Source organism: Rhopalosiphum padi, chromosome 3, assembly GCF_020882245.1.
Source record: "Rhopalosiphum padi isolate XX-2018 chromosome 3, ASM2088224v1, whole genome shotgun sequence".
Classification (NCBI taxonomy): Eukaryota; Metazoa; Arthropoda; class Insecta; order Hemiptera; family Aphididae; genus Rhopalosiphum; species Rhopalosiphum padi.
In genome coordinates, this window is record NC_083599.1 from 78,300,276 (window position 1) to 78,356,651 (window position 56,376).

Below are 56,376 nucleotides of genomic sequence, written 5' to 3' on the forward strand. Positions count from 1 at the left end.
TTCAAAAAATTGCAATATACCATTAATGGTCTGTGTAAAACCTTTAAAACAGGGAGGTTGTGTTAATTTTCCTTTTTTTAATTTTTCCAAATTTATGAAATATTGTGAAGATCCCATTAAAAAAGTTTTTACAGTACCTACATCAGTTAATGCACAGAGATATGCATTATTGCTATATAAAGACCTGCTATTAAGACAATCGAATAAATTATTAATAAACTCAATAAAATCTGCAGTATTTGATGAAGTATTACTTTGAAGTTGTCCTGTTTGTATACAAGTTCGGATTGCTGCTGACATGGAATTGCTTAATAATTGTACTGCTAATTTAACACGCATTTTTTGAAAAGAACTTGGGTAAATATGTGCATCTGTTATTTTGACGAGAGACCTACTTTTATGATTTTCTTTATCCAACTCGTATGTTTTTTTTATATCATCAAATGAGATTATTTTATCATCTTTTATAAAACATGCATTAATTAAATTATTTCTAATACTTTTAATTAAATGTGGAACATCAAACAAAGAAAATATTTTATTGTCGTTGAGTAAAAAAAATGGACTGTCTTCTGAAACATTTAATGATTTTAAAGCGCTTTGGTTGTTTGTGCCTTGATCGCAAACTATAATTTTTGGACACAATCCAACCTCAAATAACTTTTCTAAAACATCAACTATTAAATTTTTTATAATGGTTTTGTTAACTCCAGAATGAGCAAGAAAATATGCAATTGGAAATTTCCATGGTGAATAAATACCTCGAGCCATAAATACTAAGACACAGTTGGCACTTTTATTGGTCCTCCCATAATGACCTAAGTCTTCAAAACCTTCAATAAAATCAAATTCTTTGGAATATTCTATAAATCCTTTTATATACATCTCATCAAAACAAACAGTGCAAACTTTTTCTTTATAATCAGATGACTCAAATCTTTTTTGAATATGACTGAAAAATAATTTACTAAAACCTGGTAAGAATTTTGATTGACCAATCCAACGACGAATAGTTGATGGCCCGGGTAAATTGACTTTTTGTGTACGTAAAAATTTATATGCTGTTGGTGATTTATAATATAAATTTAAAGCCAAATTTTTTTCATTTAATGTCCATGGACGACGCCTATCTTTTAATTGCATTGTTACGATTGCCTTGGAATTAATTGATGGAAAGTTATGCATATTTATTGAGTTCTTAACATTATTATGGGTGTTAAAAGTATTAACTCTTTTTTTTAATTTTGAAATGTGAGATATTTTATTATAAATTAATTTGTTTTTTAGTTTTAATTTTTGTCTTAGGTTTATTTTTCTAGGTGTATCTATTTCAATCAAATCAGATTTCCTTTTTAAATTTGGACTAGGCATGTCTATTTTATTTGTTATTTTTATTTTTTGAGGAGTAGAAAACATTGAAGGGGGGCTTGGAAAAACTAACTCTACCATGTCTGATTTTGAGCGTATATATGTTTTAGTTGGGGTTGACTTTAAAATATTATACTCCTGTTCAGATTTGTCATTTTGGTCAAAGCCTAATGATGTAGATGGCTGTGCCTCAGATTTATAATTATAGGGAATAGCAGTATCTATTAAACGATTTTGAGTAAAATTTTGAATAAAGCTCTCAGGTGGGAAATGTTCTTGACAAATGTACCTATTATGGAGTTTATCTGGTTCGACAGAAAACAAACTTGTGTTTCCTGTGTAAATTTACAAAAATAAGTTAATAAAATAACAAATAATATTTGTAGGTAGGTAAATGATATATTTTAAAATTTATAAATCACTTATCATATAATAGATACCTATTTTCTTTTTAATAAATCAAAATAATAATTATTTATTAGGAAGCGACAAAATAATATTCGAATTAATGCTTTATGAAAATTTAAAATTATTTCCTTACCTGAATTTATTATCCATATTTCTTTTCTTTCATCTTTTGGAAAACAATACATTTTTAAATTTGGAAATTGTTTTTTAGATTTGCCACAATTTAAATATTGGCACTTGTTTCCAGACATGTTTTAATATTTTTTAAAATACGTAATTTGTGAATAATTTACAATTATTGGGACTAGTAATTAATTTAATTACACAGTCTACACACTACAGAAAACAGAACCAGAAAATGCGAATTGCGGGCTAGTGCACAGCGAACGATTAACAAGATAGTAGTGATAATAATTATTATTTCCAATGATTTTAGCATTTCAGTTTCTTATTATTATTCTATTTTTAGATAGGCACCGCGCGACAAGCTACCTCCATCCCCCTGTACATCCATGCTACAAATCTATGATCGGGGTACCACCACCTTGCATCCCGACTACACTAGCGCTCCATAGTGGCTGCATCCTACGTATAGTCGCCAAATATTAACATTGTATGGGCTATCTGTCTATTCTATAATCAATGATAGTAGGAAAAAATTGTAATTTTCTAATTAGTTTTTTCTTATAATATAGGTGGCGCTGCAGCGGACAAAAATACAATTCTTCACGAGAGTCGAGAAAAAGAAAAGATTAATATAAGAATTATAAGATTATTTTAATTAATAATAATTATTGATAACAACAAATACAATTATTAGTATTTGATAACAAATTAAAATATACATTTTTAAGAAAAGAACATTCTTTGAAATCTAACATTTGTAGCACGGTACATAGGACAAGTTGTATTTTCCTGTTGCAACTGGGTAACACACTCAACACACACCCATGCATGACCACATGGTAGCACGATATATTGTTCATTGCTTTCACCAATGCAAGTCATACACACATTTCTGCTCTCTTGTATTTGTATTGCACCAGGACCCTGGAACAGTTTATTGAGTACATTATCGTGTTCCAATTCCAATAGAATAGGTAGGTATCTCTTATTACATAATGATTTTGATTATTAGCTACCTGCGGGTTCACAGCATCAGGAACATTATGAAGTACTGGATTTACATTATTAACAACCATAGGAATATCATTAGGTGCTGGATCTACTGGAATAATAGGTGCTGGATCTGCTGGGAGAACAGGTTCTGGATCAGCATCATCTCTTAAAGCCCAATTTCGCTGCCTCAGCTCATATGCTTCCGTCACATGTGAGCAGATTTGAAGGAATTGCCACGTTGAAATAAGGGAGTTTCATCGATTCCGCCAGACCTTTTTATACTTGGGTATAAGGTTTATCGATTCCGCCAGCGCAGGTAGCCTAAAAATGACTTCCGCCAGGGAAAAAATAATCTTCCTAACATTTTACTTACATAGCTATATTACAAATATTATATGAAAATATGAAATACCTGTATAAAAATGTTATCGCTAATTGATGATAATCTAACTTGTATACTCGTAATGATGCGAAAAACGACTAATAGTCTAATCTGGTTACTCGCAATTTATCATCGTGTCATTATACTTCACAATAATGAATTTCGAAATCGTAGCTGGTTAACGAAAAAATGACTTAGTTATTTATCAAAATGAAAAATTTTTTAAAACAAACTTTGTGAAATATTTTTTTTTTTTTTTTTTTTTTTTTATTATAGCTATTATAGCTATTACAACTAATATAGCTCAACAATTATATAAACAAGGTACAAATAAAAAATAAAACATTACAATATTACTACAATTTAAACATAGATTTTATATAATAAAGCCAGCATCCAAAATAAACTTGATAATACATTTAATCGTAAAGATGCAATTAGTATTGAGGATAGAATGGAGATTAAAAGGACAATTGAAAAAATTTAAAGAATTAATTAAGTCTAGACGTTCGGTTATCAGGGCAGGGCAATCGAATAATATATGAGATAAATCGCAAATATGTTCATCGAGATGCAGTGTACAAAAGGGGGAGTCGTTTAAGCAGAGTTTGAACGAATGATTGGGTAATAGAGAATGTCCAATACGTAATCTGTTAAATTGTATGATATGTGATCTGTGTAGGTCTAACTTGCTGAACCAGATATTGTTAAGAATATTAGGAGTAATGTCTCTATACCTAGACGCAAAGTTACCAGGTAAATTATTCCAGTATGAAGACCATAGATTGGTTGTGTAACGTTTAATAAAAGGAGTAAAGTCAGAGTGCGGAAGTAGAGTAACAGATGGGAGGATAATATTAGATGTGGATTTAGCAAGATTGTCGACAAACTCATTGCCATGAATGCCGGTATGACCGGGAATCCATATGAAATGTATAGTATAGTTTAAAGAATTAAGATTGAAAATAAGTGATTTTATACGTAGAACAAGTGGGGATAATTTAGAGCGTAGAGGGTTTGAGTTTAGGGCTTGGAGACATGACATGGAGTCGGAAGCTATTATATATTTGTTAGGAGCCAAGTTAAAAATGAGTGTTAAAGCATCAAAGATGGCGTAGCACTCGGCTGTAAAGGAGGAAGACGAAGAGGGGAGATTATTTGAAAAAGAAACACGTAACTCTGGAATATAAAATGCATAACCAGCAGAAAAAGGAGAGACAGAACCATCTGTATAGACAACAATAAAATTGGGGAAGTTAACAAAAAGATGATTCGAAAAAGCTGCATTTACCATATAGTGTGACATTTTTTTAAAGTCATTGGAGGACAAATCGGAAAATAGATTACACAAATGAACGGGAGGAAAATAAAGAAGAGAATCGTAGGATTGATTATAAATATTTATGTGCGTATAAGTGGAAATGTGTTAATAAAAATTGTAACGCAAAAATATACATTAACAAATCCTTAACGGAAATTTTAAAATATAATATTGACCATAAAAATCATGAAAAACAGCCAATAAATGTATTGAAAAAAAACTGTTTTCAAACTAACTCAAAAGAAAACTTACTGATGTAACAGAAAGTCCTTCGAAAATTATAAATCGTGAAATACTAAAAAATCCTCAAATTGAAAATATCATGGAAAATGACTATGTTGACAATATCAAACAATGTATACATCGAGAACGTAAAAAACGCATACCTTCGCTACCAAAAAATCTTATTGAAGTCATTGAAGCTATGAATAATCGTGAAATAAGAACTGTTGAAGGTGAGTTATTTTTAATACATACAGATTTGGTGAACAATATGATGTGTTTTTCTACAGACAGTAATATGAAGGCTCTAAGCTCGTCTAATACAATATTTGTTGATAGTACATTTTCTTCGTGTCCTATGTTTTTTTATCAACTTTTTACAATCCATGTAAATATAAATGGGCATTATGTTCCATTAGTTTTTTTTTATTACCTAACAAAACAACACATATTTATGAATTAGCATTTAGTTTTTTAAAAACTAAATGTGCTGGATTAAATTTAAATTTAAAACTGACAACAATTGTGGCTGATTTTGAAGATTCTATTCATGCTGGGGCAAAAATGATTTGGCCATTAATACAAGTAATCGGATGCAGATTCCATTTAACGCAAAGTTGGTGGAGAAAAATCCAAGAAATTAGATTAACAGACGTGTATAAAAATAAAAACTGTGAGTCCGGAATCTGGTTAAGAAAAATATTCGGACTTTCTTTTTTAAGCCCAGAAGAAGTTTCTGATTGTTTTATAGAAGAGTTTATGGCACACTGCACTAATGATCCAAAAATGTCAACATTTTGTGATTATTTAACTGAAAACTACATTGACGAGTTTTCGAGATTTCCATCCAATGTTTGGGCGTCTTTCTCCATTAGTTCTGAGCGAACCACCAATAGTTGTGAATCTTTCCACGCAAAACTCAATTCATTGTTTACAAAATCACACCCAAACATTTTTTTATTTATACACGTCTTAAACACAAGGATCCAAACAAATACGTACATTATTCTCAGGTCAACTCACAAAACAAAAATTAATAAGAACACAAAATATGTTCATCAAAAAAGAAAAATCGAAGATTTATTAAAAGATTATGAGGCTAAAAAAATTAACCGCTCACATTTCATTAGATTGGCATCATCCCATTATAAAAAATTGCATTGTAAAACTTAAAACTATATTTGACTAAATTAATTATTGAACTATTTTGTAGATACCTATATTATTATTATTGTAACATTTTATTTATTTAACTGTATTGTATTATTTGATAATGATTATTAATTTATTTTTAATATTTAAATGAATTATTGTATTATTTTATATAAATATTGTATTGTATTAATTATTATACTGATTGTTAATTTATTTTTAATATTTAAATGAATTATTGAATTATTTTTTAGATATATTATTATTATTATAACAGAAACAGATTGACAGCAGCAGTTGCCAGGTCGAGGTAAAAATTGGTAGGTGGCGGAATCGATAAGTCCCCGAAATAAACCTTAAATCATACTGCTCTGAAGCATTTTTAATTCTTCTACTATTGGCCAAAAATTTAGTTCTCAAATATCTAGTAGGACGCAAGTTGTTATGTAGCTGTTGAACGATGATGTGGTAGTTACTACTTGTGCTGGTTAAATGTCCTATTAAAAGAAAGTTTTTTTGAATTTACATATAGGTAATTATTAATATATTTATTATTATTATTATTGTTATTATTTTTATTTATACTTAGCTGTTAATTCATTTTTATTTTCAAACCAAACTATTAACTAAACATATTAACCCTTTCATTGCTGCATATTTTTTTATACTGTTACCCTACTGCATTACAGAAAATTCATAGAATATATTTTTTCCAACTTTTGAGTCATTCAAAGGTGGGTATGTATCAAAGTAAAAAATTAAAATTATTCTATATTAAAATATAACATAAGATATATTCTATGATATTGACTTAGTCGCTGTGATATTTAAATTTGATAATATTGCATTGACTATGACGAGTATATACTTAGTTATAGTCATCAGTAATATCAGTCCATAGCACTGAAAGGGTTAATACTAAGTTCAAGTATTGTACCAAATTAACGCTTGCGGCTAAGGTTCTTGTGGGTCCTGGCATTGGGCTAAATCTCATACCGCGGGAATCGGAAAGCAGCCCCGTCGTATAAGCCTACAGACGGCCGTAAACTAACGACGTTCCGATTACTTATGGCGCTCGCCCGACAGTCAGCTGCGTGCACACGATGTTAGGTTCGCACGCTGGCGGTCGTACGACCGTCATTTTTGAGGAAGGCCTCGCGGTGGTTGTGGTGGAACGCCAGAAGGGGGGGGTTGACTCGACGGTGTAAGACCCGACGCGCTCTGGTTTCGAGGGAGATGCGTATAGATCTAGGTACGAAGAGATGCCGCGCGGGCAGCCAGGTGCTTGGATTCTGGGATCTCACCAGGGCACCCGTCCGGAAGTGTCACCCCGTAACAACGTAAGGAGCGGAGCCATCCTAGCCTAGCATTGGATCTCGTCAGCCCCCGTCACATACTTCACTTGTACCAAATTAATAAATTATTACATTTTGGCATTTTTATTTATTTATTTATTTATTTATTTGTTAACGGGCTGGGCCCTATTCAACAGTTTAACATAATACAATAATACATAATTTAAAATAATTAATACAATGACATAATTAAATTTAAATAAGATAATAATTACAGAATAATAAGTATAATAATGATAATAAAACAAATATAAAAATATATAATAATAAATGTATCAGTTTTGATGAACGGTGCTCTCATTGGCCAGCCGCATCATGCGGTCTAATGGATTATTTCTGCCATAATTGGTAGTGTGCGCAGGAACAACGAAAGGAGCATGGTATCTAGTAGTACGGGAAGGAACTTTGAAATTGACTATCGAGAGAAGTGAGGGAGCATCTATACGGCCATCAACCAGTTTATTCAGAAACTCTATGTTAGCGTTAACTCGCCTGTCGGCCAGTGAAATGATGCTGAGTTCCTGCATAACTAAGAAATAGTCGTGGGGAGGATGATTTATTTTAAAGACAAAAGCTGCGCAAGATAAGAACCGTCTCTGAACACGTTCTAATTGACATGAGTCAGATACCGTATAAGGGTCCCATAGGACCGATGCATACTCTAAAAGTGAACGGACCAATGAGCAGTATATAGTTTTTAATGAAGAAGATAGATTGAACTCCTTTGATATGCGCATTACAAACCCAAGCGTTTTTAAGACTTTGCAGCATATCATTTCAGTGTGGGATTGAAAATTGAGATCGGAATTAAAGATAATACCTAGGTCTTTCTTACTACAAACCGATGTTACACTTGAACCATTGATGGAGTAAGTATACTTAATAGGGGAGCGGTGTCTTAAAAATGACATGGAATGACATTTATTTACATTAAACTGAAGACCAATATTATTAAACCAGGAGACCAGGTTGTTGAGATCATTCTGGAGCGTAGAGCAGTCAGATAAGTTATCAATTTTCCTAAAAAGCTTCAAGTCGTCGGCAAACATGAGTAGTTCACAGTTTTTGACAATTTTCTTGATGCCATTTACATACAAAGAAAACAATATTGGAGATAAATGTCCTCCTTGAGGAACTCCAGAAGAGACCTTTGAGATGGATGATTTGCATCCGAACACTTTTACCCACTGGACTCTGTCTGACAAATAAGATTTGAACCAAGACAACAATGGTTCACCGAACCCAGTTTTGTATAGGGTCTCGATTAGGCGGCCATGGTCGACTCTATCGAAGGCTTTAGTAAAGTCTGTGAAAATAACATCAACTTGGATGTGCTTCTCGACAGCCTTCATAACAAAATTGTTAAAAACGAGTAAATTAGTAGTGGTCGAGCGACCAGGTCTAAACCCATGTTGCTCGTCGATTAGAATAGAGTTAATTGGCGATTGAATACTTCTCAATACTAGAAGTTCAAACAGTTTGGATATGTGGCTCAAAATAGAGACAGGTCTATAATTTTTGACATCAGCTTTATCACCAGATTTAAAAATAGGAGTGACAGAGCTAATCTTGAAAGAAGAGGGAAAAACTCCGCTATCGATTGAACGCTTAAAAAGCAGCCACAGTGGAAAACATAATGAAGATTTCACAGAAATTTTAATGCCTTTAATGCATTTCCATTGCTATTAACATGGTGTAGATATCCTAACTTTTGCATTTTTTTTTTTTACAGTTTAAAAAACATTAGTGGAATGTATATACAATTTATACAAACATTCATATTTGTTAGTAAACCTTAAATAGGTAACGCCTACTTGATTATGATGAAACCAACACCCGACAGCATGAGCTCCTGGAAAAACAGATATCAGCACATCCCTCAAAGCTGTTTCATAGTCGGTAATTATGGTTTCAAGAGTTAAATTTGGTAATAGATTATTTTTTATAAATCGAATAACACAATCATAGGAGTTCCTGGATTTACTTTCCATTAAAACATAAATTATTGGTATAGACTGAAAATATTTAAGTAAGTATTTAAAATTAATTACCTATATACTTATTTTAAAATCTAATTTTATACATATTATATAATTATATAGGTGTATGGAATAATGTCTTACATAGTTCTGAATCATACAATGTATAGTGAATAATTGATAGCCCATATTTCTGGGTACCACCTTAAATGTAGCATCTGCATGCAATTCAGAAATACCATCTCTTACTAAATGTTGGATTAAATTATTGCAGGCTAAAATAACGTTTCTCCTACCATCAACATCTTGTACACATGCCTTGAAAAACGGACCATTGCAACAAGAAAAACGTTGTAGTTCTCCATTTTCAAATTGTGCCACCAAATCTATTAAAGAATTTGGCATTACAGGCATGGAACTGCGTCTGCTATATCGCATGATTGATTCGGCAGTAGACCATGGTTATCCATATGCCTGTTTCAGATGAAAATTATAATAATATTAATACATTTTAATAAATTTTACTTAAATTGAAATGATTTACCTTCTTGCTTCTTCATTGTATATGTTTTTTAACGGGCCATTCTCTGTGCAAGCTCTATGTTTTAACACTTCGCGGAAATTTACAATTAAATTATCATTTTCAATTGGATCGTGATTATGTGGTTTCAGTACAATTATTTGACCATTCAATAATCTTTTTAAAGACCCGGTACAAAAATGTGAGCGAGCCTTGCTGCACTTAAAATAACTGAAATATTAATATAGGAGTAATTTATTAAGATATTAAGACTTAGTAGTTTGAAAAAAGATGGTAAATCTTCTAAACTATTGCAACATATCATTATATAAACAACTAAATATATAATAAATAATTATTTAGTTTATTAATATAATGTATATTTGTGTTATAATTTAAATGTTTATTTTTACTTGTAAAAAAGTGATTATTCAAATTTTAGATTATAATCAATAAGCACAATATTCTATTAAATTGTTATATTTATTTATGGAACTAAATAATGTTAAAACATGATATTATAACTCTTAAAATATATATTTTTTTTACAAACAACAAATTAAATATTATATGGATGTTCGATAATTTAAAGTAAAATACTATTTATTCATATTTGTTTAGTATCTTCCTAATAAATTAAAAATAAATGGACAAGTGGGTATCACTCTATTGTACAGTAGTTTTCAAGCATGTCGTTGTTGTAATGGATGTGTTATATTTGAATTCAATGATGAATCATTGTATACGAAAAACAATTCTGAGTGGAGACTTTGTGTCAGACTAGCATACTTGTATAAATAATCAAATTATAAGACTAGGTAAATAATATAATATAATATAATATTATATTATATTATACTTTCAATGATTACCTATAGTACCAACATGGATTTTAAGTTTTTACTGTATAAATTAATATTGAATATTAAAATATATGAAATTATTATTTAATGACAATGATAATAATACTAATAGTAAAAAAAATATATTTAAGTATACTTATTAGTTCATGTATAGTAATGTTAAATTCAGGTAATTTAATAGTTATTATGAAACCAAGTATACCAAGTCTACACATGTAAATAATTGTTAATTGATGATAGAAACTAAAAAAAACTATAGAACTAAAAATCACCTGCATTTGAAATAAAAGGTAGGTACTAGGTACCTAATAAAATTACATTATATACTGAAATTCTGTATATAACTACCTAAATACCTAAATACCTATACAAGGTGTAACAGATAGATTTGACCAAAAAAAATAATATGCTACTTAAACCTATGACAAAATTTGTAAATATTACTTGATGAGTAAATGATTTAAAAAATATCTCATGTCAGCAAATTTAAAAAAATCATATTTTTAAAAAATATATTACGTTCCAAATTAATTTAATCAAAAAATATTGATATTTAAAAAAAATTCTAAAACATAAACTACTTGACTTAGATAAATCTTTTTACCATCAAAATTTTTTTATAATCAGATTCACAAATTAGCTTTTTTAAATTTATCCAAAAAAATTAAAATTTTATTAAAATTTTTTATTTTCAGTACTATAAAAAAAATTAAATTATACATGTAGCACTATCAAAAGTGTTTCCAAAAGTCAGTTCTATATGTATAGTATATTTTTTTTCAAAAACTTCTATTATAGAAGTTTTTAAATTTAAATTTCCAAATAACATAATAAATTCATAATAGGTAAGTACTTACCTTGTTCCATTCTAGGTGCCATTATTTTCATATTTATGCCCAAGGTGTTGGATTATTAACTTTCTACAACTATTTTTTAATTCGAAAATTATAAAACAAAAATGAAAAGTGTGGTTTTGAGGTCTGACTCGTAAGGATGTCGAAAATCAAAAGAACGTCCAGCAATAGAAAGTTCACTATAATATATTTTCCTAATATTTCTTATATTTTATACTCTTTTCAAAAATTGTTTAAATTATGCAATATGCGGGTTTTATAATCGAATATCTTATCGATTGATAAATACTACTCGGCGCCGATGTTTGTGTCGTCCAAGTGCAATTAGCAATTTTGAGAATACATTATTTTAAAATCAATTATTATTTACTTTATAGTAGGTACCTACATAGTTGTAATAACTGAAACTTGGTGTTCCAAGTATTCCGTGAGAGGGAGTATTGTACAATTTTATTACAATAAACTACTCGTATATGTTTATAAATTAGAATATTCAAAATAACTAATTTAAATTTGAATGCACGCATATCTAAGCATATTTATTTATTAGCCGTGGTAAATCGTAAAATATTTTAAAACTAATGTCATATGTAATAGTAGTATGTATTTGTATGTTCTGAGCACTTTTGGGCAGGGAGATTTTAAAAGTTTAAGCGGGACTTTCCCCCTCAAGCCATTTTTTTTTTCCCTGTAACACGAAAAACACTGTTTTTTCAAAAACCATAATGTATGTTCTGAGCACTTTTAGGCAGGGAGATTTTAAAAGTTTAAGGGGGACTATCCGCCTCAAGCCATTTTTTTTCCCTGTAACACGAAAAAACACTGTTTTTTTTCAAAAACCATAATGTATGTTCTGAGCACTTTCGGTCAGGGAGATTTTAAAAGTTTAAGGGGGACTATCCGCCTCAAGCCATTTTTTTTTCCCTGTAACACGAAAAAACACTGTTTTTCAAAAACCATAATGTATGTTCTGAGCACTTTTAGGCAGGGAGATTTTAAAAAATCAAGCGGGACTTTCCGCCTCAAGCCATTTTTTTTCCCTGTATATCATACATATTGGTTACACTGTATCTTTTAAAAAAATGTTATAAATTGTTTATTTAATCCACTTTAGTTCAGTTAGTAATAAACCTTCGTTTGATCAAGTTCTGTTATTTTCTGTTAAAACATTTTTTTTTTGTAAGTGAATATTTTCAGTTTTAAAAAATTAATTTTCGAAAATTTAGCAACAATTTTTGCTCACTTGTTACTTTAGTACGAAACAATGTATATCCTGCACATCCACAATATACTACATTTTCATCAAGATTGAAAACATTCAATTTATTTCCACTAACTTCATCTCAAGATAATTACTCATTAGCTGAATGCGGTTTTATATATTCAGGAAAAAAAGATATCGTTGAATGTTTTTGCTATGGACTTATCTTACATAATTGGGAAAAAGATGATAATCCATGAATCGAACACTCAAGATGGAATCCGAAATGTATATATGTTCTATTATCAAAAGGAAATCAGTTTATTGAAAATGTGATAAAAAAATACGGTAATATTAACAACATTTGTGAATGTAATTGTGAATCTAGGTCATATGATACTGTTTTCTGACAAATTGTATGATTCTAACTTCTAACTTTTTTATGCTATGGTAAATAAATATTTATTATTATAATAAATAATTTAATTGTGTTAATACATGATATAATACCTCGTGAACATGTGGCCTAGTGGGATAACGCGTCTAGTTTAAATTAAATATGTTAATGTTTATAAAATTTCAGGTTCTATGGTTAGGTAAGTAGGTAAGTATAATAGCCCTTTACTCGTTATCTGACTTGGCCACATGTTCACATTTTTTTTTTTTTTTTAAATGTCTAGACCCCCCCCAATAGGTTTAGTATATAATATGTAGAAGTAAATAAAAATTACTAGTTTAAGCTAAGCTTCCTACTGATCATATTCATACTTAAAAACAATAGCTCTTTACTACATTTTTTTTTTTAATATTTTAGAAAATTATTGTTGTTCAAAAAGTGTTCACCATTGGTAGAACTCATCAACATATAATATGAATCCATCACTCGTTGTATCAAAATCAGTGTTCGATATCCGTCCTTTTAGCAAGAAAAGTGTGACGGTTGGACTTCTAGTTAATAAACAGATTTCAATTATTATATTATTAGAATGTAAATTAACTAAAAAAGTTGTAACGCTTGATCTAGAACAGTGGTGCACATTAATGTGTGAAAACAATTTTAATACAATTATTAATAATTTACATACTCGATGTAAACGTGTTAGAATTTCAGACAACTTTTTCTACTCTGTTAACGTAAACCAATCAACTATTGTTTTATATTCTAATGATAATTACATAACATTATCTCATGTTGATCTTCATCGTTTAAAACAATTACAACATTGTATAGACTTGTATATAGTTGAAAAACAGAAAAAGTTGGAATCATACCAAAAAACATTCGATACAGCTTACGCGTTAATCAAGGCTGACGTAAACGGGTTACCATTGTCTTGTCAACGAAACGAGTTTACAAACCAATATATTCAAAATTATGATTTCAGCTATAGCAATATACAAAGTGATGATATTTCATTCATGTACGAGCTATTACAATTTCATTTTAATTCTTTATCAAACATGATTTTACAGGATTTAATAATATTGTAATAAAAAAAATATATATATATTTATGAATTATGATTTTTTCAAAATATTTCGCTATCGAAAAAAATATATCATTATTTATTAATACTGCTTATATAGTTATATATTAACTATTAATAATAATTTTTATATTATTTTTTTTTTATTTTAACCTATGAATGTATTATTTTTTTTTTATTTAAATAAAATAGACATAATATATTGTAATTAAAGTTTAATTATTTATTAAATGATTTCCACCACTATTATAAACATAGTTTATTACATATCAAATACGTGTAATTTTTTTCTTTGAATCCTTCATAAATCGGTCGAAAAGTGTTTGAACCAATTCATTTAGTTCACTCGATATGGCTTGGTCCTTTGCCTGATCGGTTATTGAAAGTTTCATCGAACACTCAGCATGTTTCCATCTGTAAAAAATATTCATACAAAAATTATTTTTTATAATAATATCTTACTTAAAAAATAAATAACTATAGTATTAATGTATACTATAGTTATTTAGTTATATTCGAAGCGCGATAGTAAAATAATATTATATATCACCTGTCCTTAGAATCAACATGCTCAATGTTTTTTGTTTTATAATGCGACAACGTCCAATAGTCAGTCGATTTTTCGTCAGCAGGTGCCTTTACAATTAAAATCCCATCGTCTTGCCGAATGCTCATTGAATTTCTGACTTCGAGTGCAATTTTGTGATCTTTCATCATTTTCCCAATTTTATCTCGATAAGAAACATTCTTTAAAAAAAATAATTTAATTATAATTTTGTTCACCTGATGGGTTATGTAAAATCACTCACTTTTTTCGATTTTTTTCCATTATTTTTTTTCTCACATACCCTCTTTTGACCACCCGGTTTTGTTCCAGTTTTTCTATCTTGCGCTTCTATCATATCCACCTATAACAATATTTAAGCGATTAGTTAATGTTTTTTAGTTTATACACAGTTTTAATTAAATGTTTAATAATTTTAACATTTAAAAAAGTAATAGTAACGTTATATTTATCTTTACCAACTATGGCTTAATATTTGATTCTATTTAAATATAAAATAATATATCTATATAAATATATAGACATATTTTTTTTTTTATATACTTACATCGCTTACAGCAAAGGATTCTTCATCATCATTTACTATATTTTGACATTTAACAATAATAACAGGTTCTTATTTGCAGATATACAGATTTCATTTTTTTTTTTTTAGTATAAAATGTACAAATATTTCAAATTAATAATAGTTCTGAGAATTGATAGTATTTTCGAAACGTGTTGGTCAATGTTTTTATTTAAAGTTCATTATACGACTACGACCTCGTCACTATATAATCTTTAAACCTAGAGTTTTTTTACCTATTTAATATATTTAACAATAATAACCGGTTTTTTTATAAAGTTCATTACACGACCACGACATCATTACTATAATCTTCAAACCCAGGATGTTTTTATCTATTTAATATATTTTGGCATTTAGCAATAATAACAGGTTCTTATTTACAGATATACAGATTTCATATTTTTTAGTATATAATGTGCAAATATCTCAAATTAATCATAGTTCTGAGAATTGACAGTATTTTTCGAAACGTGTTCGTTAATGTTTTTATTTAAAGTTCATTATACGACTACGACCTCGTCACTATCGTTATATGATATAATCTTTAAACCCAGAGTTTTTTTTTACCTATTTAATATATTTTAGCATTTAGCAATAATAACAGGTTCTTAATTACAGAAATGCGGATATCGTATTAAAATATAACCTCCGACTCTGTAAACATAATATGAATATCATAAAAAAAATAGTATACTTTCTATTAACACAATTGATTATAAGATTTTTAAAGAGATGGAAAATTGAGTACTATATAATAAGGAAACATTTTTTTAAAAACATTCAGTTTTATTGTGAACACAAGTATACGCAGAACACCAACATTTTTTTTTCAAACATCTACAGAAATTTAAATGTAAGTACTTACTGTTATTATTTCAGTTTTTATTGTATTATATAAAATTATTTATAACGAATCTAAAATTTTTTTTTAAAAAAATAAATAAATAGTTGAATATAATACCAACTTTTATCATAATAACGCTACAGTAATGTAGCCTATATTATACGTCAGGTAACATTTTATTTAAAACAAAATAAACGATAATAATATGATAAAATTCAATATTTTCGTTCTTAAACTGTGATATGAACTTGGTTTTTTTATTATTATTATTAAGGATAAAAGAAATATCGATAATATTATAACCATTAAAAGAATATTAAAAATGATCTAATACAAGTTTTTTTTATTTTTTTAAATTTTTTTCTATCGGTCTATTTTATTTAAATATTGTCTATTAATAAAATAAATTAAACATTTTTTTTTTAAACCATTTTTATTACTAGTAATAGTCCTAATCTATACTTAACAATAAAAAAAATATATAATATAAATACTTATAAATTAAAGAATAATACAATGGAATCTCAAATCAAATATGTCAACACATTAATCGAGGAAAAATTAAATCAAAGACAGCAAAATGATGAATTTTCAAATAGAGAAGAAGAAATTAAAAAAGAAAAGATTAGAATAATAAATAAAAATATTCGTCAGGCATATAAAAAAAAATACCGAACCTAGTAGAAATAATAAATTTAAGAGATGAAAAAAAATAACATTTTAAGCGAGTACAATTATACTAATTATATTGGTTTACAATGCGATAGACGCATACGCAAAAATTTATCAAATTTGTATGATCAACTAGACGATCTAAAAAAATGGTAATTGCGAATTTGTTTCTATATTAAATTATAATCGTCCGATTTCAAATCACTAGTTATTCAATTAACCATATTTAATTTAGTTTTATTTTAATGTTATTATTGATTAAACTATTATTAATTGTTATTTTTATAAAATAAAAAAATAAATATATCAACATTCTGAATTATTTTTTTTACTTTAACAAAAAAATTAAGAATATTAGGTATACACTGAACCTAAATAGAAAATAAACATTGCTAATGATATGAAACTGTTTTAATATAAATAATTATAAAGATGAAGATAAAAAGTTTTTTGAAAAGCGGAAATTTAAGTTAATCACAGAATAATGAGTACTATTTGTATCAACAATAAAATAAATATTAAATATTATAATTATGTTTTTTCAAAAAAAATACTGTCCATTTATAATAAATAGCATGTAATACATTTGGTTAACATTAATTTTCAATCTTAACTCGTCAACTATTGATATGAAATAAGACAAGTATTGTTTTTGTAAATAGTTCATATATTCGTAAAATTTTCATAGAAAATGACCTTCTGTAGATGTGGTCGGTTGTATGAATCAATGAATCTAGCGTACAGATGGCAAAGCTCCAGTGACTTTTATAGTTCCACATTACACTCGTTTTGTGTGTCGCTTAGACGATTCGTTAACATTTATAACCGACCCGAATCCGATAATTCGGTGGCTACAACGGTGTGGAATAACATATGAAACTATTTTAAAAACTAAGTTTTATTCGAGTCAATAGTTGGTTTGGTAAAATATATTTAAAAAAAAATTTTCATATTTTTTTAGATAAAATATATAATACAAAAAAATATTTTTTATAGAAAAAATGGATTTAGAAATGGATTATGCACATCCATTATTTGATCATATCAAAAACGAAATCAAAAGACTAAAAAATGAAATGGATAACAACGAAAAACAAGAAATACTAGATCAGAGAGAAAGAAAAACTGCGCTAACTTTAATTAAAAGAGACATTAAAATGTTAAAACATGAAAAATTTTTAGCAAAAACATACTCATTTGACACAGAAAAAGAAAAAAATTTAAAAGAAAGAATAAAAAAATTAAAGGAAACACAACAGCTTGTGAAAAATTATTATGCCCTTTATTCGTATACAAGTTTTGAAAGAGATAATTCAACTCATAACCTATGCAATAAATTTTATGTATTATTACGCGACATGAAAGCACTAACAGAACCTATTGATTTTATTAATTAAATTTATATTACTTGAAACATTAGATATTATTTATTTTACTCAATGATTTTTTTTATTTAATAAAAATAAAATATTTATATATATTTAAAGAGAAAAAAAAATGTTTTTTTTATTATAGCCTTACTATGAAAAGAAAAGTAATTACAAAATATCAGCGTATGAATACGTCGGGAACCGGAATGATTGAAATCGAGAGATTTAAAAAATGTTCAAAAACTTTCATCATCAAGAACAGCAAGAAATATACAGACTATAAATCATTTTTTAGTTATATTTCAGATAAGCTAATTTCTAAGTTGAAAAAATCATGTTTAAATACATCGATAAAATTTAATATACATGTTGACACTGTTTACGAACGTCCAGTAACCCATGATATTCAGGATATGGCTTTTAAAACTTCAAACATTTTAGCATGTAGTTCATCTGATTTTACTATTTTATTGAACAGAATGTTTAATAAAATATTAACTGAGGAATCAGAATTTATTGCAAAAGGTTCAGGTTGGTCACTTGTATCAATAGATGGGTTACAATTAAGAATTAATTTAGTAAACCCTTTGAAAGGAAGTTCATATATTGATTTACCTATATTTATAAAAAAAAAAAAAGCCATTATAAATGTTAGAAATAAAGATGAATATTGTTTTAAATATTCTATACTTAGCAAATATGATAAACGTTCGAATAAATCACGATTTAACCAAACGTATTTCAATATTCTAGAAAAAAAAAGTGGATTAAATTTTAAATGTATTGATTTTCCGACACCAATAAAACAAATAAAAAAATTTGAACGTCTAAACAATGTTTCAGTTAATATTTATAGTTTAAATAATAAAAGTAATATTTTTCCTTTATGTATAAGTAAAATAGAAAGAAAAAATCATTTTGATCTATTTTTATACAATAACGATAAAACATTACATTATTGTTATATTAAAGATTTCTCAAGATTTATTAGAAGTCAGAAAACTAAAAATTGTTCTAAGTTAATTATTTGTAAGAGATGTTTTACAATTTTCGGGAATAAACCGTGTAAAAGTAAACTTTGGGGTGAAGAAGGATTGATTAAACATAAGCAAATGTGTGATAAGAATGAATTAGGAAGACCAATAATGTTTGAAGAAGGAAAAGATGATGAATTCATATATTTTAAAAGTTATAAAAAAACCAATAGAATACCGTTTGTTATTTATACTGACTTTGAATGTATTTTAAACCCTAAACAGACTATAAAGTTGAATAAAAGTAGTAAAAAATCTAAGGTTTCTAAAACCCATATTACTCATTTACATGAAATTATGAGTTATGCGTTCTATGTAAAAGTTGACTATGACAGTATAACAGAAAAGCTATTGCATCAATTTAAAATTCCAACAAAGATAATAATGTATAGAGGTAAAGATGCAGCAAAAAAGTTTATGGAAAATATGATCGATATTGGAAAAAAGATAAATGATGTATATGAAATTAATATACCAATGACTACATTGACTGAAACGGAAGAAAAACAATTTCAGAGAGCGGAGGTTTGTGAAAAATGTTTATTATCTTTTAAAAAAAATAATTTATTAAAGGTTAGAGATCACTGTCATTTTACTGGTAAATATAGACAATGTCTTTGTCTTAAATGTAATTTTGTAATAACTAATCCATCATTTGTTCCAATTTTTTTTCATAACTTATCCTACGATAGTCATTTTATAATTCGAGAACTTGGTTGTGATAATAATGATATCCATGTTATTCTGAATTCATCAGAAAAATATATATCCTTTAGCAAAGAAATTGCTCCCAGATTTAGTATAAAGTTTGTTGACACATTCCGTTTTATGGCCTCCTCATTAAGCGAACTTGCAGAAAATTTGTCCGAAGATAAATCAAGGTTTAGAGAAACTCTAAAAATATTTTCTAATAAAAAATTAGATTTAGTCACACGAAAAGGGGTTTTTCCTTATGAATATATTGATAGTTGGAGTAAATTAAATGAAACTCGTTTGCCTCCGAAATCTGTATTTTATAACTCTTTAAAAGATGAAGAAATTAATGATGATGATTATTCTCATGCTAAAAAAATATGGAGAGTATTTGATTTAAAAACTTTGGGTGAATATAGCGACCTTTACTTGAAAACTGATGTAAGTATATTAACGGATGTATTTGAAAATTTTAGAGATTTATGTTTATCTACTCTTAAACTAGATCCTGCTCATTATATGACTGCTCCAGGATTTGCTTTTGATTGTATGCTTAAATATACTAAGGTTAAATTAGAAAGATTAAAAGACTTTAACATGCTTTTGTATTTCGAAAATTCGATCCGAGGTGGAATAACTCAATCAACTAAAAGATATGCTAAAGCGAACATACCAAACATTAAAGGTTTGAACTATAATCCGAATAAACCAATTACATGGTTAACGTATCTCGATTGCGTGAATTTATATGGAAAGTCGATGTTAACTGAACTACCTTTTAAAGATTTTGAATGGGTTGATGACTTGGATATAGATGTTACAAAAATTCCAAACGATTCAAAAGTTGGTTATATATTAGAAGTCGATATTGATTACCCTAAATATTTACATAAAAAACATAACGATTTTCCATTTTTACCTTTAAACGAATGTCCTCCAAATTCAAAAGTTAAAAAATTAATTACTACGTTATCACCGAAAAAAAATTATATTATACACTATAAAAATTTAAAACAAGCAATTGCTAATGGACTTAAATTAAAAAAAATTCATCGAGCTATCCGATTTTCACAAAGTAAATGGATGGCCCCATATATTGAACTCTGTACAAATATGAGAGTAAAAGCTAAAAACAACTTTGAAAAAAATTTTTGGAAGTTATTAATTAATAGTGTTTTTGGTAAATGTATGGAAAATGTGCGTGCTAGAATTTCTTTAAAGTTGGTTTCATCAACTAGAAAAGCAAGTAAATTAATGATGAAAACTAACTTTAAAGATAGAACTATATACTCTGAAAATCTTATGGCTATTCATCAACATAAGGAAACTATTAAATTTGATAAAGCAATTTATGTAGGATTCGCAATTTTAGATGTTTCAAAAACATTTATGTATGATTTTCATTATAATGTAATGAAAAAAAAATATGGTAACAAAATAAATTCTCTATACTCGGATACAGATTCTATGGTATATGCTATTCGAACACACAATTTTTTTAATGATTTATCACCGTTTTTTGATACATCAAATTATCCTATCGATCATTATTGTTTTAGTGAAATTTATAAAAATCAGCCTGGTTATTTCAAAGATGAAATGGGTGGAAAAATTTTAAAAGAATTTGTTTCATTAAGACCGAAATTATACGCTTACAGAACTGTGGACGACATTGAGGTAAAAAAAGCTAAAGGTGTGAAAAAATATGTAATTGAAAAACATATGCAATTTAGACATTATAAAGAAATATTAAATGCATATATAAACCATAAAAATGTTGATGATAAACAAACATGTAGAAACATGAATTTTATTCAATCGAATAAACATATCGTCCATTCTAAAACAATGAATAAACTTGTATTAAGTGCTAACGATGATAAACGTTATATAATGAATGATGGGATTAAGACACTAGCGTATGGACATTACAAAATTAAAAAATAATAATAATAATAAATAAAAAAATAAATTACATACATTAAAAAAAATCTTTATTTTAAAATATCTGCTGACGATATCCACGAATTATGACTTGAATCGAAACCCATCCATTTAACAAGCATTTTATCTTTAACTTTTTTTATAATACGCTCAATTAAAAAGGTGTTCGGGAAATCAGTTAATTTAATTTCTTGTTCATAAAAACCTCCTAGAATTATATTATTTGATTCATCCTTTAGTTGATAAGTTATCGGGTTTGTATGTAAAACTTTTGTTATTGTAAAAATTTCCGTTGTCCAATTCGGTGTATATCCTTTACTAAATATATGTTTGTATTTTGATATTCTTACTTTATCATTAATTTTAAGTTTTAGTTTATGAAATGTTTTATTATCTATTTGTACATTTGATTTAATTTTACTTGTATTCATTCGAGCTTCATACGGTGTACACTTAATTGTTCTATGTTTTGTATGATTATAATTATAAATAATTTTTGTTATTGTATTATACCAATTCCATGTACCTGTTGCAGTAAAATGTTTATATATATTATTTTTAAGTGTTCGTATAACACGTTCACCAATTGAACACTTGATAACGCTATACGAACTGTAATGTTTAATTTTATATTTTTTCATTAAATCTTGAAATTGATTGTTATAAAATTCTGTACCATTATCTGTTTGTAATAATTTTGGATTAGCTTGTTTTAATATATTAAACATACCTTTTGTACATTCTTTTCCTGTTTTATTTTTCAATGATTCTACCCATACATATTTTGTGTATGTATCTATAACAACTAAAATGTATTTAAAACCAAGATTTTGATTGGAATGAGATTGCATGTCCATTAAATCAGCTTGCCAAAGGTCATCCTTAAATCGTGTTATTACACTACGTCTAGGAAATATTTTTCTTGCAGGTCGATGTAGCTCATTGGCTATACACTCTAATGTAGACATTATACTATTATATTCCTTTCACGTAATTCTTCTAAAATAGATATGATTTCATTATTTACACCAGTATTACCAGCAATTCGAGATGATGTTATAAGATTTAATCTAGTAACTAATTCATTCGGATCATCATAGTACACTAATTGTGTTTGAGGTATTACATCTTTATATAAACCGGAACCTTTCTTAGTCGTTGGCGATAAACTAAATTTAAATAGCTGACCTGTTGGAGGTTCTGTAATTTTAGAACTATTCGTAGGAGAAGAAAAATCAAATGAAGCATTTTTTATGTTTGAATCATCAATAACGTTTCTTCGTTTAGCGCTTGAACTAGATAAAAAGTTATCAAATTGTTTTAAATTTAATCGGGAATTTGGAGTTTTAATTTTTGCGTTATTAATTTTTAATATTTCCTCGTTTAATTGTTTTTCTTCAATTTTCATTCGTTCATAAAGAGGTTTTACAACATTCATCCATTTGAAATATCCTGAAGTTTTAGGTTTCCCGTCTGCTTTTAAAAAGACTTTAGTTATTTTTAAAATATTATAATATGATTCCATGTCTTCCATAGTCATATTTTTTGGTACTTTTTCACATAATAAAGACCAAAGTCCTTTAGTCCAAGGATAGTAATTATCGAGCAAGTGTAATTTACCGTGTTCGAAAGTAACAGGCATATTTGATATTTTAAGTTGATTATTAACCGCATCGTAATGCATACCATAAGATTTATCATAACGTTGTGATTTAGGATTTGAAATTAAAAAATTGTCAAACGATGAATTCAGTACACTATCGCTATCTTCATCACTAGCGTACACGGTTTCTTCTTTTTTGATAGTGTCGGAAATATGTGAAGTGTTTTTTTCTGACAGTGTACTCAATGGTTCCAGTAAAGGTTTAAATGTATCACGAAAATAGTTATCAGAATCTATAATACCACGCTTCATATCCATTATTTTACGTTTGATATTTTTTTTTGATGTTACCAAATTTTCTAACAAAACTTTGTCTTTATTCATTGCAAATAATAAACTTGATATAACTGCTTCGTCCGACTTTAGATAATACTATGCAGATTTTAATACTATTACAACTGTATTTATATTATTATTTTATTTTAATGAAAGAATGGAAACCACATCTATATCTACCTTCATTCATTTCACGTGTTTTATCGATAACCATAAATCCATAATCATTATGATTCCAACATAGATGAGAAATTTTCCGAAATTCAGAGAAATCCATATCTACTGATGAATGGTCATTGAATATATGGCGTAAATTCGTATCATCTTGTTTAAGTATTATTAAAAAGTTTGAGTTATCTCTTACTAACTGTTTTGGTATTTTAGAATATGTTTGTGCTAAATAAAATACAGAACTAGCACCTGAATGTCTACACATTGAGAAGAATTCTCTAATTACAGATTGTGGATCACAAATCACGTCATCAAAAATTATGATAGAATTTTTCTTAGTTAAGTTTGGTTTTATAACTTTATCAGCACTTGAAAAAATGAAAAAATTGGCACCTTTTATATCATCTATTATTTTTTTTAGTAAAACATATTTTTCTTGATTAGAAGTTTTAGAGTATAAATAGATATTCTCAAATCTTAATCCGTTTTCATGCGTGATTAGGTTATACATTATATTTGTTTTACCTGAACCACTAGGACCAACTATAATAGCACGTATAGTATCAGGTAATAATGGTCCGTGTCTTGATGGTTTCTTTATTATTTGAGCATCTACATTTAAAATATCTAATTTATCTTTCTGTACAATCAAATCCATTTTCTTATAAATACTCTAGAATTTTCAAATTATAATCAGTTATAGATAATGCGTTCAACACGTAAGTGGGAATCAGATAAGACTGGCAAAGGTTTCGTAAATTTCCTTATAAATAGTCTCCCGTTTGAAGCCCATGTTCCAAAATATCAGTATTGTGGACCTGGTACGAAATTAAAAAAGAGGTTAGATCGTGGCGATAAAGGAATAAACCCATTGGATACTGCATGTCGTGATCACGATATTGTGTATGAAACTAGCAAAAATTTAGAAGATAGACATAACGCTGATAAGGTGTTAGAACTCCGTGCTTGGGAAAGATTTAAAGCAAAAGATACACCTAGAAAAGAGAAAATTGTAGCGTACGCAGTAGCTAACACAATGAAAGCTAAAAGAAAAATAGGTATGGGCTGTAAAGGTAAACGGGGACGTGTTAATAAAATAAAAAATGGGACACGAGCTGCGATAAAAAAAAAAAAGGTTAAGAAAAATTATAGAGGTAAAAGACTGATTCTAGCACCAGGTCAGACAGGTGGTACAATTCCCTTAATACCTATTTTCGCAGGATTATCAGCACTTGGTAGTTTAATGTCTGGAAGTGCTAGTGTATATAATGCAATCCAAAATTCAAAAAGAAAAAAATGTAACGGATTAAAAAATAAAGGATCGAGAAAAAAAACTGATGAAAACGTTACCTAACAGACCACTTACATCTAGAGATATTATAAAATATGTTACAAAGTTTAATATCAGTCATTTCCGTGGCGTCTTTTCACGAGATGACTTGTCTAAAAAACCTCATCAGATTGAATGTGGTATATTAAACTTGGACGTATCTCCAGGTGATGGAAGTTATTGGGGAGCGTTTTATAAAAATAAAGATAAAGTTATTTATTTTAATAGCTTCGGTGATTTACCTCCACCAATTGAATTACAAAAATACTTTAAGGGAAACAAAATTATATATAACTATTCAAATTATCAAGATTATAACGCATTTAATTGCGGACATTTATGTCTTGATTTTTTACAATGTATGAATCAATCACATTAAGTTTGACAGGTAATGATACTACATTATCTGCAAATTATTTTCCATCTCTAAACGTCAACGAGGACTCGGAAATAGCTTTGATATGTTTACAAACGTTTAATTCATTTCCGAACATAAATTCAACTAATAACAGATTGGAAATAGAAGTTATCGGAGACACAGATAATAGGTTTATTGAAGATGCGAAATTTGTATATGAATTTGAAGAAGGATATTATAACATTGATGATATTGGCAATACAATTGCTAAAGAGTTATTAACCTTTAATAAACTAAACAGAACATATTTATCATTCAGTATGATTATGGATCATATAGATTTTAAAACACATATAAGATGTGATGGAAGGCTATATTTTGATATTCCAAACAGTATAGGCTCTGTATTAGGGTTTGAAAAAAATAAATATTTTTCACGCAATGATCTTCACCGATCAGAAAAAGCTGTAAATTTGAACACAATTAATTGTATAAAAGTATTGTGTAATGTTTCACAAAGTTCATTCAACAATCATCTTCAAAGTCATTCAATTTATGGGTTTTTTCCGACCGGTAGAACAGGAACAAAAGTGACTCAATCACCACTAAACCTTATATATTATAAACTCAACAAAATAAATATCGATTCAATAACTATTCAATTAGTTGATCAGAACAATAAACCGATTGATAATTTCAACGAGACATTAACAGTTGTTCTACATATTAAACGTCATGGATCTTAAAACTAATTTAAATTTAAAGTTTTTCTAGAAATAAATATGTATGAATCAATCACATTAAGTTTAACTGGGAATGAAACCACACTATCTTCAAATTATTTCCCGTCTCTAAACGTGTACGAAGACTCTGAAATAGCTTTGTTATGTTTACAAACGTTCAATTCGTTTCCAAACATAAATTCTTCTAATAACAAATTTGCAATACAAGTAATAGACGAGTATAATAATAATAATAATGAGAATATATGTTATATTGCATTAAAAACGGGATGTTACGAAATTGTAGATATTAACCGTCAAATTAAGAAGCAAATAAATTCTTACAATGAAGAAAATGGTACAAAAATAACATTCGATATTTCAGTTGACCATAATGATTTTAGATCATACATAAAATTTAATGGTATAATTATGTTTAATATGATTAATGGGATAGCACCTATATTAGGATTTGAAAAACGAGACTATCCTCCGGAGTATGTAACTCATCGATCGGAAAAAGCTGTAAATTTAAACACAATTAATTCTATAAAAGTGATGTGTAATATAGCTCAAGGATCATTCAACAATCACCTTCAAAGTCATACGATTTACGAGTTTTTTCCGAGTGAAAAGACTGGGACAAAAGTTGTTCAATCACCGCCAAATTTAATATATTATAAATAAAATAAAATAAATATTGATTCAATAACTGTACAATTAGTTGATCAGGATTTTAATCAAATCGAAAATTTTGGTGAGACATTAACAGTTGTGTTACATATTAAACGTTACGGTTCTTAAGATGGGATTAAAATTCAATATAAACCCATTACTTCACGTTAATCGAGCTAGTCACACAACTAAAGTGTAACCGATAACACCGACTAAAGTAAAAAAATTAACGGTGAAAAATAAAAAAATTTTAAAGGCTCTTGGTTATAAACTAAATCATAATGCCTGAAAGTGATATTTTGGATATAAGTTCACGGTTCGAAACGGATTCTAAAATTACGAAAATTGAATATCATTCATATACACCGTATACAACTTCATTTAATAATAATGATGAAATACGTATATCAATCCAGCAAACAGATGTTTATCCGTATCTGCATGAAAGTTTTATATTTATAGAAGGTTCAATATCAGATGCTATAAAAGTAAAACTTTCTAATAATGGTTTTTCCTATCTTTTTGAACAAATACGACTTGAAATCAATGGGATAGAAGTAGATAGCACACGTGCACTTGGTATTACAAGCTCATTGAAAGGTTATCTATCAGGTACGCCAGATAACTTTAATTGTTATGAAAATGCGGGTTGGATTTTTAAAAATAATACAAACCCTGTAAATGTTAATGGTGAATTTAGTGCCTGCATTCCGCTGAAATATTGGTTAGGTATATTTGAAGACTTTAAAAAAATATTAGTTAATTCTAGATTAGAACTAATATTAACTCGAAGTCATAGTGATTTAAATGTGCTAAACGTAAAAACTAGTGGAAGTGCTACTTCTGGAAAAGTTGTTTTGAATAAAATTGTTTGGAAGGTACCACATATCACTGTTGATGATGAAGAAAGATTGAAATTATTAAAACTTATAGAAAAAGAAAAAAGTTTGTTTATCCCGTTCAGATCTTTTGAAACCTTTGAATATCCTGAACTCGGGACCACTAAAAAAGTTGTATGGAACCTGAAAACTGCTTCGAAATTAGAAAAACCTCGTTTCATAATAATTGGGTTACAAAAGGGGCGTAAAAATCCAATAGAAAAAGATTGTAGTGTATTTGATCATTGTAATCTAACAAATGTAAAAGTTTTATTAAACTCAATAGCTTATCCGTATGATAACTTAAATTTAGATTTTTCTAAAAATAATTTTACCTTATTATATGATATGTATACATCATTTCAAGAATCATACTACGAAAAAAATATTCGGAACCCAATATTAAGTCCTTCTACTTTTCTAACAAACGCTCCAATTGTAGTTATCGATACTTCGAAACAGAATGATTCAGCAACAGCTTCATCAGTAGATGTTCAACTAGAAATTGAATCATCAGAACCTCTTACAGGTGTAACTGCTTATTGTTTATTAATTCATGATCGTATTGTAGAATATGTACCTTTCACTAGAGAAGTAAGAAAACTAGTATAAATAATTTAGAATTAAGGATGTATAATATTTGATGAAAAAACATATTATTAAATTATTTTTTTTATTTTAATCAAACAGTGTTCTTATTCAATAAAAAAAACAATTATTTTTTCAAAAAAAGTGTGTAAAAATCAATTCTAGATGTGTTTTTTCGTGTTACAGGGAAAAAAAAATGGCTTGAGGCGGATAGTCCCGCTTGATTTTTTAAAATCTCCCTGACCGAAAGTGCTCAGAACATACATTATAGTTTTTGAAAAACAGTGTTTTTTCGTGTTACAGGGAAAAAAAATGGCTTGAGGCGGAAAGTCCCGCTTGATTTTTTAAAATCTCCCTACCCGAAAGTGCTCAGAACATACATTATGGTTTTTGAAAAACAGTGTTTTTTCGTGTTACAGGGAAAAAAAAATGGCTTGAGCCGGATAGTCCCCCTTAAACTTTTAAAATCTCCCTGACCGAAAGTGCTCAGAACATACATTATGGTTTTTGAAAAAAAACAGTGTTTTTTCGTGTTACAGGGAAAAAAAAATGGCTTGAGGCGGATAGTCCCCCTTAAACTTTTAAAATCTCCCTGCCTAAAAGTGCTCAGAACATACATTATGGTTTTTGAAAAAACAGTGTTTTTCGTGTTACAGGGAAAAAAAAATGGCTTGAGGGGGAAAGTCCCCCTTAAACTTTTAAAATCTCCCTGCCCAAAAGTGCTCAGAACATACAAATACATACTACTGATAATATATAACATGGGTTTTTAATCAAAATTTTTAGGAGGTCCGAAACCCAACTCCCAAGTTGTATCCTACAACTAGTAACAAAATTAAAAAAAATTAATAGTGAAATAAAAAAATAACAAAAAATATAAAGTAAAAATATTATGTAGTATGTATATATCAAGACTAAATTATGATACCAAATTTAGGTTTAAAATTTTAAACTATAAACATTAAAAATGTATTAAAGTATGAAGTTGAAAACTTGTTTGTTGTAACATTTGATAGAAGGTTGTTTACTAAATCTTAGTATATTTAAAGAACTGTAGAAATTCAGGCTAATGAGCACATAATATCGTTATACTTATACATTATACATAATACATTTAATATTTATTACAACAGTCAAAAAAAAAATAAAATAATATAAAAATTATAATTTAGCATTATGTGAAAGAAATATTAACCATTTGACTGTTTCACCAGCCAGACAATTTCTTTTTGAAGTTATAATGTTTCCTGCAGTGGAAAAAGCTCTTTTAGACGGATTAGATGTTGATGGTATACATAAATATTTTTTGGCAAGTTTTGAAATCATTGGGTATCTTTTGCTATTTTCAGCCAACCATGTTAATGGACAAGCATTTTTGTTGATACAATTTTCTTTTAAATATTTTTCAAGCTCATTTTGTTGATTGACATCTTCACCACTGTCATTTTGGGGAAATAAAATATCTAAAGCAGATACCATGGAGCTTGGCTGATTAATAGAATCATTAACTGAAGACTCTTCATAATTTAATCGATGCATAATAAAATCTTTTAAGGTAATTAAAATATCACTTTCATCATCAAAAACATTTTTATAACGAGGGTCTAAAAGTGAAGCAATATTTAAAAGAAATATAGAATCACTGTGCATTTGACTAAAAAATCTTGCTTTGAACTCTTGTGACAATGTTTCTTTTAATATTTTAATTTTATGTAGGTCAGATTCGTTGGGAGTCAAATAGTGTTGGGCAATGCTTTTTAAAATAGGATGTACAGTTGATATTGTTGGAGTTGTTGCAGATGACATGACTTTAGTAACAAGATCGAAAGGCTTGAGCACTTTTACTAACTGCTCCAATAGCTCCCATTTACTTTCGCTGAGTTCCAGTGATATTGCTGTTGACCTAGTAGTGAAATTACGATCATTTAAAACTATGCTTATACATTGTCGAGACTCAATAAGTCGTTCAACCATTGCATAAATCGAATTCCATCTAGTTTTAACAGATTGAATTAATATTTTTTCTGGCATTTTTAATTTTTTCTGTACTACTTGGAGTGCTTTGATTGCTACTGTTGAGTGTTTGAAATGTGAAACGATTGAAGATGCAGTAATTAGTATTTGTTTTATTTCATTTTCTTCCAAGCCTTTGTTGACACATAACTGTAATGAATGAGCGAAACATGTCCTACTTTTAATGTTTGGAGCCATTGCAGTAACGGCATTCTTAATATTTACCGCATTGTCATGCACAATACATATAGTTTTTGTATCAATTTCCCATTCCTTCATAATATCAACTAATTTGTCTTTTAAATTTATGCTGGTATGCCGCTCATCCATTAATTCAGTTGTAATAATATATTTGACTATTTTCCAGTTTTTAGTTATGCTATGTGCAGTAACTGATATGTAAGATTCCATAGCTTTACTTGTCCAACAGTCAGTAGGTTAGTGCTATTGAGTCTATTTTCTGTATTTCAGTGGCTACTTTATGTTTTTCTGTCTCATACAGTCCTTGAATTCTTCTTTTGATTGTAAACCGACTTGGTATTTCATAATTTGGTGATATCTTATTCATAAACTCAACAAATCCAACACCATCCACTGTTGAGAGTGGTAGCATATCTTTGGCTATAAATTTTACAAGACTGTCTGTTATTTGCTCTTGTCTTTTGGCTGATACAGATGGTGAAAAGAACATCTCTGTTATCTTTAGCTGCGTTAATAGTCCTATGTTTCCAGATTCTGATACTCCTGTTGTAGATGTTGATGGTGAACAGCTAACTTCAGTATTAATACTATTATTATCATAAATATCAGCTGTCTCATTTGATGATTTAGAGCTATTTTGCAGATCATCATCATTGTCATCGTCATCATTTTCTAATAATCTAAAAAAATAATTCAGTTTTAAATTTAAATATATAATAAAATATTTTGTATTTTGTACTTTAGAAACTCCAATGTAATGTTTTAATGTCTATTTGGATGAATGTAATATATATTAATATACTAATATACTATAATGTAATAGTAGCTTAAAATGTATTTAATAATTATTTAAGTTTATTATTAAATTTGAATACATACAAATTACAAATCATATTACAAAGTATAACTAATATTGTAACATGTTGAATACATTAAAATAATTTATGGGCCATATTAGTAATGTCAATAGTCAATACATTCAAATAAAATAGTTACCTTTTTTTTGGTTTATTGCGAGAAAGTCCATCACTTATATTGTGTTTGGTTCGCATGTGAATCCATAATGTGCCTGGTATACAAATACAAATACAAATTGATCACAATTAAAAGTAGCTACCTATTTAAAAGTCATCTGCTCACAGTACACACATGACAGTATGACACACACACAATCAATTATTTAACTTAATCAGTAAGTTGTTGCTTTTATTTAATATACGTGCAAATGGTAATTAATAATTACTAAATAAAATAAATAAAAGTCATATACCTATATTATAGATATTTAAATTATTGTTTTAGATTTCTAGAATAAAATCTTTTCATTTTTATTATAATTTACCTGTACTGCCTGAAGTTTTGAATGATTTTCCACAGGCATTGCAAAATACTAAGTGCTTGTTGTGTTCTTCAATACCTTTGGTAAAACTTGTCCAAATTTGAGACATTTTTAATAGGTAACGTTTAAAATATCAACAGTTTAATAACAAAATATAAATGATATAATACAAATTACGATACGATACGTAATAAGTACTAATGTAATAACAAATTACTGAGCTGTAAATTGGTACCTAACTAGTAGACTACAAAAAACTACAGAACAGTGAGTACTGAAAATAAATAACATTGCCTCATGACTGACGACTGTTATTAAATATTAATAAAAGTACAATAATAATTGATATCTGATAACTCGTTGTAGAACGCACACAATATTTATTTATAGCACTTCTGAACAACAATAATACACGTGATAATAGAATAACCCATGAAGATTAGAATTAGGAGACCCAACTAGATTACTAGAACGGCCACGTGCATGAAAAAATAAATATTCGGCGAAATATCGAATAATGCACGATTAAACGGCCATAGTTAGCGCATTTTTGTAGCTCGTAAAATTACGAATATGTGTATATTTCATTAAAAATTGTGTTATTATTATATTATAAACAAATAAACAATCCTATTATTATATTGTCAATTATTTATCTCAATCAATATTATTCAATAACATTAACATCTTGTAATCTTGTGTCCTATGCATTACTAAAATACTTAATATGTATTAACTATTAGGTATTGGGTACTCTCTTGTAGTCTAGTCTCTTACGGGTGTCAGGAACTGAATAAAAGGTCTGATACTTACTTCTAAGCAGAGTACTTACCTACATCTAATATCATATTTCAGTAGTTTTCGAAAAAATCGGGAAAAATGGGAATTTTTACGCAAAAACAGTTTTCGACAAAATTGATTTTGATTTTTTTATATGGTTGTAACTCAATATAAATACTTTAAATTTTCACTAAATGTTTATATTAGTGTTGAGTTTTTTAAATTTTAAATTTAATTTTTCCAAGTATTTTTTTTTTCTGAATAAACCGGATTTATATCATAATCCGGATTGGGTATTTTAATCCGGATTGAACGGATTGTTACTTTTGTTTTAATCCGGATCAATCCGGATCGGTAATCTGGATATGGATTGATCCTGATTTTGTGCTCAGCACTAACTACGCACCCAAGCGTTTGTGGCGAGGAAACACTCTAGTAGAAAATAGCAAGACACTATAATACCTTATTTCTCTTCCAGTACTCGTTATCGTGGTCAGTTGAGAAATAGTACGATTTTGTCCAGGTTAAAAAGATCTCACTCTCAAACATCCAGTACTCGTTATCGTGGTCAGTTGTTTGAGAGTAAAGCAACCTTAGAGTTGTAACGTATAAACCCTGCGAGGTCTTATTAAATTGTCCTTTGCGTAGTACTCGTTATCGTGGTCACCAAAGGATTGTTGAGTAAGCGCTCACCGCAGGTGTCGATACTACTTGTTTGACGGTTTGGGAATCGGATACCGAGATACCTATTTTATACGTAAACCATCGCGTGACGTATACGACAAAGCATACGAGCGCAATATAGTAAATATGTGCTTGAATGCTTGAGGCGAGTTAGATGATTAAAATTGTATACGTAAAATTAATACACACACACACATCTAACGCATCATGTTTAAATACGTATATTGTATGTAGATACTTATTATATATATTTATTTATTTATTGCTATAGTATATTTATAACTCATACTTTTAAATAGTATAAACTAATTAGTAAAAATTATAAATACAATTAAATAATCTATTGTTATAGAAAATGAAAATAATACAGAAATAAGTCAAAAAACATCGGAAAATGAAGTTAGTCAACTATTATTTAAATCGTTTGATGTAGATAAAAATAAAATCGATTTTGACTCAAGTTTAAAATATGGACAAATTAGAATTACTTCCTGCTCAGTTGGACAAATGTAGTGAATATATAAAATCATCTATTGAGTATACAGATCATGAAATATTATTAACCAAAGTGCAAAATACTGATATTTTTGATAATTTAACGTGTTTTCCAGAAAAAAAAGACGATACGAGTGATACGACCAAAGATGAAACGCGGGTTACTTGTGTAGGAATTTTCGAGTCATTACTCTGTGATCTGAATGTCTGCACTGATCTATTGAACAAAATTAAAAATGTTACAGTTCCTAATCCTATAGCTCTTTTAGTTGAAAGTGTTGACATTATTTCTTTATTTAAAACGAAAGCAATAGAATATATTAATTATGCAACAAATGTATTAGCTAAAGAACTTCCTTCTGAACAGCCCGAACCCAATTTATCTACATTACCAAAAGATAATATTATTGATAATTTATTAGACCACGATCCCGGAAAATGAGGAAAGATTGTATCATGTTCTCAAAGAAATTACTTATTGAGTTTAGGACCTTTTCAACCAAAATTGGTAAAACTCCCCATTGATATCGATATTTCTGAAAGTAAACAAAGACAATTTTGTTCAAATTGGTATAGGGAGTACCCATACTTAGAATATAGTATATTTAACGATTCGGCATATTGTTATATTTGTGGTTTATTTCCAAGTGGGCCTAATCGAGCATTTGCTGATCCTGTATGGTCAACAACTGGAATAAGACATTGGCATAAAATGAAATCTCACGGAACAAAAAAGCCAGGAAAGCTTGAACAACATTTTACTTCGAATGCTCATAAATCTGCATTAAGCGTCTATAGTAATTTTGTTTTGCATTCTAACCACATAGACAATTTGTTAAATAAAAAACACCGAGAAAACGCTATACATTTTTCAAAGCAAAAAGAATATCATAAGGCTGTAATAAGAATTTTATTTGACGTATCGAGTACACTAGCTAGACAAGGATTAGCTTTTAGAGGCGATGGTGACGAAAAAAATGGAAATTTCTATCAGATTGTTTTGCTCATCTCACGCCACAATTCGACTATGAAAACATGGTTAAATGACCCTTCTTTTCGACGATACCACTCGACCTATCTAAGTCATGACTCTCAGAAAGAATTTATACATTTATTAGGTATAGAAACAAAAAATAACATAATAGAAGAAGTTAAAGAAGCTTGCATGTATTCAATCATGGCTGATACGTCGCCTGATTTATCACATAAAGATAAATTAAGTGTCTGCTTACGTTATGTTAACTCGAAAGCTGAAGTTTGTGAACGTTTGATTGCTATTGATGAAATTGTCGATAAAGCCGGAAAAGGTTTAGCAAGTAAAATTTCTGATGTTTTGTCCCAAAATTCACTTGATTTGAATAATATTGCGTTCCTGTCATCATAAGCGTGCAGGGTAGTCATACATGGTACATTACACATTAACATGAACCAAACAATTTGGATAGGATAACTTTATTGAACTGCATTTGCCATAGTAAAAAATATTTTATAAGTATTAATATAATGTAATATACCTAAATGTATTAATTAATAAGTAAAAATTTAACAACACTATTTTATATAACTAACATATTAGGTTTTTATTATAACTCCATACGCCTTTTGGCTGGTGTGTTGATTTTGAAAAATTCAATAACTTAATCTACATCTATATAATAAGCCATATATTGAACATAGTTAAAAGTCCATCTAACCGATCTTGCCCCATTGTGCTTCGCAATTTTGATTTTACAATACTGAGCTTTGAGAAGGAACGCTCACATGAGCAACTTGTCACTGGTATAACTATAAATGATTGAATAGCTTTGAAAAAATTATTAAATATGGCTGTTCTATCAGAATTAGAATTTGTCAACCATTTATCCATTTTTCACGTCATGCTTTTTGGTTACTTCCTTTAGGTATATTTTCAATTTTTTTCAGTAAAATAATTTCTGATTCTAACTCATGAAAATCCTAATTAAAAGCTGAAGCAATTATTTTTGTATCTTCATTATTAGTTTCTAATTTAAGCATACTACCAACATTTTTAATTAACTCTAATGTATCTTGTTTAAAGCGCTCACTTATACTTGAAATCATTACATCTAATGTGTTAAAATACACATTTATCCTCATTTCATCTTTTTTTGTTGATATACTGTGTTTCATTACAATCAATTTTAGAAGACACTCGTCTTTTTTTCACATCAAGAATGGAAATGTTCTCTTTGCACATTTCTAGAGTTTTATTGTATATATTTATAAATGAATCTTCGTCATTTCTCAGAGACACTAGAGATAGATTTAATGATTTTACTAGAGAAACTGCTGTTATAAGATCCAAATTTGAACTTTGTAAAGCCATACTTACCTTTAAAATAAGAGTCAAGATTGGGTGTAACATCTGTTGAGCGAATATAAAATCAAAAGTTTTCATCTGATGAACTAATCCAAGTGCTTTGGCTCTAACATCTGGTTGTTTTGTAGCATCACCAATTTCTTTTATTGCAATCAATAGAGGTCCATAGTCTGATTTTACAGCAGAAACAGCCTCAGCACGGCAAGCCCAACGTGTATTTGATACAGATTTTAATGTTTTCAGTTTTATATTTGCAGAGTTAGCTACTTTTTCAAGTGTTGCATATCCTGTGCAACTACTTTCTATAAAGTTGTAAATTAATTGTATGGTGCCAAAAAAATCGAATGTTACTCTATTTTGTCTTCCCAATGAATCAACTAAAACCAGATTGAGGCAGTGTCCGTAACAATGTACAAAAACTGTCTTATCATTTTTTTTTTAAATTTAGCCTGTACTCTTATAATAGCGTACCACAATTGACAGTTGAGAGGAAATAGACATTTTGATGCGAATGGGCAAGATAGAGGAAGCATATAAAACAGTAAAAAGGTTCTTCGGAGTACGTACACTCAAAAGTGGAGCAATAGAAAATAAAGAAGGGGAGATAATTTATGAACAGGAACAGGTTGTAGATAGATGGAAAGAATACATAGAAGCACTATACAAAGAAGAAGAACTGTTTGTTACAGACTTAGAAAAGATAAACGACAATGAGCAAGATGAAGAATATGTAGAATATCCAGTATTAAGAGAAGAATTTGACAAAGCATTAAGAGACTTAAAACCAAAGAAAGCACGGGAATAGATGGTATCCAGGCCGAAATTTGGAAGGAAGCAGGAGAAAATATGCTGAATGAATTATTTAAACTCATTAGAGATATTTACAGAACGGCGGATATACCTACCGACGTTGTAAAGAGTGTAATTATTCCCATACCAAAAAAGACATCAACTATAAAATGTGAACAATATCGAACCATTAGCTTACTATCGCACGCCTCAAAGATTCTAACAAAAATTATTTATAAAAGAATGGAAAGGAAAATAGAAGAAACATTATCAGAGGACCAATTTGGATTTAGAAAAAATATGGGCACGAGGGAAGCGATATTGGCTTTAAGATGGAGAAAAGAATAAGGAAAGATAAGTCAACGTTTATTGCCTTTGTTGATATTGAGAAAGCATTCGACAACGTTAACTGGGAAATAATGTTTAAAATGATGAAAAGAGCAGGAATTGCAACAAAGGAAAGAAAATTGCTCTACCAACTGTATAAAAATGAAATAGCAATTATAAAAATAGGTGATATTCAAAAAGAGTCCAAAATAAAGAAAGGTGTTAGACAGGGATGTACATTATCACCTTTAATATTTAATGCCTATATACAAGAGGCCATAGATATAATAAGAGAGAGAATACAACTAGGAATAAAGGTAAACGGTTGCAGAATAGACATGTTGAGATTCGCAGACGATATTGCAATAATAGCGGAGAACGAAAAAGATCTAAAAACACTTTTAGAAACATTGGAACAGGTGATGGAAAAAGATTTACATATGAAAATAAACACAAAAAAAACGAAAGTACTCGTATGTAATAGATACAACAGCATAAGAACAAGTATAAAATTAAAGGATGGTGAAAATATTGAACAGGTGGAAGACTTCATGTATTTAGGCAGCACTATAAGCTCAGATGGGAGATGCAAAAAAGAAATTATAAAAAGAATATGCCAAGCTAAAGTGGCATTTAATAAGAAAAGAAATATTTTTACTTTAAAAAGCATTGACCTCAATATCAGGAAGAATCTGCTAAAAACGTACATCTGGAGCATTATGTTATATGGATGTGAAACATGGACTATTGCAAGAGAAGAAATGAGAAGAATAGAGGCATTCGAAATGTGGTGTTACAGGAGGATGCAAAAGATAAGTTGGGCTGATAGAATCACTAATGAAGAAGTTTTAGAAAAGGTATCGGAGAGGAAATCAATATGGAAGAGTATACAGAAAAGACGAAACGAATTAATAGGTCATATTTTAAGACATGATGGGCTGCTATTACTAATCTTAGAAGGTGTAATCGACGGAAAAAACCATAGGGGAAGACCAAGATTGCAATACATAAGTCTGATAATGGAAGATCAAGGATGTAACTCATACCAAGAACTGAAGAGAAAAGCTAGTGATAGAGAAGCATGGAATTTGCTGCAAACCAATCATTAGATTGAATACTGCAGAGAGAGAGAGAGAATTGACAGTTGCTCGTGGTGGACCAATGTCGGAGGTTTCATCAGCAATTATAGATATTTGTTGATTTTTTATAACAGACTTCAATTTATTTTTTAACACTGTGTTTATTGATGCAATAATATCATTCTGTATGCGATTGATATGATATAATGCATTACGGGGTCCAGAATAAAAATGTTCCTTTAAAATAGGATCGTATTTTGTTAAAAGTCTGACTAAAAAAAATAGGCCTCTATGGACATCACTTTCTTTTTCGTTGTGTCCACGAAATGATTTTCCCCCAATACCAAGGTACAATGTTATATCTATGAGTCTATGCATACATCGGTTATTTTTTTTTTCCCTTTCATTAAGCAACTTTTTGTTTTCCTCCATTAAAAGCAAATCTATTAAATTGGAATTTAAAAAATCTGTCATTGATGTAACACTGTTTAAATGTGATCTAAAGGTTTGGTGTAACTTAAACTTTTGACAAGCCATTTTCCAATTACTAAAACCATTTTGTGATTCGTTAATCGTTAGTCACATTCGGCAAAACCGCAAAACCACGTATACCTTATAATATTATCATAAACGAATATTGATATTATTCAACGGTCTACGGCATAGGCCATAGAGCTACCACGATTTTAAATACCGATTACCGATTCTATGTTCGTGGTTGATTGAAAATACTGATAGCATGTACTGTTGTGATATCAGGTTTTGTAAACCAAAATCAACCAGTGTGGGTCGCGATAGGACTCGGTGCTTGGACAGCGGTTACCATGATAAAATAAATTAATAAAATAAAATTGTGATAAATTTATTTTGTCATGGCAGTTACTAACCACGATATATTTTTTTTTTTATTTTTCCAATATTCTTATTTCTTACATTTTACCGTTTACGGACATGTTGAAATATTATGTTGAAACATAATATTATGTAAATGGAAGGGGGGTTTGTTCGCATTGTTCACAGAGTAGTCAAGTGCCTACTCTGACTACCCCTAGCGCACGCTTATGCCAGTCATAAGCTTTTGCAAGTAGCATGACCGGTAAAAATTTAGGTACATAAGCTATGCTATCAAGAATCGTTAGACACAACATACCTTTCATACCTTGTCAAGCACATCGTACAATTACATTTATTGAACACTGTTGTTCTGCTAGCACCACAATCAGTCATTTTTTTCAGTATTAGAAAGTCTTTATGTGTTTTTTAATTCAAGCACTAAGTGTTATTTTTATTTAAACAATAAATTATTGGAAGTTGATATCAAATTAAAATTACGTAATTTATCGATGACACGGTGGACTGCTCGTGCTGAATCGATTAAGGCTGTTTGGATTTTATTTGAATATATACTAGACGTATTGAAAGAATTAATTAATGATACAAATATTGACAATAAAACACGAGCTCAAGCATTAGGTCTCGAAAAAAAAATGTTATCATTTGATTTTAAAGTATGAATTTATTTAATGAAACATATTATGTATCAAATGAAAGTTTTAACCGAACAACTCGAAACTGAAAACTTAAATATTATCGATGCTATTCTTATTTTGAGTCTTGCATAAAATCCTTAAAAGAAATAAATGAAGATGAGTCTCAAATAAATAATATTATAACTAGTGCTGAAATATTTGCTAAAAAAACTTAACGTTGATTCTAATGCAGATTTTAATAGGTTTCACAGACAACGAAATTGACTAAAAAAATGAATGTAATTCTTCTACACAAGCAATATTTAATTTACAAACATTTTATAGGAAAGAATTTAAAGAGGTATTGGACACGATAATTAATGAATCTGCTAATAATTTAAGAGATTGTTTTAAAATAGTTAAACCAATATTTAAAATATTAAGCATACCAACAAAAAATTATATTAGAACCGAAGATGTCGAAAAAGCTTGTGGATTATTTCCACCTTCATTGGTTACTGATTACGATGCTATATTATGTCAAATAAACATACTTCGTCATAAAACGGAACATGAAAATACAAGAAGATTTACGTAGAAGGTTTTGAATGTTTCTGAATCGTTGAAAACTCTTGTTCCTGTAGCAAATTCACTTTGTGGATTAAGTTTTACAGCACCCGTGACAACAGCCTCTAACGAACGTTCGTTTAGTAAATTAAAAATTATTAAAAACCACCTTCGTACAAAAATGGCAGCAAATAGACTTGATGACTTCATGATTTTAAACTCGGACAAAGATATCGTTGATAACTTAAATTTGGAAGATCTGATAATCAATTGGGCTGCATTAAAAGAACGTCGAATCAAAATTAATTTTTTTTTTATTTCTATAGAAGTGTGAACTATAAATTTAAATACGTTTGTTAGTTACTTACAAATTTTAATTTTAATAGGATGTTATTTATACATAACAATGTCTTTACAAAAAGGTCTCATTAAATTCAGGTAGGTAAAATAAATATTAAAGTCGGCATTTTATTATTTTGACACCCCCATGAATAATTTTTCGCGCCAGCCCTGTTTGGTAATACACAAGAAGCGTCCAAGCTGTGTTACTTTATTACATTAGATAAGAAACTCCTATATTATTTATATTGTTATCAGTGGAGCTCCGTAGCAGTTGCCATCATTTTGTTGGTGGGCAAAACATCACATTTATTATACAAAAATTAATACTTAGCATATAAAATACTATTTAATTCAATCCAAAAAACAGGATTAATCGATAGTGGAGTTCGTTATCTTATCGTTATACCTATATAATTCTGTGTTATTACGTCTAAACTACTCGTCCAAATATCAATTTTTATGTATCGATATACTCCGAACAATAATTATCAGAAATATCACATAATATCAGGATATTTAACTAAAAATGTATGTTATCATTCAAAAAAGTAAAATCTTTAAAGTTATAAAGATAAAAAATTTAAAAAAAATTGATAAAATGTAATTCTATTTCGACTGCAAATTATGTAAAAAAATGTTAAAAGATTTTGAAATAATGAGTGAGATTCACTGTGTATATACTTTTTGAAAATATCAATTTATTTACAATTTTAAAAATTATTTTTGATTTTTAAAACTTTTTATTAAAAATGTTGTATAATTTTAGTTTCACATCTCGATTAAACGTCTTTGACAATTAATGGATTCACATAGAATCCTCTGGAAATTCCGATTCTAAAATTATCGATTGATTATTTTTGTAGAAATTATACCAATTTAAAACATGATGTTGTAGTCGGCAAGAAGTCCAGAAACAAAAGAAAAAATCTGCGCACAGTATTGCCCAACAAGCGCTAAATGATACAACTCGATAAACCATGTCATATTTTATCTGAAAAATATTGATTTAAAAATGTTAAATGTATAATATATTATGATAATATATTTATAATGTATATATATTATTTATACATTATGCAATTCCTATATGTTATTATTAAGCCTATTGTTAGTAGCGATTAAAATTAGGTCGCATTAGAACGATGGCTGATGTTTAATACGTCAATAAAGAGGGTCCTAAAGATTGTTTGTCCTATCACTGATTTGTGAGTGAATAGGCGAGTGTTAATAATATTATTGGTGTATAATACGAGGAGACGAAAAAAAAGATTTAAGATTGAAGAGAATAATGACTTATAAAAATAATTTTTGAGAACTAGCCGCCCCCGTGCAACTTTGTTGACCGTACAAAATGCACCACTGTTAAATGCTGCCTAATACTAACATTCAACGTAACTCCACAGCGCGTACTTCTAACACATGCTACCTAAGTTTAAATAGTCACTTCTTAGCACGTATAACTGATATATTCTCTATATGGTTAGCCAGTAGCTGTGACCTTACGGTACTAGACTCCCTAGTATGTCCTACAGAGGTAATTTCTCTTTGACTTGCAAGCTGCTAGATTCTTTAGCACAAAATTGCAATGCGCTTCTATTTGACTTGCAAGACACTGTGTGTTCTTAAAAGAAGTCCCTTCCGTTCGGTATACTTTAGTCTAGGTTAGGACCATACGTCCTGTTTTTTTACAGGATTGTCCTTTATTTCAGCATTATGTCCTGTTGTCCTGACAAACTTCTTTCTGGACGTTTTTTGTCCAGTTTTTTTTTCTGATCAAATTGTTATTTATTATTATTTATTATTATATTTTGTTTTTACAGTTAAACCACGAAAAAATCTATTTAAAATTATAAAAACAATTTACAAAAAAAATATTTTCCTGTGCTCATATAAAATGTGAATCTATAATAGTAAATCATTATCCTTTTTCCATTCCACAGATGTTAGATGAACTTAAATCCATTAAATTTTTAACAATTATGCAAACATCAAACCATAAAAATTTAAAACGGGTTCCAATTCTAATTCGGTATTATAACCCCCTAGAAGGAGTAAAAATAAGTGTTAGAATTTATGAATTTAAACTGAAAAATATCAAATATTTTATCAGATTATATAATGAATGTTTAAAAAAAAATATAATTTATTAAATAATGTTGTTGCATTTTCGAGTGACAACTGCAATACAAATTTTGGTGGCGTCTCGAGAAAAGGCTTAAATAACGTTATTGCAATTCCAAATTAAAAATTAAAAAGAAATATTTCCGGTATTGACTGTGCTGCTCATATTCCGCACAATGATATGCATATTAGTGCTGATATTTTGCTAACTGAAATTGAACTCATAATTAACAAAATATTTCAGTATATTCATATTTATATAGTTCCTATAGACAAATTAAAGGATTTTTGCGATTTTGTTAGTATTGAGATTGAGTACAAAATTATTTTAGGATCTTTAAAAACGCGTTGGTTTTCCTTTCAGCCAGCTGTTTCTAGAATAATAGATTTATATTCTACATTTAAATCATATTTTATGTCACAAGAAAAGTGACCTACAGTCTTAAGAGCTTTTTGCTGTGAGCGATCTTGGAGTGTGTCGCGAAAAATCTGTTAATAGTTTTATTAGTATGTATTTATATGTATATATAGGTATATATATATATATATATATATAATATACTTTACATGTTATATGTATTGGTGTGCCGTGAAAATTGTGTAGGAGGCGAAGTATGCCACACGGTTAAAAAGGTTGAAAACTACTGTTTTAGAGTATTCAATGACTATTCCCGGAATTAACACGTCGGTAGAAAGAGTATTTTTTATTACACACGTTTTATGGATAGATGAAAAAAATCGTAAAACAACGTTTTAAAAATGTTTCATATACAGAATTACATACATTTCTTTTAGAACACTAATAATTATTAAAATTAATTAGTTCTTCAGAAAAATATAAAAAATTAAATAGTGAAGACATGTCTGAACAATCGTCATCAAAATGTTTTAATAAGGTTTTTTTAAAAAAAGTTAAATACATGAAATTAATCTTATACAGCGTTATTACAAATTATGTTTTTTCAAAATTAAAAATCAATAAAATATATATAAATATATTAAGATATTACTATTTAAAAAAAATTTTATTATTATTAATTTTGTCCTGTATTTTTTTTTCTAAAATGGATAATTGTGATTTTCTTTTAAGCATTCTGACGTTATTTATAGATCTGTACCTAAACTATACAACCAAAATAATATACTGCGCTTATCAATATTTGTAAATATATAATTTCAATATTTTCCAAATATTTTCATTATTAATAAACTTTATTTTATTTTTTACTTTATTTTATTACATGGGTTTATTTTAACGCTTACCAATGTACAATATCACCACCACGCCACTACTACATCAAGCAAATATATCTAATACTTCGAGATCATGCTCCATCGTCGACGTAGTTATAGCACGCACACAATAATGTGAAAAATACACCAATAACGTTAAAAGATTTCACTTATTGAGTGTGCTACTGTTCACATTTTTCAGTATGGCAGACAAATCAAATGTACCGATTAAATACATAGTGATGTGATCGCGGTAATGGGAACAGTTTGCAACGGTTACAAGGAACTCAATAAGAAATCGATTTTTCTTCCTTGGTACATACGGAATACTGTTTTTACTTTTCTTCATGCTACTTACGATAAACCAAAACAAATTAAGTGTTAACGAGTCTATTTTGAACCCGAGACCGCTGAGTATGAGTATATGAAGTATTATTCTTTATTTTGCGCCACCCAATTAATATTCCAAGACAAATTATACATTAAAACCTTCCCCGTAACCTGACTGATCTATCGGTGAAAAATATATTTAAATCTATTTAGAGTACTTTTTCGATACAAAAAATAGCTTCTATTTTATTATAGTACAAATGTAGTGAATGTATCTAGAATGAGATAATGGATTAAAGGTTATAGTTTCTGAGAGAGGAAGATAATGGAGGAAGCAGAGGTACATGAGTGGTTGACATAATATTTTTATAAATTAATCTACCCAGTTACCTAAAATCGAATTAAAGAAAAAACTTAAATGTAAACAAATTAAAAAATTAAAATTAGATAATATGTATAGTGTATACAATGTTATAAAATAGATGTTGTTAAATTTAATACCACTATAACATTTTAAATTGTTACTGTATTTTTATTACCTGTACATCTGTGTTGAAAATATGCTCGGTTATAGAAAATCCTATGTACGAAAATAAGGATATAAATGGTAATGTAATAACCAACACACATCCGTCATAAAATAATTCTTTAATTTCTTCTATGCTTTCACTACTGAAAAACCATGCTTTAATTGATCCTAGTAATGAATATCTATAATATAATGAATATACTAAATTAGTCGTGTAATTTTATATTAAAATTTATTTTATTTTTACATTGTAATAGTATAATTTTATTTGTAAAAATGACGAAGTAATATCGTATAAAATATAATTGTTCACCATAAAATAGTGTATTGTTTTTATATTTCAATATTACTTTGTGACCCGTCTGGTTTTATATACAAATGTACAAATTTCACAAACAGTAGAGCTGGCTTGAAGGAGCCATTTTTCTAAACATGTTTTATGCACCTTAGATATACTCCCACGACAAAAGCAAGGAGAGATGCATTTATTTGATTCATCCAAATCAGACTGTAAACATATTCTACAAAGATTGGGTGCTGAAAATATATAGAACAAGAACTTGTAGTAGATAAAAATAAAATAATTACTTCTTTTGTAGGTTTATATTAACTTGGAATTTCAGAGTCATTGAATCCAGATGATGTAGGTACCAAATTATCTGTTCTTATTTCATTTCCCGAAGCTTCAATAGGAACTTTTTCATTAATTGATGAACTTAATTCATTTTCTCTAGTGCTAGAGTACGAATCTTGATTTTCAATATTGAGAGTACCTACAAATTTCTAAAATGTATTAATATACAATATTTTTCTAACAAATGAAATAAGATCAATACCTGGGAATAAAATATGTACTATAGCTTCTGACATATTTTCTGTTCAATTTTTTAAAACTATTGTTGTCATTAATTTAATCATGTTTTATTTATTAACTAACTTAAAACCGTTTTTTTGTCATAGAAACTTTATAAATATATTATTTTATATTGAACTATGAACAGGTGCATGTTTAAAAATATTGGACGGAATAATAAGTGAGCATGGAATTATCATTTTTTTTTTTTAGAGAGCCAGCTTTGAGAATGATTTGGGTCAGCCTGCTTAGAACTCTGATTTAACGTAAAGGTGTTTCTAAACTATAGCATACCTACTTTCTGTATCTCTCAAATCTTTAATTGTTAAGGGGGACTTTGAAACTGCAAAGCCCCTTAAAAAAAAACATTTACTTGTAAAAAATAATTAATTAAAAATAAAATTTTGTCTAAATAAAAAATATTTCATTTTCTTTGTTTATTGTTATTGAAGGCCACAAAATCCAAAAATTATAGTTATTATGATGGGAATTTTAGTTAAGTAATTTGGACAACGATCGCTGATTCAGTGGAATTACTTTTGTGATGACACAAAGTCAGTGACCTGCTTATAAATAGAAACATATAAAATCAAAAAACAAGTATTCATGCTCCTGATAGTGTTCGGAAAAAACGCCATAGGTGTTTTCCTCGTGGTCCCACATTACCACGTTTTCATTACCTCCTCGAAATTTAGAAATAAATGTCTTAGTACCCATGAACACACAGTGTTTTAAATTCGAAAATATCTGGCCAAAATTAAAATATCATATTTTTATTTTTATTTTTTCAACAATTCGTTCAATTGAGTAATTTTATATTATGATTCATGCTATTTTACTTTTCTACCATTTTTTATGTTTTTACCCATTAAATTAAATTTTTTTTCAAATTATAAATTTTATAGTTTTAAGTTAACAGTGTAGGTACATTGATAATTAAATGTATGCATTTTACAATAGGTACCTATATTAATAATTAATTGACAATTCATAGGTAATTTTTGTATATTTTTAATTTTCTTCGTCCGTTTCTACTTTACTTTCGTCCGCGTTTGAATCATTGTCGGAATCGTTCTCTTCTAATAGCCGCTTGACTTCAACGGAGAAAAATCTGTTTTGATTAACTTCTTAAATTCCGCTTATTTTAGGATCTGAGGATAGAAGTAGCCTGTTAATTAAGTCCGTATTCGTATAAATTAGTTATGTTTTTCTTGTGTAATTTGATACCTTTTTAAATCCTTATTTTGGGATTCGTGAGCCTCTTTACTCAACTGACCAATTGGTATTACAAAAGAACTTATTATTACAAACCCATGAATCAGTATTTTATGTACGCTGTGTGGCATGTTATACCATTCACACAATCTTGCATACAGATTTGCAGTATCCCAACAACAGTGGCGTCATTTGGGGGGGCAGACTATGGCAAATGCCCCACTCTAAGACATTTTAAGAAGTCGGCAAATTCTTTGTCCTATGATCAAATGCTAAAATCGGTAAATACTAAATTTGTATTTACTATTTTGTACTCAGAAATCAGATAATATTCTCTTTTAAATACACATTCACGGTTTATTAAAATGTTGGGAAACACTGGCTCCTCCTCGGCTTATGACAATCGTTATTACGCGAAACGGCGAAACACTTTTATGGAATATCTAGAGAAATTCTAAAAATAGGTATACAACAACAAATTGATAGTTTTGATATCATCGAACGCCGATTGCCGACTACCATGATATAATCATTAATTAGTATTACTATTTATTACTATTATTGTATTATTACTTATTATACATAACAATATTTATATTATTATTAATATCTGATTATTCTGATTTATTGCTTTGTAATTAAAATATTAAATTTAAAATGAGTGAAGTTTCTACAAAGAAAAGAAAAAGAATAAAACTAGAATGTTTGATTTGTGGCAGTGTATTTGATGATGACTACCGTAGCAAACACGAAAATAATATACACGGAGGAAAATGTACACGGGTCAAACATGTAGGGCACCAAATAACCCATTCGACTTGGCTCGAAAAATTTTCTAAAACAAGTAATTATTAAATAATTTTAATTTGATAACCTACTTGGATTATTTATATTATTGTAATTTTATTATACTTAATTATTTTATGATTAACATTTTATTTCAGACTATAAAGAGTGATCTTACATCTGAGTCAATGGTAAATTGAATTTATTTAATACCTATTTATTTAGTTTTTTGAAATTGTTTATGAATTAATTTAATTTTTAACTGAACTATAAGATATTACAAATTTTAAAAATTAAATTAAGTAATATTTTATAAGTACTTACAATTTAAGTGATGGTTACTTAATTATGTGTATGGTAACTTATAGGATAAGTAAATAAATTAATGTATTTCTACCTTTAATGTTATTATTTAATTGAGTAAATTAAAACGTGTCATGTTCTTTGTTTATCATCATGATATCATTATTCATTACTAACCCTTACATGTTTTTTTTCCGAAAAAAATATTTTGTTGATGGTCTATCGTCTATAAATATTAAATATATAGGTTACCATAATTTTTAAAATATTATAAAGTCGGAAAATGTAATCAGTTTCCCCACCCTTTCAAAATCTGAAATGACGCCCCTGCCCAACAATAATCTTTTAAATTTAATCAAATTTATTTTTTGACCACTTGATAGACAGAAGAATAACTCCAAACCATATAATCAGCGTTTCATCAATACCGGTGATTTAAGCTGATATATGATGATTCTTAAAAAACCTTCTAGCAGTAGTATTAACCTTATTATATGCCGCCGCCGGCTTGTCAGTGGACCGAGATAACACGGCCACCGTAAGTTTATTTCTCCATACGTCGTGTGAGTTAGGCCGTTGCGAATTATATTATTATACTCAAAAAGTGCGCTAATCCTATTCATACATTAAATAAATACATTTATTTAGTGGCTCAAATAGCTAGTGATACTGTTTTTATTATTGTTATAATCGCCATTTTTTTTTTTGGTTGTATTACTTATTATCGTATAATATTTATTAGTATCTACATTAAATTGCGTGGGTGCTAGTATTTCTACAAAAAATATATACGTGCGCGAATTGCCGTATTAATATTATATTTCGCGTTATTGGCGCTAATCGCCTCATTTTCGATCATATCGTTTTATTGGCGCTAACCCACATAGCAATATTCTAACATTAAACATCCTGAAATATTAAATACCAATTATATATTTGATGTGTATATTATAATACTCCAGTAGTATTGAAGTAATATTATATTAAGAGTATTAAATTTCTAACACTAATATAATATTGAATTAATGATAAAAGCTAAATATTTATATACGATTATATTTTTAATGTTATATAAATATTAATTTAAAACTACAAACAGAACATTATAAATTATACTTACTTTAAGGTTTTATGTATATTTAAACTTTAACATTGTTAGGCCACAGTCGTGTCTAACACGGTGTTCGTCTCCAATATTTTTATTATATGGCGAAATAAATCATACATTTCGTCATATGATTATATTTTATATTCATAATGATGTAATATGATTTATATTCATCACAAATAAATTAGGTATATATAATAAGCTAATATTTATATATCATCTATTCTGATGATATGTATTTTGTGATATTCATATTTCATATCGTTACACTAATGACAATACCTCGTAACTAAAATTTTGGTACTTTTCAGGAGAAACATAAAACTGAATAATTATTGTTACACATTGACTACATTCTTTATGTTTGCATTTTAAAATAACTTATATTTTTTTGGAATATTATATATATAAATAATCCATACATTTTTTTATGTACACAGTTTAAGGTGGTTGGAGCACTCCGTATTTTTCGTAGCTTTAGACCAATAAGCGAAAGATTAGTTTAGGTACTTCCTGATGTCCGATTATTGTTTCAAAAATATGTATGAATTTATCATCCTCTTTTCTAGTTTATGTAAGAAACAGATTTTTGATTTTTGTTTTCTATAAGCCTTAAAAAATATGTTAACTTTTCTAAAACATCAATTATTTTTCCTACATAACCTAGTAAAAAAGTTACCGAATACAGATCTGTGGTAATTTGATATTTGTAATTAATATTGTGCCATATTATTATTAATTTTGTAGATTCGTCGCGTATACCTGGCCGCCGTCCGCCCGATTGGATAATGGGCTGTGGGTGAGTTGCGGCCCGGCGTGTCGTTTCCGGTGTTGGAGACCGGTGAATTCCGGCCCGACAATATTTTAGCCGTAGGTTAGTTGCGGCCCGACAATATTTTAGGTATAGGTGAGTTGCGGCCCGTATAATTATCATTACCTATGTACCTATTGGCTAGTAACTATATGTACTATGTACCTGTCAGATGGCTATACATATAGTGATAAACGAATTGTTCGATCGATACCTATGGCAAGTTATATTTTTATATGATATAATAAAGATAATATAGATCGTGTTATTGTATTATCTGTCATATGACTTGCATTAACTACGATAATCGGATAATTTCAAATGACAAAATGAAAATCGTATTTAGTCCGAAATCAATCTTTGTTCGTATAAGTGTGTATCGTTTGTATAATATTTTAAACGTATTTGAATATTTCGTTATGGAATTTGTATACAGTGAAAAATCGAAGCCACTTATTATCTACGATGGCTACAAATTCCGTTTTCATAAGACACTACAAGATGATGTACAACGGTGGCCTTGCTGTTTCAAAAATTGTAAGTGCTTTATTAAATTATCACCTTCAAATATAATAGTTGATAGTAATACCAATCACGAACATAGAAAACCTGACGAAAAAGTTCTAAACAGGCAAATAATGAGTAATTCTCTGAAAAGAAAAGCTTTAGTTGACATTTCTTGTAAACCGTCTAAACTTATTCGCTCGGAATTGAAACATGGTGATATACCGACTTTGACTAACAATGATTTATCATTAATTCGACATAATATTCATCGTGCCCGTCTATCTGTGCATCCCCCTCTGCCGAGCTGCATTGAAGAGTTACATTTTGCTTTGGGGTCCATGGAAATTAAAACCAACATGGGTGAACAATTTTTGTTTGTAAACGATAAAGTAAATTCGATAGTTGGGTTTTCTACGCAACAAAATATAAAAGTGCTATGTGACGTAAAGAAAATATACGTCGATGGGACTTTCAAGAGCTGCCCAAAGAACTTTACACAACTTTTTACCATACATGGCCTTAAAAATGATGTGCATGTACCTCTTGTATTTTTTTTACTACCCAACAAGTTAAATACTACGTACACGTGTGCATTTCAACATGTAATTCGTCACTCCATATCCGTAGTTGGTATGTCGTGCTCTCCTACTGACATTTTTATAGATTTTGAATCAGCAATACATAGTGCTGTAGTGGAAGTCTTCCCTAATGCACAAATAAGAGGATATCGATTTCATTTGGGGCAAAGTTGGTGGAGGAAAATCCAAAGTTTAGGACTTACTAAACTATACAATAGTGACACAGACGATAGTCATTATTTAAAATATTTTTTTGGATTGCCATTTTTGGAGCCTGAAAACTTCATTGACTGCTTTACTGACGACTTTTTAGCAATACAGTCTGCTGAAAATGACCAAATTGTGAAATATACAGACTACATTTTTGAAAACTATATTTCTCCAGACGCTATATTCCACCCAAATATTTGGGCACAATTTACTGCCAGCTGCAACCGTACTACTAACAGCTGTGAAAGTTTCCATTCAAAACTAAATATGTCGTTCTACACTAGCCATCCTAATATTTATAACTTCGTTGATGTGTTACTAGAAGTTCAATCTGAAACATACATAAAATTCAGAAGTAAAAGTGTAAGAACAAAGAAAATGTGTGAAAAAGAAGCTTTCATTAGAGAACAGATGACAAAACTCGAGCTAAAAGAAATAGATAATTTTGAATTAGTTAAATCGTTAAGTTTTAAGTTTTTGCCAAAACAATAGAATTTTATTATATTTATTACATTGCATTTTATCAATTTACGAATTTCTTTTTTATTTATATTCTTAAAATTACAAATATTAATAATATACACAATACTAAAAAATATGTATTATTATTTATTATTTATATTGTGATGTTTATATACATGGACTATGTATAGTATATATTATATAATATGTAGTATGTAGATTATTGTATGGCCGCAATTCGTACGTACCTCTCATAAACCCGGGCCGCAACTCGTACGTTATTTAGGGTTCGGGCCGCAACTCACCAACACCGAGATAATGATGTGTTGATATGACCATCGATAAAGCACGGGTCCGGGCGATCCAAGGTTTATAGATACTAAAGGTTGCCTCATAGTCATGTAAACAAACTCAAACCCCCTGCACCATTCCCGACCTAGTGACGTCATTGTCGTACAACATCGGCGGCGGCCTGCCCGAGGCTTCATATTCTATACGTATTTCGTCGTACAATTTACACAATTTCTCTCTGGAAATTTTTTTTTCGAGTGCACCATTTAGAATATATTTTAAACCACCTATATAATATAATATTATACGCATTTTCTATTTTTATACATGATAATGGCCTTTTTTTTTACAATATCTAATAATATTTAATGATATTTTGTTATTATATGTGTAATATATTATTATAAAGAATAAATTACATCAGCCATATTTACTAAGTCAAATAGTGTTTAAAAAGTACCGTGTGTGACTTTAAAGGAATACCTAATACGTTTAATTTGTAATATATAAAATAATAAAAACATTATCTTAAAAATAGTATTTTATTTTTTATTTTATTAAATGAGAAAAAAATCAGTCATGGTATGGTACATTTCAATAATTTATAATAACAATGCATAAAATAACAAAAGAATATTAATTGATATTTTTTACAGACTATAATTATAAAATCCTACTAATAATACAAATTATTTTAAGATAGGATGTTTAACATAATTTTTAAACCACAACTTATAAAAAATTCAGTCAAAGTAAAGTACATTTAAATTTGTTATACTTAATAATAATAAAAATAATAATTGAAAAATGCTTATCATAATACATATTTGCTAATGACTTAATAATAAAAAAAAAATTGTCACAGAATAGTTAATTTAAAATTAGTGTTAGGTACATAATAATAAGTATAAAGTTCTAATAAAAATAAAATATTAAAATTTAATAACCGATATTATGCCCTATGTCATCAGCCTTTTAAGTTTTTTCATTTTCTGTAATTGTGCTTTTGCTTTTCGTTGTTTAATTAATAAGTTTGAATGTTGGTTTAAGTATCTCATCCTAATAAAAACTCTTTGTTTGATGTATGTTTGAATTACAGGTTTGTATTTTTCCTCAATTTTCATTTGACGGATAATTTTTGATCCAATTAATATTTTGTGTTACTTTTTTTTTTAATGATTATTACAGTTTTAGTCTATATTACAAACATATTTATTATTATTTTTTATTTAATAAGAAAAAAAAGTTAAAAAGAAAAGTAAAATATTTGCTGTATTGAAAGTTATTAAAGATAGCATTACCTGGTGGATACCCAGTATGACAAAAATATAGCATAATTTGAAGAAGTAGAATTTAATTATATAGCATTGATATACTACTGACCTGTTTGGAGGATTTAGCTTCCATTCTTTTACTGCGATTAGAAGTTGATGTGAAACTTGATTTCCTTGTATACAAGGCCCAGGCAGGTTTAAGGAGGGAATGACATCAGGTATTAATCTCCGTCCTTTAGGAGCATATCCTAATAGTTCGGCTTGTAGATCACGGATAAATTCGTCATCCTTAAAATGTGCAGAACATATGAATGAAGAAGAAGGGTTCCAATTGTCAGCACGTTTACATTTCAGAATCCATTCTTTCTGCAGAGTCGAGTTCTTTGGAAACCTAAATATTAAAAATGTATTTATTTATAAATATTTAACTTATGAAATTAGATAAAATAAAATAATTTTTAAATATTCTAAAATTATTCAATTAAATTGGAGTAATTGCCGTTCTGAGTATAACAAATCTAGTTTAATAATTAAATAAAAAACTCATCATTTTTAATTATAATACAAAAATAACCAATAGATACAGCTTTACTTCTGACCAATTAAGGAGTTTTTAAAAAATAATTATACTGTCTTAAAAAACCAATTATAATAAGTAACTAGTTGTTGTATTAACATAACTATACAAGTGCATAAAGGCATTTATATAAAAACATAATATATAGAAAAAATATAGTAATAATTAGTTATTATAAGTAAAGACACAATAAAATATTTACCTATGAAAAGATATATTAGATATTCCATCTTGTTTTAATTTTCCAGAATAATTGACACACGTAGAAACTGCACAAACAGAACCACCTTTATGTTTATTGGTTGTAGCCATTATTAATATTGCGTACTAATAAACAATTTAAAATACAAATTACAAATTTTAAAAAGATAATGATAATTAAATAAACGCTGTAAACAGTGTAAGCCGTAAAAGCAAAAGGCTAAAGAATAAAAGAAAGCATGCTATCCATGCTTTTAATGCTTATCATAGTGTAGTATGTACGACGATTACGTCACGGCGCAAAATACCTCCACTCCTATTTTTTCAATATTTCTTAAATGAGGCAACCTTTAGTATCTATAAACCTTGCGGGCGATCGGCGTGGTATCGCGCGAATTTTATAATTAGTGTAGTCGCGGATACAGACCGTGCTGTATGTGTGATAGTGTCCACGGCTGATTAATTTATATTTCTGTTACCCGTGAGGAATAAAGTAATTAGTTTAAAAATATTAACAATCTTTTTATTACGCTCCGGTACATACGACGACGTAACTATCCCAACCTCCTTCACTTTTTAGTCGTATACAACAGTTCAGGTGTGTGGTTCATACGGAAATAATTGTGCGGTAAATCAGTCGTGTGTGTGCGCTACACTCGATTTAGTTTTTTTTTATATGTGTATATTATATATATATATATAAAGCGTTAGCATAACGCGAGTACAATTTTTTTTTGGGGTGAATATTATTCGTGCAATATTTTCACCAGTGACCAGTCGTAATATTTCGTACCGTGTGTGCGAAGGCCAGGCTAAAATTAGCTGGGGCTGTCCGACGACGCGTTTGTGATATTTATCCGATATCAGGGAGTGGCTCAGCGGAGCGAGTTGTTTTCGTGCTATATATATTTAATTACTCGTAGAGTTGAAATTATCGCATGTGCGCGATGACTGAGAGTAATAAATATGGTGATAGCGATACGACGACACAACACCGACGATATCTGGCGGATATAGCAATGGTGGTGCCGGAATTTGATCCTGTGCACGGCGCGCTGACAATCGATAAGTGGATCGATAAAGTAGAAGAGTATGCTGTCCTATACGAGTGGGACGATGTTGCGGTCCAACATTTCGCGCTGACAAAACTCGCGGGAGTAGCTCGACTGTGGAGGGACAGTTTGCCGAGAGAAGAACGAACGTGGTTACAGTGGGTGCCACTGTTAAAAGAAAATTTTCCGTCGACAGATGAAGACGTCTTACGAATAAAACTGAACGCTCAAAATTATTCTAGAAAATCGGGTCAAAATATGATTGAGTATTTCTATGAAAAATTGTCTAGATGTAATCGAGCTGGAATGGATGATAATGAAAAAATACAATGAGTGGTCCGCGGTATCGGAAACGATCGATACCGAGATTATTTGGGTCCACTATCCAATTACAAAAAGCCGGCAGATTTATTACCTCATTTAATATCGGCGAATGATTACATCGAACGTGATAAGGAAAAAAATGTACACAAATCGAACGAAAATCCAGTTGCGAAACATACGCGTATGACAGGAACGAGTAATCCGAACAAAATATCACTGATTTGCTTTCGATGTCGTGTTGCCGGTCATACATCAAAAGAATGTACAAAAAAAACTACTGTGACTTGTTTTCGGTGTTCTAAACCAGGACATAAAGCGAACGAATGCCGTACCAATAAACCGAGCGCAAATGACACATCAAATGCTGTGCCACAAGCCTCGTCAACGACGAATGGTAGCGGAAAACAGCGGTCGGTACTACAATTAAATAGCGAAACGGCGAGTCAGAATAAATATTTTAAAACCGCTATAATAAATGGCGAACGAGTACAATCATATATCGATATGGGTGCTGCGTGTGTTGCGATGCGGAAGTCGGAAGCCGATCGACTAAATATCAGTTATGACGATAGTGCCCGGGACGAATTCGTCGGTTACGGGTTC

The 56,376-nt window shown here is 28.8% G+C and overlaps 7 protein-coding genes and 1 long non-coding RNA gene across 8 annotated transcripts; 4 read left to right on the plus strand and 4 right to left on the minus strand.

The window, feature by feature from the left end:
* The first annotated feature begins 13,006 nt into the window (after positions 1-13,006).
* LOC132927860 (uncharacterized) lies at positions 13,007-18,385 on the plus strand. Its single transcript, XR_009661869.1, has 3 exons — positions 13,007-13,092; positions 15,983-16,217; positions 17,877-18,385. It is a non-coding gene; the product is annotated as an uncharacterized LOC132927860 (long non-coding RNA).
* On the minus strand, positions 14,456-15,461 carry LOC132926684 (uncharacterized). The gene is made up of 4 exons (XM_060991083.1): positions 15,344-15,461; positions 15,041-15,139; positions 14,782-14,978; positions 14,456-14,645 (listed from the first exon to the last, which is right to left on the minus strand). Exons 2-4 carry the CDS (start codon positions 15,131-15,133, stop codon positions 14,501-14,503), a joined length of 435 nt encoding a protein of 144 aa, XP_060847066.1. The 5' UTR covers positions 15,134-15,139; positions 15,344-15,461; the 3' UTR covers positions 14,456-14,500.
* Positions 18,386-18,390: 5 nt separating the features above from the next.
* LOC132925863 (uncharacterized) lies at positions 18,391-22,807 on the plus strand (the record flags this gene model as incomplete). The annotated part of the gene is made up of 5 exons (XM_060990223.1): positions 18,391-19,468; positions 19,607-19,809; positions 19,858-20,820; positions 21,556-21,670; positions 22,749-22,807. Coding segments are annotated over 5 exons (2,418 nt in total), but the record flags the coding sequence as incomplete, so codon positions are not given.
* A 1,872-nt stretch (positions 22,808-24,679) lies between these two features.
* On the plus strand, positions 24,680-25,385 carry LOC132925864 (uncharacterized). The gene has a single exon (XM_060990224.1). The coding sequence runs from the start codon at positions 24,738-24,740 to the stop codon at positions 25,383-25,385; it is 648 nt and encodes a 215-aa protein (XP_060846207.1). The 5' UTR covers positions 24,680-24,737.
* A 4,358-nt stretch (positions 25,386-29,743) lies between these two features.
* Positions 29,744-31,006, minus strand: LOC132925865 (E3 SUMO-protein ligase ZBED1-like). The gene is made up of 2 exons (XM_060990226.1): positions 30,226-31,006; positions 29,744-30,129 (listed from the first exon to the last, which is right to left on the minus strand). Exons 1-2 carry the CDS (start codon positions 31,004-31,006, stop codon positions 29,744-29,746), a joined length of 1,167 nt encoding a protein of 388 aa, XP_060846209.1.
* Positions 31,007-34,068: 3,062 nt separating this feature from the next.
* Positions 34,069-35,478, plus strand: LOC132925866 (uncharacterized). Its single transcript, XM_060990227.1, has 2 exons — positions 34,069-34,369; positions 34,583-35,478. Exons 1-2 carry the CDS (start codon positions 34,069-34,071, stop codon positions 35,476-35,478), a joined length of 1,197 nt encoding a protein of 398 aa, XP_060846210.1.
* Positions 35,479-45,190: 9,712 nt separating this feature from the next.
* On the minus strand, positions 45,191-46,091 carry LOC132925867 (E3 ubiquitin-protein ligase MARCHF3-like). The gene is made up of 4 exons (XM_060990228.1): positions 46,077-46,091; positions 45,833-46,004; positions 45,572-45,758; positions 45,191-45,403 (listed from the first exon to the last, which is right to left on the minus strand). Exons 1-4 carry the CDS (start codon positions 46,089-46,091, stop codon positions 45,214-45,216), a joined length of 564 nt encoding a protein of 187 aa, XP_060846211.1. The 3' UTR covers positions 45,191-45,213.
* A 7,551-nt stretch (positions 46,092-53,642) lies between these two features.
* Positions 53,643-54,735, minus strand: LOC132925869 (peroxynitrite isomerase THAP4-like). Its single transcript, XM_060990229.1, has 3 exons — positions 54,399-54,735; positions 53,729-54,010; positions 53,643-53,646 (listed from the first exon to the last, which is right to left on the minus strand). Exons 1-3 carry the CDS (start codon positions 54,506-54,508, stop codon positions 53,643-53,645), a joined length of 396 nt encoding a protein of 131 aa, XP_060846212.1. The 5' UTR covers positions 54,509-54,735.
* Between the last annotated feature and the right edge of the window lie 1,641 nt (positions 54,736-56,376).

Bases quoted from the DNA above. Each gene is read 5' to 3' on its own strand.
- LOC132925864 (XM_060990224.1), top strand. From the start codon at position 24,738: ATGCGTTCAACACGTAAGTGGGAATCAGATAAGACTGGCAAAGGTTTC.
- LOC132925869 (XM_060990229.1), bottom strand. From the start codon at position 54,508: ATGGCTACAACCAATAAACATAAAGGTGGTTCTGTTTGTGCAGTTTCT. The intron at 54,011-54,398 runs GTAAATATTTTA...TTTAATATTTAG, and splicing joins TCTAATATATCTTTTCATAG to GTTTCCAAAGAACTCGACTC.
- LOC132925865 (XM_060990226.1), bottom strand. From the start codon at position 31,006: ATGGAATCTTACATATCAGTTACTGCACATAGCATAACTAAAAACTGG. The intron at 30,130-30,225 runs GTGATTCTATAT...TTACCTTAAAAG, and splicing joins ATTTTTTAGTCAAATGCACA to ATTTTATTATGCATCGATTA.
- LOC132926684 (XM_060991083.1), bottom strand. From the start codon at position 15,133: ATGATAGAAGCGCAAGATAGAAAAACTGGAACAAAACCGGGTGGTCAA. The intron at 14,979-15,040 runs GTGAGTGATTTT...TTTTTTTTAAAG, and splicing joins ATGGAAAAAAATCGAAAAAA to AATGTTTCTTATCGAGATAA. The intron at 14,646-14,781 runs GTGATATATAAT...TATTTTTTACAG, and splicing joins CATGTTGATTCTAAGGACAG to ATGGAAACATGCTGAGTGTT.
- LOC132925867 (XM_060990228.1), bottom strand. The intron at 45,759-45,832 runs GTTAATATAAAC...ATATATTTTCAG, and splicing joins CAATGACTCTGAAATTCCAA to CACCCAATCTTTGTAGAATA. The intron at 45,404-45,571 runs GTAATATTGAAA...ATTATATTATAG, and splicing joins AAAACCAGACGGGTCACAAA to ATATTCATTACTAGGATCAA.
- LOC132925866 (XM_060990227.1), top strand. From the start codon at position 34,069: ATGGACAAATTAGAATTACTTCCTGCTCAGTTGGACAAATGTAGTGAA. The intron at 34,370-34,582 runs GTGTTGACATTA...TATTGAGTTTAG, and splicing joins TATAGCTCTTTTAGTTGAAA to GACCTTTTCAACCAAAATTG.